Source organism: Triticum urartu, chromosome 1 (assembly GCF_003073215.2).
Source record: "Triticum urartu cultivar G1812 chromosome 1, Tu2.1, whole genome shotgun sequence".
Lineage (NCBI taxonomy): Eukaryota > Viridiplantae > Streptophyta > Magnoliopsida > Poales > Poaceae > Triticum > Triticum urartu.
The window spans coordinates 537,584,324-537,656,412 of NC_053022.1; the positions used below are offsets into that span (position 1 = coordinate 537,584,324).

Below are 72,089 nucleotides of genomic sequence, written 5' to 3' on the forward strand. Positions count from 1 at the left end.
GTAGTATTTGACCCTTACAAGATTTACATACCTAGCAGAACTCACAACAACAGAAGGTTGGTCACCATTTGGAGCCTCACTTGGATCATCATTTGGAGCCTCACTTGGATCACCATGATCACCATTTGGAGCCTCACTTGGATCACCATTTGGAGCCTCACTTGAATCATTATTTGGAGCATATTTTGGATCATCGTCAAAATCATGCGGCTGTTGACCATCATCATTTGGAACCTCGTCAAACTCCTCATCTGATGCAACCGGCTGTTGACCATCATTTTCATCATCTGTTGAGGCAACCGGCTGCTGACCAACATTTTCATCGAAGCCTTCATCGAAACTCTCTCTGAACGCTGGATCTACTGTGTTATCGTAACACCCCGGATGTAATTTACCTTATATGTATCCCAACTATTGCCGTTTCCGGCCTAAGTTATTTTATTTTCCTCGGGTTCAGGTTTTTTTGTCTCCGTCTGTTGTTGCCTTTGTCATGCATCTCATATCATGTCATCATGTGCATTGCATTTGCATACGTGTTCGTCTCATGCATTCGAGCATTTTCCCCGTTGTCCGTTTTGCATTCCGGCGCTCCTATCTCCTCCGGTGCCCCTTTCTACCTCCTTTCGTGTGTGGGGGTTAAACATTTCTGGATTGTACCGAGACTTGCCAAGCGGCCTTGGTTTACTACCGGTAGACCGCCTGTCAAGTTTCGTGCCATTTGGACTTCGTTTGATACTCCAACGGTTAACCGAGGGACCGAGAATGCCTCGTTTGTGTTGCAGCCCAACACCCTTCCAATTTCGCCCAAAACCCACCAAAACCTCTCCCATCGTCTAGAGCGTTCGATCAGGATCGCGTGGCCGAAAACCGCACCTCATTTGGAGTCTCCTAGCTCCTCCTACCTCTATTTATAGCCCCTCCTCCAAAAATTCCGGGTCAAAACACGCCCTAAAACCCTAGATCCGCTCGCGCCGCCGCCGGACGTGTCCGTTTCCAGCCGGACACGTCGCGCCGCCGCCCCGCACCAGTGGCAGGCTGCCACGTGGCGCCACCGGCCGTCCCCGCGCCGAGGCCCGGAGAGCCCACGGCGGGCCCTCCCCGGCCCATCTCCTCCCGCCGCCCGCTCCATCTTCTTCATCGCCCGCGGCGACCCAGTGCCCCGCCGCCTCCTCTCGCCGCCCCGCCGCCTCTGTTACCGACCGCCGCGAGCGACCTCGCCGCAGCGCTCCGGCCGAGCGCCGCCCCTCGCCGTCCGCGCCGGCGTCGCTTCCTCCGCCCCGGCTTCCTCGCAACTCCGGTGAGCTTCGTCCACTCCGGCGAACAGGAACCCCGATGAAGCTTGTAATCCGCGCCGATCCGGATCTGGATCTGGAATTGCACCTAGGTTGACTTTCCCCTGAAACCCTAGTTTTTGCGATTTTCATCATGTTGTATCTCTGCATTCGTAGCTCCGATTTGCGCGTGTAGCATATCAAAATGTTCGTCTCAATGAGTACATCATTTCATCTCATTGCACCATTTTCATTTGAGCTCATCTTGATGCCCGAAATACTGTTAGAAGAGGGCTATGTGATAAAATTGCCAGATCTGTTTCATCAAATAGATATTTGTCATTTTTGCCATGATTAATGTGTGCATGATATGCTCCTGAGCTCTACATGAGTTTTGTTATATGCCATGCCATCTTTACAGAGGTGCTTACCATGTATTTTTGTGATATGTGTGGTGACTAGCACAAACTTGCAAAGTAGCGTACTCGGTAATGCTGATTTCAGGGACTTAGAATTTCACTAAGTCCTTGTCCTGATTTTGTCTTTATGCCATATGTTCATGTTGTTTCCTAGTGATCCGTGCCTCTTTAGAGGATGATCAGTAAGGATGATTTGTTAACATTGTGGTACTCTATCCATCCATGTCTTTGTTTGCATTTATGGAGCACCCTAGCTTGAGTCAGTCGAGCTCTACTTTTGCTATTTCGTGATTCTTGGCAGATTGTTGACTTGTTAGCGATTTTGCCGAGGATGTTGTTTTTGATCCGTGCATGCTATGTTGTTGTTCTTGCCATTTCTAGCTTATATGATATGTATTCTTGATGGGTGTATGCTTAGTTTTTCATGCCACGCTCTGTAGTGAGTGCATCGAGCTCGTGAACATGCCTACTCACTAACTGATTTGCATGCTCCAGTTTTTCACTAAGTCTGTAGTCTGATTATGTTTTTGCATGTTCACATGCTTGCAATTGTATTTTATGATCCCTTTTGGCTCAAGGTCACTAAGGCGCTTTTGTTAAGTGCTTTGAGTAGCTTCATGGCATGGCTTGCTTTGCCATGTTAAGTTCCTGTAGCATGTAGTTTGCATGCTCTAAAGTGTGCTACCTGATGTTAAATTCCAGACTTGTGTTAATTTCACTAAGTCTGAAACCTGTTATCATTTGCACTTTTGCCATGCTTGTTTGAACCTGTTAATGGATGAATTGGCCGTAGCTCAGTGTTCATCTTTTGTCAAGCATCATGAGTGGATCTCTGCCATGTATTTTGTTGTCATGTGTGAGTGTTGTAGCATAATTATCTTGATGCTTTTATATGGCTACTTGCTGATTATCGCAGACCGGTGCCATATTTGTTTTGCTTGCCATTTCCAAACCGTGCATCCGATTCCGGTGATATTTATATCGATTTCAACCGAAATCACCTCACCTTTCCAGTGGCACTCTTGGATTTCCAAGTTGAGGCCAGGTTCAATCATTCCTTGTCAAATCTTGCATATGCATCACATATCGCATCCCGCATAGCATACCATGTTCGCATCATGTTGTTTGAGCACTGCACGTGGTTGATTGTGTTCCTTTTGCTTGTTTGTCTTATTTGGGTAGAGCCGGGAGACGAGTTCGCTAACGAGGATCCCGTTGATTTTGCTTACGAGGATCAAGTCTACTCTGACAACTTTGCAGGCAAGATGATCATACCCTCGAAATCACTTCTATCTTTGCTTGCTAGATGCTCGCTCTTTTTCTATGCCTATGCTACGATGCCTACCACTTTATTATCATGCCTCCCAAATTGCCATGTCAAACCTCTAACCCACCATGTCCTAGCAAACCGTGATTGGTTATGTTACCGCTTTGCTCAGCCCCTCTTATAGCGTTGCTAGTTGCAGGTGAAGATTTGAGATCGTTCCTGGTTGGAACATTGTTTATTGTTGGGATATCACCATATTATCTTGTTATCTTAATGCACCTATATACTTGGTAAAGGGTGGAAGGCTCGGCCTTTTGCCTAGTGTTTTGTTCCGCTCTTGCCGCCCTAGTTTCCGTCATATCGGTATTATGTTCCCGGATTTTGTGTTCCTTACGCGGTTGGGTTATAATGGGAACCCCTTGACAGATCGCCTTGAATAAAACTCCTCCAGCAATGCCCAACCTTGGTTTTACCATTTGCCACCTAGCCTCTTTTTCCCTTGGGTTTTCGGAGCCCAAGGGTCATCTTATTTAAACCCCCCCGGGCCAGTGCTCCTCTGAGTGTTGGTCCAAACAGAGCCACTTGCAGCTCCACCTCGGGAAAACTTGAGGGTTGGTTTTAGTTGTATGTAGTGTTCATCTGAGTGTGCCCTGAGAACGAGATATGTGCAGCTCCTATCGGGATTTGTCGGCACATTCGGGCAGTGTTGCTGGACTTGTTTTACCATTGTCGAGGATGTCTTGTAAAACCGGGATGCCGAGTCTAATCAGAATGTCTCGGGAGAAGGAATATCCTTCGTTGACCGTGAGAGCTTGTGATGGGCTAAGTTGGGACTCCCCTGCAGGGATTTGAACTTTCGAAAGCCGTGCCCGCGGTTATGGGAAGATGGGAATTTGTTAATGTCCGGTTGTAGATAACATGAAACTTAACTTAATTAAAATGAATCAACCGTGTGTGTAACCGTGATGGTCTCTTCTCGGCGGAGTCCGGGAAGTGAACACGGTGTTGGAGTAATGCTTGACGTAGGTTGTTCTAGGATCACTTCTTGATCATAGTTTTTCGTTTGTGCTTTGCCTTCTCTTCTCGCTCTCTTTTGCAAACAGGATAGCCACCATATATGCTAGTCGCTTGCTGCAGCTCCACATATTACCTTGCCTTACCTATAAGCTTAAATAGTCTTGATTGCGAGGGTGCGAGATTGCTGAGTCCCCGTGACTCACAGATTACTTCCAAACCAGATGCAGGGACCGATGATAACATTCTAGATGATGCGCTTGAGCTCAAGTGGGAGTTCGATGAAGACTCCCGTCGTTACTATGTGTCTTTCCCAGATGATCAGTAGTGGTGCCCAGTTGGGGCGATCGGGGACCATGTCGCATTTTGGGGTTGATCTTTTATTTTGGTACCGTAGTCGGACCATGAGTGTATTGGATGATTGTAATGTTATTCATGTATTTGTGTGACGTGGCGAGTGTAAGCCAACTATGTATCCTTTCCCCTTTTATATATTTACATGGGTTGTTGTGAAGATTACGTTACTTGCGACATTGCTTTCAATGCGGTTATGCCTCTAAGTCGTGCTTCGACACGTAGGAGATATAGCTGCATCGAGGGCGTTACAGGTTGGTAATCAGAGCCTTCCCCGACCATAGGAGCCCCCTGCTTGATCGAATCGCTGGCGTTGTTGAGTCTAGAAAAATGTTTTGAGTCATTTAGGATTATATATATCGGAGAGTTTAGGAATTCTTTTTACTCCCCAGTCCCTTGATCGCTCTGGTAAGGCATCCTGACGTAGAGTTTTGACTCTTCTCTTCTCAAATTTCACTAACTTTTTTAGGATCACGCGGGTATCTTGGAATCGTTCAGATCGATTTGTGACGAGAACATTGTTCTTGGTGCCTCCTGTCATTTAGGGGTTGTGGCAGTGTCCCGGGAAGTTGAGCTCCGAGGTGTTGTCGTCACAATTTTATCGTTGAGATTCTGGAATACCTGAGTTTCGCCGACATCGAAAATCTCTTTTATGCAGTTGTTGCTGAGATAACCTCGACGCCACCTAGTACTGGGGCGGGAGTTCGGGAGTATTGCCATAACTTGTATAACAGATGCTTTTCGAAGGCTGAGGTAAATGATTTCCGAAGTTTTTCTCGGTTATGTGTTGAAGGATGGATACAACTGGATGTAGGATTTGCTAGATTTGGGTGAGATATTATGCTTCCCCTGTATCCCCAACACCTAATTGCATAACCGGAAAGGTTGGGAGTTTCATAGGTGGGAATTCTTGTAGCTCTAGTTCATCTTCCACGGATATTTGGTTTGAGATTGGGTGATCCTTACCGAGTATTCGTTCTTGTTCCGTACCTTGTTGTTTTTTTCTTCTACCTCAATTCTAAGTGGCTTCTCAATTTATGGATATGTGACCATTTCTATTGGAATGCATTCGTTCATTTCATTCGGATGTGAAGACTATATGTTGCAATTTCAACCCGTTGGATTCAGCTTCAATATTTGTCTGTCAATGTGCTAATGGATGTCAACCTCTTCAGGATGGCTCCTCCAACGCGCATGACTCTGAATCCTGATCCGCCACCACCACCTCCACCTCCGGAGGCATGGCAAGCTGTGATGGCCGCTACCAATGCAAACACGCAGCTGATCATGCAACTTCTTCAAGAGCGCAATCAAGGGAACCAGGGCCAAGGCAACAATCAGAATCACTTTGCTACACTCAACCAGTTCCTTGCTAACCAGCCAAAGACCTTCAGCAATTGTGTTGAGGCAACTGACGCTGATGATTGGCTCGTGGACATATGCAAGTACTTCGAGTGCAGTAACGTCAGGCCTAAGGACTTTGTCAAGTTCGCTTCCTTCCAACTCAAAGACCAAGTTGCAGAATGGTTTCAGCAGTACAAAGATTCCAGAGGAGGCCGTGTGGTTACCTGGTATGAATTCCGTCAAGACTTCAAAGCTCATCATATTCCTCAGAGCGTGGTTGAAAGCAAGCGTGAGGAATTCCGCAACCTGAAGCAAGGCTCTATGTCTGTTTACGAGTATAACAAGATGTTTCAGAAGCTCGCCTGTTTTGCTAAGTAGGACGTCCCTGACGAAAAGAGCATGATATACCAGTTCAGGGGTGGTCTCAGAGAAGAAATCCAGCTAGCTCTCGTTCTCTTTGAGCCCAAGAAGTACGATGAGTTTTACAACATGGCAATGAAGCAAGAGACTACTCAACTGAAGTGCGATGCTTCCAAGAAGCGAGTCAGAGATGCAACTCCTTCTTCCTCAACTCAAGTGGCTAAGCAGCAGAAGTATTGGCTTCCTCCTCCTCTGTTTCGTCAGCCTTATCAGCAGAAGAGCAAAGGTGGTAGTGGATATTCCCACCCACCCAACACTGGCTTTCAGAACAAGACTTCGTCTCAAGCTCCAAGATCGAGTGCTCCGTATCACCGTCCGCTTTCAGAGGTCATGTGCAACAAGTGCCAACAGAAGCGTCACTATGCCAACAAATGCTTCAATCAGAGGAGTCTCCCTCCTCCTCCTCCTGTGAGATCGGCAAGTACAATTGTGGTCAAGCATAACCCCAAGCACGCCAAGGTCAACTTTTTGAACGCAGCTCAGGCAGAGGACTCGCCAGATGTCATCATGGGTAACCTTCCTGTTAACGATGTTCCTGCAAAAGTTCTTTTTGACACTGGTGCATCGCTTTCTTTTATTTCAAGACCATTTGTTGCCAAGCATGATTTTGTGACCGAAAGGGTTCCTTTCCCATTGAAGATTGTGTCCCCGGGCAAGCAAATGACTTCTAACAATTGCGTCCCGGATGTCTTTATCACGTTGGGCGACTACAAGTTTCTGTCCTCTCCAGTGGTTCTTGGTAACTCAGATATTGATCTTATTCTCGGAATGGATTGGCTTTCTAAGCACAAGGCTCAGCTTGATTGTGCTGCCAGGCAGATTCAATTGACTCATTTGTCTGAGGATGTAATTGTCTTTGCCGCTCGTGATGGTACCATCCGTCTGTTTTCGCTCAACGAGAAGGGTGAACTGGATGCCATCTCTCAAATTCCAGTCGTTTGCAAATATCAAGATGTATTTCCAGAAGAGCTTCCAGGAATGCCTCCACACCGGCCAGTTGAATTCGTCATCGATCTTGAGCCTGGCACGGAACCTATTTGCAAACGTCCTTACAAGCTTGGACCTGAAGAGTTGAAGGAGCTGAAGAAGCAACTCGATATTCAAGAGCGAATGGGTCTCATCCGACCTAGTTCTTCTCCGTGGGGTTGTGGAGTTCTTTTTGTGAAGAAGAAGGATGGAACGGACCGACTTTGTGTTGACTACCGTCCATTGAACAAGAAGACTATAAAGAACAAGTACCCACTTCCCAACATCAATGAGCTGTTCGAACAACTCAAAGGTGCTCAAGTATTCTCCAAGCTTGATCTCCGTATGGGATATCACCAGATTCGAATCCGTGAGCAAGATATTCCCAAGACGGCGTTCAGAACAAGCTATGGTTCATATGAATACACTGTCATGTCTTTTGGTCTCGTCAACGCTCCTCCGACTTTCTCTCGCATGATGAACTTCACCTTCAACGCCTACACAAATGACTTCGTCTTGGTCTACCTTGATGACATTTTGGTCTTTTCGAAGAACAAGGAAGATCATGCCAAGCACTTGCGTTTGGTGCTCGTTAAGCTCAGAGAACATCAGTTCTACGCCAAGTTCTCAAAGTGCGAGTTTTGGCTCGATGAGGTTCTCTATCTTGGGCATATCATCTCTGCCAAGGGCATAGCGGTGAATCATGAGAAGGTGTCTGCAATTGTGAATTGGGAACCACCTCAGAACGTGAAGCAACTCCGCAGCTTCCTTGGGCTCGCAAGCTATTGTCGAAGGTTCGTTGGGAACTTCTCAAAGATCGTGAAGCCTCTTTCAAACCTTCTCCAGAAACATGTCAAGTACGTTTGGTATCCGGAATGTGACATTGCTTTCAACACCCTGAAAGAGAAATTAGTCACTGCTCCAATTCTGACTCCTCCTGATGAATCCAAACCGTTCGAGGTCTTCTGCGATGCCTCTCTTCAAGGTCTTGGTGCAGTGTTGATGCAAGAGAAGAAAGTTGTGGCTTATACCTCTCGCCAGTTGAAGCCCAACGAGAAGAACTACCCCACTCATGACCTCGAGTTGGCGGCAGTTGTGCATGCTCTTTTGACTTGGAGACATCTCTTATTGGGAAGAAAAGTGGACATCTTCACTGACCACAAGAGTCTCAAGTACATCTTCATTCAGCCTAATCTCAACCTCAGGCAGACTCGTTGGGTCGAAATGATTCAAGAGTATAATCCGAGCATCGAATATACTCCAGGTAAGGCCAATGTGATTGCTGACACTTTGAGCAGGAAGGCATACTGCAACAGTCTGATTCTCAAGCCTTACCAACTCGAGCTTTGTGAAGCTTTCCGCAAACTCAATTTGCAAGTTGTTCCTCAAGGTTTCCTCGCCAACCTTCAAGTCTCTCCTACTTTGGAAGATCAGATTCATGAGGCTCAACTTCTTGATGCTATGGTGAAGAAGGTGAAGATTGGGATTGCCAAGAGTCAACCCAAGTACAGGTGATATCGCCTTGATGACAAGGATACTCTCTTCTTCGAGGATCGCATTGTTGTGCCTAAAGGTGACCTTTGTAAAGTCATTATGAATGAGGCTCACAATTCACTCCTCTCCATCCACCTGGGAGTACGAAGATGTACCAGGACCTCAAGCAGGCTTATTGGTGGACTCGGATGAAGCGCGAGATTGCTCAGTTCGTGAATGAATGTGATGTCTGCAGAAGAGTGAAGGCAGAACACCAACGACCAACTGGTCTCCTCCAACCTCTTGCCATTCCAGAATGGAAGTTTGACCACATTGAGATGGACTTCGTGACTGGGTTTCCAAAGTCCAAGCGTGGCAATAACCCTTTAGTTTCCAGATCGTTGAGTTGAAAGACTCTGCTAGATTATTGTGCACATAGTCAACTTTGCTCACTTCACTGAATTGGCTTCTGGCCCATAACTTGGAGTGGTGTGTTTCCAAGTATTATTTCACTTTGGGATTCATGTATAACTGCCTCAAGTGGTAGTTGTGCTTCTTCACACTGCATGTCAAAGATGCTGGCCATAAATTGTCGGTATACACCTTTCCTTTGAATTTCTTCATGAAATTTGCAGCAAGGTGACGCATGCATTCCCTATTATCTACTCCAGGGAACACATTGTCCACGGCCACTTGTAACACCCCGGATGTAACTTTCCCAATTTGTACTCCAACTCTTGCCGTTTCCGGCGTTAAGTTATTTTATTTTCTCGGGTTCGGGTCTTTGTCTCCGTGTGTTGTTATCGTTGTCATGCATTGCATATCATGTCATCATGTGATTTCATTTGCATACATGTTCGTCTCTTGCATTCGAGCATTTTCCCCGTTGTCCGTTTTCCATTTTGGCGCTTCGTTCTCCTTCGGTGGTCATTTCTAGTTTTCTTTCGTGTGTGGGGATTAAACATTTCCGGATTGTACCAAGACTTGCCAAGCGGCCTTGGTTTACTACCGGTAGACCGCCTGTCAAGTTTCGTATCATTTGGACTTCGTTTGATACTTCAACGGTTAACCGAGGGACTGAAAAGGCCTCGTGTGTGTTGCAGCCCAACACCCCTCCATTTTGGCCCAAAACCCACCTAACTCTGCTCCATCACCTAGACCGTTCGATCACGATCGCGTGGCCGAAAACTGCACCTCTTTTGGACTCTCCTAGCTCCCTCTATGCCTATTTAAACACCCCCTCCAAATCCGGATCTTTCTCCCCCCCCGAAACCCTAAAAACCTCGCGCGCCGCCGGACATTGTCCGCCCGTGGCGGACACACCGTGCCGCCGCCACTGCCAAAGCCCGCCGCGGCCCTAGCCAGGCCCCCGCGGCCCAGTCCCTCCCGCCGCCGCCCGGGTCGTCTCCCTCCTCCGCCCGAAGCCCCGCGCCACCTCGCCCGCCGCCTCCTTCGCCGGCCGCCGCCGCCAAGCCGCCGTCGTCGCCCCGCCGCTTACCTCGCCGCCGCCGCCCGCGGGACGCCGCGAGCTCGCCGCCCCGCGTCCCCAGTGGCCGCCGTCGCCGTCCGCCGCCAGATCTGGCCCGGATCCGGCCGGGTCCGGCTCTCCCTCTCCTCCCCGCCGGTTTTGCGACCTCGCCGGAGCAAGTCAACCCTCGCCTGAGTTCTCGGTTCGCGTGCGTGAATAGTAAACCCTAGATCTCGGGGTGATTTTTTTTCGTCTAAGTCCTGAAATTTTCAGCCCAAGTGCTCATGTTCGTAGCTCCGCAACTTTACATCCGTAGCTCCGATTCATGCATATAGCATATCAAAATGTTCATCTCAGAGAGTACATCATTTCATTCCATTGCATTATTTTCATTTGAGCTTATATTGATGCCCGAAATGCTGTTAGAAGAGGGCTACTTGAGTTAATTATCAGATCTGCTACTCCGTTTAGGTTTTTGTCTTTTTTGCCATGATTAATGTGTGCATGATATGCCATGATGCTCTACATGTGTTTTGTTAAGGGTTTTGTCATCTTTCCAGAGGTGCAACCCATGTATTTTTGTGATGTGTGTGGTGACTTGTGCAAGCTTGCAAAGTGGTGCACTTGCTAATTCTGTTTTCAGGGACTTAGCAATTCCACTAAGTCCTGGAGTTGCTTACCTCATGATGCCATGTGTTCAAGTTGTTTCCTAGTGATCCGTGCCTCTTCTGAGGATGATCAGTAAGGATGTTTTGTTAATCTTGTAGTGATCTATCCATCCATGTCTTTGTTTGCAATTATGGAGCACCCTAGCTTGAGTCAATCGAGCTCTACTTTTGCTACTTTGTGAATCTGGGCAGATTGTCAACTTGTTTGCAATTTTGCCGATGATGTTGTAGTTGATCCATGCATGCTATGCTATTGTTCTTGCTATGTCTAGCTTGCATTTTTGTGCCTTCTTGATGGGTGTATGCTTGTCTTGCCATGACTTGCTCTATAGTGAGTGCATCGAGCTCGTAAACATGCCTACTTGAGTTATATTTCAGCATGTGCCAGTTTTCACTAAGTCTGAAAACTGATTATGTTTTTGCTATGTTCACATGCTTGCAATTGTATTTTCTGATACCTTTTGGCTCAAGGTCACTAAGGGACTTTTGTTAAGCTCTTTGAGTAGCTCCATGCCATGCTTTACTTTGCCATGTTCAGGTCCTGTAGCATGTAGTTTTGTGGCTTCGAAGAGGGCTACCTGATCTGAAATTCCAGACAAGTGTTAATTTCACTAAGTCTGAAATCTGTTTGCCATATGCATTTTTGCCATGCTTGTTTGAACCTGTTAATGGATGATTTGGCCGTAGCTCAGTGCTAGACTTTTGTTAAGCATCTTGTATGCATCCCTGCCATGTATTTTGTTGTCATGTTTGGTTGCTGTAGTATGTTCATCTCATTGCACTTAGGTGGCTACTTGCTGTAAATCGCAGACCGGTGTCATTTTTGAATCGCTTGCCATTTCCAAACCGTAACTCCGATTCCGGCGTTCTTTATATCGTTTTCAAGCGATTTCATCTCATATTTCCAGTGGCACACTTGGATTTCCATGTTGAGGCCAGGTTCATGCATTTCCTGTCATATCTTGCATTTTGCATCCCGCATAGCATATCATCATTGCATCATCTTGTTTGCTCCTTGCACGTGGTTGATTGTGTCCTTGTTGCTTGTTTGTCTTGTTTGGGTAGAGCCGGGAGACGAGTTCGCTAACGAGGAGCCCGTTGAGTTTGCTTTCGAGGATCCGGTCAACTCTGACAAGTGTGCAGGCAAGATGATCATACCCTCGAAATCACTACTATCTTTGATATGCTAGTCTACTCGCTCTCTTGCTATACCAATGCTACGATGCCTACCATTTGCTTGCAAGCCTCCCAAATTGCCATGTCAAACCTCTAACCCACCATGTCCTGCAAACCGTTGATTGGCTATGTTACCGCTTTGCTCAGCCCCTCTTATAGCGTTGCTAGTTGCAGGTGAAGATTGGAGGCTGTTCCTTGTTGGAACATTTATTTACTTGTTAGGATATCATTATATTATCTTGTTATCTTAATGCATCTATATACTTGGTAAAGGGTGGAAGGCTCGGCCTCTTGCCTAGTGTTTTGTTCCACTCTTGCCGCCCTAGTTTCCGTCATATCGGTGTTATGTTCCCGGATTTTGCGTTCCTTACGCGGTTGGGTTATAATGGGAACCTCTTAATAGTTCGCCTTGATTAAACCTTTTCCAGCAATGCCCAACCTTGGTTTTACCATTCGCCACCTAGCCTCTTTTCCCTTGGGTTACCGGAGCCCAAGGGTCATCTTATTTTAACCCCCCCGGGCCAGTGCTCCTCCGAGTGTTGGTCCGAACTGAGCTGCCTACGGGGCCACCTCGGGGAAACTTGAGGGTTGGTTTTACTCGTAGCTAGTCTCATCTGAGTGTGCCCTGAGAACGAGATATGTGCAGCTCCTATCGGGATTTGTCGGCACATTCGGGCGGTGTGGCTGGTCTTGTTTTAACCTGTCGAAGTGTCTTGAAGAACCGAGATACCAAGTCTGATCGGAACATCTTGGGAGGAGGTCTATTCCTTCGTTGACCATGAGAGCTTGTCATGGGCTAAGTTGGGACTCCCCTGCAGGGATTTGAACTTTCGAAAGCCGTGCCCGCGGTTATGGGCAGATGGGAATTTGTTAATGTCCGGTTGTAGATAACTTGAACCTTAACTTAATTAAAAGGAATCAACTGAGTGTGTTACCGTGATGGCCTCTTCTCGGCGGAGTCCGGGAAGCAGACACGGTGTTGGAGTAATGTTTGCGTAGGTTGTTCTCTAGTTTCTCGCTCGTGCTTTGCCTCCTCTTCTCGCTCTCTTTTGCGAATAAGTTAGCCACCATACTTGCTAGTCGCTTGCTGCAGCTCCACATATATTTACCTTGCCTTACCTATAAGCTTAAATAGTCTTGATCGCGAGGGTGCGAGATTGCTGAGTCCCTGTGGCTCACAGATTACTATTACAACAGATGCAGGGCCTGATGATTCCGCTCCAGGAGACGCGTATGAGCTCAAGTGGGAGTACGACGAAGACTCTCAACGTTACTATGTTTCCTTTCCCGATGATCAGTAGTGGTGCCCAGTTGGGGGTGAATGGGACCGTTGTCGCATGTTGGGTTCTCTTTTATTTTGGTGCCGTAGTCGGGCCATGAGTGTTTGGATGATGTAATGTTATTTATGTACTTGATTGACGTGGCGAGTGTAAGCCAACTATGTTATCTCCCCTTTTATTATTATATTACATGGGATGTTTGTGAAGATTGCCTAACTTGCGACATATGCCTTCAATGCGATTATGTCTAAGTCGTGCCTCGACACGTGGGAGCTATAGTCGCATCGAGGGTGTTACACCACTTCTAAACCTTTGCAGGCATCTGTGTGAATGACCAACCCATTGGGATGTGCAATAGCCCGGCGGAGATTATGCAAAAACCAAGTCCAGTTCTCCTCAGACTCTGTCTCCAGCACACCAGAGGCAACTGGAAATACAAAACTGTGTGCATCAACTGCACAAAGCTGCTACTAACTGTCCTTTAAACCTCCCTGTGAGAAAAGTGGCATCAATAGCCAAATAAGGCCTGCAGCCTGCCAAAAAAACCCGGCGACAAGCCTCAAAGCAGACAAAAGCCCTCCTAAAGCATTCCTTGGTCTTTGTCACTCCCCTGAATGTGTACTCCACAATGTGGTGATCAATATCTACAATACTACCTGGGCTTGTCCTCTCCACTTCACCTTTGAATGAATACAACAATTGAAAACTTTCCTGCCAGTTACCATAAATAGAATCCATAGCATGTTGTTTACCATTGAACAACCTCATGTATGGTAAATCTATCTTGAACTTATCTTTGATGTTCTTCTGCAAATTCCTTTGGACCCACTTGCTGGTTTTCTTTCACCCACTTCTTTACTTCTTCTGCCATCCATCTTGACTTGGCTCTACTGATTGTATCCTTCCTAAGGGTTGATTCCTGGCATGTGTGCTTAAAAGGGTTCACTTTGACCTGAACATTAGTGCTATTCCGCATTTTAGATGTGAGCAGCCTCCATGGACAATCCTCAGTCGGACATTGCACTTTGTAACGTACTTGATCGCTCTTGTCAACTTTGAAAGTACGTTCTACCTTGATGCAGTATGTCACAAGTGCATTTCTACACTCATTCATGGATGCAAAAACTATACCTTCTTCCATATGAGGGTTCAAAGGGTCCCATTCAACAGTTGCAAGGTCTTCGTCCTCACCCATCGCGTCATCATCCACACGGACTGCATTGTGAGCCTCATCTTGGTTTTCAGTCCGAGGTGCCCGTCGTAAATTCCGAATAACATCAGAATATAGCTTCTCTTCATCAACCCTAGAATTGTAGCCATCAGGCTCCACTTCAAGGGGGACCCTACTGCTGTTGCCCACACTTGTCGAGCCACCACGTCGCTGTGCACCAACTGAACTATTCTGGCTAGAGATGCCATTACGACGACTTGGTTCTCCCCGAGATGTTGCACCCGCCATCCTAGGTCCAAATGCCTGCTCAAGCACATCAACTTGCAGCCTCACATGAAAATTATCTTTCTCTTTATGCCTAACAAACATGGTAGCTAGCTCTTCATCATTACTAACTGTCACCCAATTCTTTTCCCCATCATAGTATTTGTATACCACTTCATCAAGCAAACCCCAAGGATATTGGCTACAAATTACCTCCCCAAATTGTCTGAAACTCCAATTACTAGCCATTGGCAACCGATAATCAAAACCTCCTTGGTATTTCTTCTTATCCTTTGCATCGAACATGTACCGGTCCCTTCTAATGTGCACCATGAAAGCAAACCGCAACTCCATCCTAACCGGTGAAAAACAGAGACGCAATCAGCACACTAATTGGGCAAACCTACTCGAATCGAGTGTTTAGATGCACAACTAAGCTCAATCTAAACAAGAGGCGAGACTTACCCCTCGGGAACCCAGTCGTGGACGCGGCGGATCTCCGGCCCGATGCCTGCCTCGCCAAATACTTCGGGGTCGCCGCTGCTCACCATTTCGCCCTAGGGTTCTTCCTCCTAGTTCAAATAGCTCCAGCAGCCCCCCACCTTTGAGCGCTCCGGTCGGGCGCACGGAAGGAGGCCGCGCCGCGGATCGAGCAGGTGGCGGGCGCCCCACCCGTGGCGTCGCAGGAAGGTGGTGGGCGTCACAGGTAGCCATGGAGCGTAGGCGCAGGGCGGTAGAGGCAGAGCAGGCCGTGTAGCTGGTGGCGGGGCAGGTGCTGGCCGCGGCGCAGGTGGCGGCGGCGGCGACGCAGGACAGCCGGCCGGGCAGATGGGTGTGAGCTAGAATGATTTGGGGATTTAGTTGCACGGGCCTACATGTCAGCTCAGGACCCACGTCCACGCGGTCCCATGTGTAAGCTCTGGACCCACAACCACTAACGCCAGCGGACGGAATGGACTCAAATATGGCCGTTTGGCCTCGTCATAGTTGTTGTGTTCGAACTAGGGGCAAAACTGAGGACAATTCGCATCTGAGGGCAAAACTGAGCACATGGACACCACTGAGGGCAAAAGGATAATTAACCCTAAAAAAAGTTTGTTGGACATAGGCCTAATCTTCTTATTGTGGAACTATATATAGCTTGGACATGGATAAATTTCTTGTTGTGGAGTATATGTCACCGATGAAGGAAATGGTTCAGTTTAACAATACATACTTATATTTTTCTTTTTATTTATTTCTCTTCTTTTATGTTCTTTCGTTCTTCTTTGAGGGGAAGGTAACTTTGTTCTCTTAAGGGGTGTAGAACAGCATAATTATTTGAACGATATAACTCTCGTAATTGCAGACAGGTTCGCCATTCAGTACCGTGGTTCCTGAATATTAGTCTTGGCTATGATGTTCAAGATATTTTATTCCCAAACTCTCACAGAACATATTATAATCTAGAGAATCTTCTTCACACTGATACTGTGTAGTATCCTAAATTTTGCATCGAGAAGAAAATATTGATGGTTAGAAGGATCTGAAGTTCATTCTTTGAATTACAACAAGTTAAGTATCTGGTGTTGAATCTATCTAGAAGAAAAAGGATGCAGCATATGTACTCCAGTTCCCTTCGCCCCTGTGTGGTCCTTTGCTTTTTATGTCGACATTACTTGATAGAGATTAATCGCTAACATAGCGATTTTCATTCTGTGAAGTTATACCCATTTCCCTGACACTATTGTTGTTTGTATCGGAACATGTATGAACTTAGTATGTATGGCTCAGCTCAACAGAGCATTTGGTAATTCCATAAATGTGCAACGGCGGCCTCTCGTCATTTCCAAACCTGTATGTTCGTTTTTTTCTAATTTTGCTGAAGGACATTTTCATTCAATCGACATGTCGAGATAATACAACCACACTAAGCGAATGCCCGGCCTCTGCAACGCACGATGCACACAGCCACCACGCCCAACCCAATCTCGATGCACACACCGTTGATGACTAGTGCGCTAACTATTCAGCTCGGTTCTTACCATAAGTTTCATGTCTGGATAATTACAATGCCACATATCTTAAATGGAATCCTAAACTAGTTTTCTATACAAAGGGCGATATACCCCCAAGCACCTGAAGGCTCCTTCATGTGTCAGAATCAGCAGCGGCTGGAAAAACAGGCCACCAACCAAAAGAATGAAATGATAAATCCAGCAGAGAGCACTTCGCCAAACGGTCCCTCGGTGCAGCTCATGCTTCACACGTTTGATACGCGAGTTGTGCATGCGACGATCATCTCTTCCTCTCGGACCGACAGTGCCACACATTTTTTGCCATCGTCATCTCACGTTGCAGCAATGGGTGCTACTAGATTGTAATTTCCTCCACAGGCAGATCATGTTCTGTGGAGACTGATAGTGCGTGCAGTGAAGTAACCATCGAAGCAACCAGCCTGGTAGAACCTGACATCGTGCTGATACTCTACTGACCTATGAGTGATGTTGAATTTCTCCACCCACATGCCCATGCTGACATCTTCCATCTTAAATAGCTGCACAATAAAGAATTGAATGTTTAGCCATCACCATTTCTGCACGACGTGAGTAAATTCAGTGGGTAGGTGTTGGATAGCGTTAGATGTTTACCCGAAGTGTCTGATCGCCAAATTGAGATACAATGTAGCGTGCAATATCTGATGAGATCACATAGACAGGCCCATTAGCATAACTTGAGTAAGCCTCCCCTGGCCATTCCTGGAAAGAAACAAGAAACTGTATAAGATGCCCTTCTGATATTCAAATCATGGAGATGGAAGGCCAACAAGGACAACACAAAGTTCAAAACATCAGACTTTGTTGTCACAGGATTGTATATCCATGTTTTCCACATAAATCAGTTTGTCGACTGTGCATCATGATTTAATCATTCCAACAACTATCCTCATAATTCACTACAAGATTTGCACTTTTAATGTGCCTGCGAATTCATGCAGCAAGCACATAATGGTTTTCACCAATAGAATACCAGGTGTTAGGTGGTAATTGACGGTTTGCCATGTGGCAGCAAACGGAAAAATGGGTGTACTGCGCTTTTGATGTACCTATGAATTCTCGCAGCAAGCACGAAGAAAGAGAGGTCACTTCTCTCTATATATGTTCATGATGATCTTGTGTAATTAATGGTTTCCATTGTTTGCTTACTAGTTAGCGTCGAGTTCTCTATCTATATATATGTAGCAGCTAGCGTCGACCAAGCATGGAGAAAGAGAGGTCACTTCTCTCTATTAGCTAGCTAACACAATATGAAACCCCTAAACCCTCCAAAACCCCAAAAAAACCCTTTCAAAAAAACAAAAAAACAGCGCCTGAGAGCTGCTGATGTGTGACTGCCTTTTACTCCCGGTTGGTGTTACCAACCAATACTAAAGGTCCTCCTGCATGGGCGTCCCACAGCGGCCACGTAGACCTCCTTTGGTCCCGGTTCGTAAGCAAACCGGGACTAAATGTTTAGGGCATTAGTCCCGTCTGTTTTGTCCCGGTTCCAGAACCGGGACTAAAGGCCCTCTGAAACCGGGACTAGTACCGTGTTTTCTACTAGTGCAACACACAGAAACACCGGTATGCTGCGCTTTTGATGTGCCTACAAATTCACGCAACAAGCGCATGATGGTTTTCGCAAATAGAATACCAGTTACTAGGTGGTAATTGACTGCTTGCCATGTGGCAGCAAACGGAAACACAGGACAGCCATTTTTCATGCTCACATTTCTTAAGCAATATGATATATTCTGGAAACTTCTTACACAATATAGATGATGAATGGTGGTTCTGTAATACAGGACATCAATTTACCTCATAAGTCACAACTCACTTGCCAGATCTCAGTGGTCTATGGTAGTAGTTCATGCCTGGCAGATTGGAGGTTTTCATAACAACGACAAGTTTTGCTATTTTCTACCTAAATCTGGGCAGATTCCCAGCACTTTTATCTAAATCTGGGTGGATTCTCAGGCATGCCTCAGTGCAAGTCTGGGGCGATATATCCTCCACACCGCAAGCACTCGGGACCGGCCTAGCTGGATGCATGCACACAAGCTCATCTTCTTCAAAACTTTTTTTGGCTGTCTTCCTTCAGGCCCTATTTTTTTGTTTTTGTTTTGGAAATGTCTTCTTCAAAGCCTTTTATTAAGGCTGCTTTAACGTCGCGGATTCATATAGCTTGAATTTACAAATAACTGCCTACATTTTTATAAACCATCATCTTTGGTTACTTCTAGTCCATGTGTATTTATGTCAATTTGTCAAACCCCTTATGATTTAAAAAGTTAATGGAAAGGTGCCTAGATTTTTTTCAGAACAATAAAGGTTAATGGCTCTGCATATTTTCAAATCAAGCTGTGTAACAACTGAAATGCACTATAGCAGTACCATCTTTCAGCTTGCTTTTTTCTCCGCCCCTTTTCCTTTTGCTGTTGTTTATAAGCCAGTTCATCTTTCTCTTGCCATTTTATAACACATATAAATAAAAGTTCAAGACCCAACACACAAAATGAGACGATTCATCACCTGCGCAATTGCTAACTCATCAAGCAAATCAAGCATGATCCATTAAATAAATTAAATAAATTCGGCTGTTCATGCATGCACTCCAAATCAAGCATGAAGCTGTGTCGAATTCATTCACAACAAATCCATCACTAGACTGGATAAATCATTCAACATGTTCCACAATTCTTCACCACTATTCTGAGAAGAAGATGCTAATCAAACTAACATCTCTGATTGATGAGTCTAACTGCTTCTTTAGCAACATCTCAGTTGGAGGAAGAAGATGCCTTGCAATGCAACTGTTTCATCATACACACAGTGTTACAGGGTACAAATAGAGCGAGCCCCCAATGTTTCCCGTAAAGCTAGGCACACATGCCTCATATGTGGAGAGGGGGTCGTGATCCTACAATCAAGGGATCGATACGACATATGGTTATAGAACGTTACATGTACACAATATGAACGTTGACAGCCCCCTGCAGTCAGAACTCTCTCAGGGCGGAAGTTCAGGCTGGACCGAAAATCAGCCAAAATCGTAATGGGCCGGCCCTCAGAGAAGACATCAGCGTATTGGGAAGCCGATGGGACGTGGAGGACCCGCACCTCTCCAAGAGCAACACAATCCTTGACGAAGTGTAGATCAATTTCAGCGTGTTTGGTACATTGATGTTATAACCTGGTTTGATGAGAGATACGTCACACTGATGTTGTCGCGGTAAACGATGGTGGCACGAGTAGGAGGATACCGCAACTCCATGAGAAGCTGGTGAAGCCATGTTGTTTCGACAACGCAGTTGGCAATCCCCATGAGGGAGTCTTGGATTAGGGGGTGTTCGGGTAGCCGGACTATACCTTCAGCCGGACTCCTGGACTATGAAGATACAAGATTGAAGACTTCGTCCCGTGTCCGGATGGGACTTTCCTTGGCGTGGAAGGCAAGCTTGGCGATGCGGATATTCAAGATCTCCTACCATTGTAACCGACTCTATGTAACCCTAACCCTATCCGGTGTCTATATAAACTGGAGGGTTGTAGTCCGTAGGCAATCAACTCCATATACAACAATCATACCATAGGCTAGCTTCTAGGGTTTAGCCTCCTTGATCTCGTGGTAGATCTACTCTTGTACTACCTATATCATCAATATTAATCAAGCAGGACGTAGGGTTTTACCTCCATCAAGAGGGCCCGAACCTGGGTAAAACATCGTGTTCCCTGCCTCTTGTTACCATCCGGCCTAGACGCACAGTTCGGGACCCACTACCCGAGATCCGCCGGTTTTGACACCGACATTGGTGCTTTCATTGAGGGTTCCTCTGTGTCGTCGCCTTTACGCCCGATGGCTCCTTTGATCATCAACAACGATGCGGGCCAGGGTGAGACTTTGCTCCCCGGACAGATCTTCGTCTTCGGCGGCTTCGCTCTGCGGCCCAATTCGCTCGGCCACCTGGAGCAGATCGAAAGCTACGCCCCTGGACATCAAGTCAGGTTTGGAAGCTCAAACTACACGGCTGACATCCGCGGAGACTTGATCTTCGACGGGCTCGAGCCACGGCCAAGCGCGCCGCACTATCTCGAGAGGCATGATCTAGCTCTGCCCTCGGACAGTGTCCTGGAGGCCGCACACGCATCGGTTCCAACCCCTAACTCGGAGCCTATTGCGCCAATCGAGGATGAGCGGTTGGACGTCACCTCCGGGGCTGCGATCCCGAAAGTGATTGAGCCGAACGCTAGCCCCGCACTCTGCACGACCCATGACTCCGAGGATCCGGACTCCTCCCCGGACTCCGAACCCCCCGCGCCCCTGCCAATCGAATCCGATTGGGCGCCGATAATGGAGTTCACCACCGCAGACATCTTTCAGCATTCGCCTTTTGGCGACATCCTGAATTCTCTTAAGTCTCTCTCTTTATCAGGAGAGCCCTGGCCGGACTACGGTCAGCGAGGGTGGGATACAGACGATGAGGAAATTCAAAGCCCACCTACCACCCACTTTGTAGCCACTGTCGACGATCTAACCGACATGCTTGACTTCAGCTCCGAAGACATCGACGACATGGACGACGATGTAGGAGACAAACAGGAACCAGCACCTGTAGGGCGCTGGAAGGCCACCTCGTCATATGACATATATATGGTGGATACTCCAAAAGATGGAGATGGCGATGGAACAGTGGGGGATGACGCCCCCAAGAAACAGCCAAAGCGCCGGCGTCAGCGGCGCCGCTCTAAATCCTGCCAAAGCAAAAACGGTGATTCCGGCACGGGAGATAATACTACCTCGGATAGCGCCGAAGAACACCCACCTCAACAAGATTCGGCACAGGAAGATGGAGAAGCCAGCCCTCATGAGAGAGCGGCAGACCGAGAGGTCGAGGATGATAACTATACGCCTCCCTCCAAAGACGAGGCAAGCCTCGATGACGATGAATTCATCATACCATCAGACCCCGCCGAACAAGAGCGTTTTAAACGCATGCTTTTAGCCACGGCAAGCAGCCTCAAGAAAAAGCAGCAACAGCTTAGAGCTGCCCAAGATTTGCTAGCTGACAGATGGACTGAAGTCCTTGCGGCCGAAGAGTATGAACTGGAACGCCCCTCCAAGAATTACCCGAAGCGCAGGCCGCTACCCCGATCAGAGGAGGAAGCACCTACATCACTAGCGCATGACATGGCAGACCGACCACCTCGCAGCCGCGACAGAGAGGCCTCTCGGCCCTCCACCCAAGCCATGCCCCGACGCCGCTCAACTAAGGCACGGAAAAATGCGCCCGACCCGCGAGACATACTGGAGGATAAGGCAAGACAAACAAGATCGATCTACGGATCGCGCAGGCGCCCTACGGCATGTGACAATGATCTTCACGCCGGATACAACAAATCCGGCCGGGCTGAACACAACAGACATAGCTCTTCCAAGCTGCGTCGTGATATAGCCCAGTACAGAGGCGCCGCACACCCGCTATGCTTCACGAATGAAGTAATGGATCATAAAATCCCAGAGGGTTTCAAACCCGTAAACATCGAATCATACGATGGCACAACAGATCTGGCGGTATGGATCGAGGATTATCTCCTTCACATCCACAAGGCATGCGGCGATGATCTACACGCCATCAAATACCTCCCGCTCAAACTTAAAGGACCGGCCCGGCATTGGCTTAACAGCTTGCCAGCAGACTCAATCGGTTCTTGGGAGGACCTGGAAGCCGCATTCCTCGACAACTTCCAGGGCACTTACGTACGACCGCCGGATGCCGACGACTTAAGCCACATAATTCAGCAACCAGAGGAATCGGCCAGACAATTCTGGACACGGTTCCTAACAAAGAAAAACCAGATAGTCGACTGTCCGGACACAAAGGCCCTAGCAGCCTTCAAGCATAACATCCGCGACAAGTGGCTTGCCCGGCACCTAGGACAGGAAAAGCCGAAATCCATGGCAGCCCTCACGACACTCATGACCCTCTTTTGCGCAGGAGAAGACAGCTGGCTAGCTCGCAGTAACAACTTATCAAAGAACCCTGGTAATTCGGATACCAAGGACAAAAGTGGCAGGACACGTCGGAACAAGCAAAAACGCCGCGTTAGCAGCGATAGCAATGAAGACACGGCAGTCAATGCCGGATTTAAAGGCTATAAATCCGGTCAGCGGAAAAAGCCATTCAAAAAGAATACTCAGGGCCCATCCAGTTTGGACCGAATACTCGATCGCTTGTGCCAGATACATGGCACCCCCGAAAGGCCAGCCAATCACACTAACAAGGATTGTTGGGTGTTCAAGCAGGCAGGCAAGTTAAGGGCCAAAAACAGAGACAAGGGGCTGCACAGCGACGACGAGGAGCCCAAGCCGCCGAACAACAATGGACAAAAGGGCTTTCCCCCACAAGTGCGGACGGTGAACATGATATACGCAACCCACATTCCCAAGCGGGAGCGGAAGCGTGCGCTACGGGACGTATACGCGATGGAGCCAGTCGCCCCAAAGTTCAACCCATGGTCCTCCTGCCCGATCACTTTTGATCGAAGGGACCATCCCACTAGCATCCGTCATGGCGGCTTCGCAGCATTGGTTCTCGACCCAATCATCAACGGATTTCATCTCACAAGAGTCCTCATGGACGGTGGCAGTAGCCTGAACCTGCTTTATCAGGATACAGTGCGGAAAATGGGCATAGATCCCTCAAGGATTAAGCCCAGAAGAACGACCTTTAAAGGCGTTATACCAGGTGTAGAAGCCAACTGTACAGGCTCAGTAACACTTGACGTGGTCTTCGGATCCCCGGACAATTTCTGAAGCGAAGAGTTAATCTTCGATATAGTCTCGTTTCGCAGTGGCTATCACGCCCTGCTCGGACGAACCACATTCGCAAAGTTCAATGCGGTGCCGCACTACGCATATCTCAAGCTCAAGATGCTAGGCCCTCGAGGAGTAATTACGGTCAACGGAAACACCGAACGCTCCCTCCGTACGGAGGATCATACGGCGGCTCTCGCAGCGGAGGTACAAAGTAGCCTTCTCAGGCAATTCTCCAGTCCTACCATTAAAAAGCCAGACACTGCCAAGCGCGCCCGGAGTAACCCACAACAGGACCGCCTGGCACACTCTGAGCAAGCGTAGCAATGCGGCCCCAACCCCAGCTTTCACGACATAGCGAAACCAGTACCTCGCGTACATAACTATGCCCTTGAAATACCATGGGCACAGGGGAAGGGGCACAATAACTACGCCGGATTCTTTTTTTAATTTTTTCTTACTTTCATGACTCCATACTTCGGACGACCTGTTCGGCAATTCGACTGCCGCACAAACGATGCAAGATCCAGGGAGGCAGACAAGCCATGCCGCATTATGGAACTCCCAGGTGGTCTCTGTTACGAGCGGTATACCTGTTTTAAATACAATTCCGCGGCCTGCCCCTGGTCAGGACATACTGAATAGTCCAATAGCTTTTGCTTACCGCACTATTTGTATCGTTCGTCTTTGATAAATAGCCTCTCTATAAACAATTCTTAGCTTCTTGTCTATTTTTTGCATTATCTTCTTTTCACATTTATGTTTATTAAATGACATGATTGCACCCGTACACCATCGTACGGCAAACATGCCAGGGGCTTCAGTACCCCTCATAATGGTGTGAGAAGTCCGTACACTTCCACAAGTGCGGCACCCCGAACTTATAGCACTATATGCATCGGCTCCGAATCATGATTTGGGTCAATAGTTGCGTTTGCCCGGCTCCTATGTTTTGGTGCCTTACGTTCTGCTCTATCGGCTAAGGTAGCACTAGGAGAACCACTGCGATTGTGCCCCGGTTCAGCTGGGTTAAGCACCTCAGTGGAGAAAGCTAAAACTGACTGTCATGATGTGGCGAGAGACCGGTCGCTGTTCGAGAGGTTTTTCGAGTCCCTAAAGGCTTATGCCGCTTCGAGCGAGGAGCTGGCTTTGTCCGGCCAAGGCGTGGATAGCGCCCCGAACTCGGTCTTCTGAACTAGGGGCTTCGCCGAAATTTAAAATTATAGAGTTCTATGGCTAAGTGAGAGTGTTCAAGCATTATAGTTCGATTGCCTGGTTCGTTGTGCTGAGCGCCTCCCTCGAAGGACCCAACTATGGGAAAAAGAGCGCTCAGGTTTATCCCGAACACCCCAGCACTAGTGGCACGGGGGCAGAAGCCGACGACTGGCCATCTCTCAATTTTTGATAAACGGCCGCACAGAAAGTAATATTTTAAATTCAATAAGCATTGCTTAGCGCATATGAACAAGTTTTCAGCGCACAGGATAAACACGAGCGATTTCATTCAAATATCACATCCTTGGTACATTCATCCGCCACAAGGCGGGCACCTGCAAGAACATCTTTGTAGTAGTTCTTGGGCTTGTGATGCTCCTTCCCCGGCGGCGGCCCGTCCTTCACAAGCTTCTCATCGTCCAGCTTACCCCAGTGCACCTTTGCACGGGCAAGGGCCCGGCGGGCACCTTCAATGCAGACGGAGCGCTTGATGACCTCAAGCCTCGGACAGGCCTCCACCAGCCGCCGCACCAGCCCGAAATAGCTCCCAGGCAGGGCCTCTCCGAACCACAGCCGAACTATGAAGCCCTTCATGGCCTACTCGGCCGCCTTGTGGAGCTCGACCGGCTGTTTCAGCTGGTCGCTCAAGGGCACAGGGTGTCCGGCCTCAGAATACTGAGACCAGAACACCTTCTCCGTCGAGCTACCCTCTTCAGCTCGGTAGAATGCGGCGGCGGCGGATACGCTGCGGGGAAGATCTGTGAATGCCCCTGGAGAGCTCCGGATTCGGGTAAGTAATAGGTAGTTCACTTTTATATTTCTGCTTTGCATAAAGAATGCCTTACCCGCTGCTATCTTCCTCATCTCCTCCAACTCTTGGAGGGCCTTTTGGGCTTCGGCCTTGGCAGACTTGGCAGCCTCTAGGGCCGTTGCAAGCTCGGATGCTTGCGCCTTCGATTCCAGCTCCAAACTCTCATGTTTTTTCATGAGAGGTTGAAGCTCTTGCTGCACCTCGCCGACCTGAGCCCCAAGTCTGTCTCGCTCGGTGCGCTCCACGGCCGTTTTCTTTTCGGCCTCAGACAGCGCCTGCTTAAGGGTCGCCACCTTAGTCGTGGCCCCTACAATAAGCAGTACAATCATGTTACTCTTTTTTGCAATCAAGCCTTTTTATAGGCACTTTTTCTGTAAGGTATTTCTTACCTTCTTCCTCCTCGAGCCGCCGCTGGGCAAGGCCGAGCTCTTGCTCGGTCCGCTCGAGGTCCTGCTTCAGGACACCCACCTCCGCAGTCAGTGCGGCGGTGGATAGCAGCGAAGCCTGCATAAGCATATTGACTCTTTTTTGTTAGACTCCTGCGATATTTAATAGATCCTCTATTCGGCTTTTCTTTCCGAACGCCAAACGGAGCATCAGGGGCTACTGTCTATGCGGTAATATTTTTACATATTTTTACTTACCTCGAAGCCTGTTAGAAGGCTAGCGCAAGCTTCAGTCAGTCCGCTCTTGGCAGACTGAACCTTCTGGATCACCGTACTCATAATAGTACGGTGCCCCTCGCCGATGGAGGCATCGTCAAGCACCTCCAACAGATTGTCTGGCACCTCCGGTTGGACGGAGGCCGCCGGCTCAGAAGGCTTGCTCCTCTTGGAAGGAGTTCGCCTACCGCGGTCCGGAACTGTGGAAGATTCCGGCGCGGTGTCCGGCACAAAGCCGGACTGAGAGCCCTGGGGAGCCTTATCCCCTTCACCCCTGGAGTCCGGGAGGTTGCCTTGCGGCTCCTCCGGGACCACCTCCTCCTGCCCCAGAGCTTGTCGCGACGCCACTTCGGCATCGTTTGCAGTGCGGGGGGAGACAGCGGGCGGAACTGAGTTCACGTCCGATGAGTCTAGGGAGCCGCCCGACGATTCGTCGAATTCGGCCCGGGGCGTACTGCATAATTACATTCGACATTAGGGAAAGCTGTGCAACAAAGGAACATCATGAGTTATTCTGATATCCAAACTTACGATTTCGCCGGACGCTTGGCCCTGTTTGGCCACTCCTCTTTGCCCTCTTCGGCGTTGGGGGCGTAGTCCGGCGGAGGGGTCTTCCTTTTCTTAGACCCCTCGGCCTCCCCCGTTGGGGCGGCCTTCCTCTTCTCTCCTCCCTCCGCTGGGGGGGAGAGTTTTCTTCTTCCTCCTCCTCGTTTTCGCGGGAGGAGGGCGTCTCGGACTCATCAGATGACGAGTCCGACACCACCACGTTGCGGGCACTCTTTCGAGTCCCCGTGGTCTTCTTCTTCTTAGCCTTCTTCTCCGGCACCACATAAGGCGCCGGAACCAGCAGCTTTGCTAGTAGAGCTGGGGCTGGGTCTTCGGGCAGCGGAGCCGGACAGTTAATCGGTCCAGATATCGCCCGCCAAGCCTGTCAAAGGTAAGGGAGTTTAGATCCCGCATAGAGTCAAACTATGAAAAAAGCTTAACATCCTGTAAAAGGTGTAGATGGCATACCTCGCTAGCGTGACGCTGCGAGCTGTATCCGCGGTCCTCGGAAGCGGATGCGAGAGCCTCGGCGCCCTTGAATAGCATCTTCCAGGCGTCTTCGTACGTCGTGTCAAAGAGCCTGCTGAGGGTTTGATGTGAAGGGGAACGTAGTAATTTCAAAAAATTTGCTACGCACACGCAAGATCATGTGATGCATAGAAACGAGAGGGGGGAGTGTGATCTACATACCTAGTAGATCGACAACGGAAGCGTTTGGTTGATGTAGTCGTACGTCTTCACGATCCGACCGATCAAGCACCGAAACTACGGCACCTCCAAGTTCTAGCACACGTTCCGCTCGATGACAATCCCCGGACTCCGATCCAGCAAAGTGTCGGGGAAGAGTTCCGTCAGCACGACGGCGTGGTGACGATCTTGATGCACTACAGCAGCAGGGCTTCGCCTAAACTCCGCTACAGTATTATCGAGGACTATGGTGGCAAGGGGCGCCGCACACGGCTAAGGAAAAGATCACGTGGATCAACTTGTGTGTCTCTAGGGTGCCTCTGCCTCAGTATATAAAGGACCAAAGGGGGGAGGCTGGCCGGCCACATAAGGCGCGCCAGGAGAGTCCTACTCCCTCTGGGAGTAGGATTCCCCCCCCCCCAATCCTAGTTGGAATAGGACTTGTGGAGGGGGGAAAAGAGAGAGAGGGGCCGGCCCCCTCTCCTTGTCCAATTCGGACCAAGGGAGGGGAGGGGCGCGTGGCCCATGTAGGGCTGCCTCTTCTCTTTTCCACTAAGGCCCATCATGGCCCATTTAGCTCCCGGGGGGTTCCGGTAACCTCCCGGTACTCCGGTAAAATTCCGATTTCACCCGGAACACTTCCGATATCCAAACATAGGCTTCCAATATATCAATCTTTATGTATCGACCATTTCGAGACTCCTCGTCATGTCCGTGATCACATTCGGGACTCCGAACAACCTTCGGTACATCAAAATGCATAAACTCATAATATAACTATCATCGTAACCTTAAGTGTGCGGACCCTACGGGTTCGAGAACAATGTAGACATGACCGAGACATGTCTCCAGTCAATAACCAATAGCGGGACCTGGATGCCCATATTGACTCCTACATATTCTACGAAGATCTTTATCGGTCAGACCGCATAACAACATACGTCGTTCCCTTTGTCATCGGTATGTTACTTGCCCGAGATTCGATCGTCGGTATTCCAATACCTAGTTCAATCTCGTTGCTGGCAAGTCTCTTTACTCGTTCTGTAATACATCATTCCGCAACTAACTCATTTAGTTGCAATGCTTGCAAGGCTTAAGTGATGTGCATTACCGAGAGGGCCCAGAGATACCTCTCCGACAATCGGAGTGACAAAACCTAATCTCGAAATACGCCAACCCAACATGTACCTTTGGAGACACCTGTAGTACTCCTTTATAATCACCCAGTTACGTTGTGACATTTGGTAGTACCCAAAGTGTTCCTCCGGTAAACGGGAGTTGCATAATCTCATAGTTATAGGAACATGTATAAGTCATGAAGAAAGCAATAGCAACATACTAAATGATCGGGTGCTAAGCTAATGGAATGGGTCATGTCAATCAGATCATTCCCTTAATGATGTGATCCCGTTAATCAAATAACAACTCATTATTCATTGTTAGGAAACATAACCATCTTTGATTAACGAGCTAGTCAAGTAGAGGCATACTAGTGACACTTTGTTTGTCTATGTATTCACACATGTATTATGTTTCCGGTTAATACAATTCCAGCATGAATAATAAACATTTATCATGATTATAAGGAAATAAATAATAACTTTATTATTGCCTCTAGGGCATATTTCCTTCAGTCTCCCACTTGCACTAGAGTCAATAATCTAGATTACACAGTTATGATTCTAACACCCACGGAGCCTTGGTGCTGATCATGTTTTGCTCGTGGAAGAGGCTTAGTCAACAGGTCTACAATATTCAGATCCGTATGTATCTTGCAAATCTCTATGTCTCCCACCTGGACTAGATCCCGGATGGAATTGAAGCGTCTCTTGATGTGCTTGGTTCTCTTGTGAAATCTGGATTCCTTTGCCAAGGCAATTGCACCAGTATTGTCACAAAAGATTTTCATTGGACCCGATGCACTAGGTATGACACCTAGATCGGATATGAACTCCTTCATCCAGACTCCTTCATTTGCTGCTTCCGAAGCAGCTATGTACTCCGCTTCACATGTAGATCCCGCTACAACGCTTTGTTTAGAACTGCACCAACTAACAGCTCCACCGTTTAATGTAAACACGTATCCGGTTTGCGATTTAGAATCGTCCGGATTAGTGTCAAAGCTTGCATCAACGTAACCTTTTACGATGAGCTCTTTGTCACCTCCATATACGAGAAGCATATCCTTAGTCCTTTTCAGGTATTTCAGGATGTTCTTGACCGCTGTCCAGTGATCCACTCCTGGATTACTTTGGCACCTCCCTGCTAGACTTATAGCAAGGCACACATCAGGTCTGGTACACAACATTGCATACATGATAGATCCTATGGCTGATGCATAGGGAACATCTTTCATATTCTCTCTATCTTCTGCATTGGTCGGGCATTGAGTCTTACTCCACTTCACACCTTGTAACACAGGCAAGAACCCTTTCTTTGCTTGATCCATTTTGAACTTCTTCAAAACTTTGTCAAGGTATGTGGTTGGTGAAAGTCCAATTAAGCGTCTTGATCTATCTCTATAGATCTTAATGCCTAATATGTAAGCAGCTTCACCGAGGTCTTTCATAGAAAAACTTTTATTCAAGTATCCCTTTATGCTATCCAGAAATTCTACATCATTTCCAATTAGTAATATGTCATCCACATATAATATCAGAAATGCTACAGAGCTCCCACTCACTTTCTTGTAAATACAGGCTTCTCCAAAAGTCTGTATAAAACCAAATGCTTTGATCACACTATCAAAACGTTTATTCCAACTCCGAGAGGCTTGCACCAGTCCATAAATGGATCGCTGGAGCTTGCACACTTTGTTAGCTCCCTTTGGATCGACAAAACCTTCTGGTTGCATCATATACAACTCTTCTTCCAGAAATCCATTCAGGAATGCAGTTTTGACATCCATCTGCCAAATTTCATAATCATAAAATGCGGCAATTGCTAACATGATTCGGACAGACTTAAGGATCGCTACGGGTGAGAAGGTCTCATCGTAGTCAATCCCTTGAACTTGCCGAAAACCTTTTGCGACAAGTCGAGCTTTGTAGACAGTAATATTACCGTCAGCGTCAGTCTTCTTCTTGAAGATCCATTTATTCTCAATTGCTTGCCGATCATCGGGCAAGTTAACCAAAGTCCACACTTTGTTCTCATACATGGATCCCATCTCAGATTTCATGGCTTCAAGCCACTTTGCGGAATCTGGGCTCACCATCGCTTCTTCATAGTTCGTAGGTTCATCATGTTCTAGTAGCATGACTTCCAGAACAGGATTACCGTACCACTCTGGCGCGGATCTTACTCTGGTTGATCTACGAGGTTCAGTAGTATCTTGTTCTGAAGTTTCATGATCATTATCATTAGCTTTCTCACTAACTGGTGTAGGTGTCACAGAAACAGTTTTCTGTGATGCACTACTTTCCAATAAGGGAGCAGGTACAGTTACCTCGTCAAGTTCTACTTTCCTCCCACTCACTTCTTTTGAGAGAAACTCCTTCTCCAGAAAGTTTCCGAATTTAGCAACAAAAGTCTTGCCTTCGGATCTGTGATAGAAGGTGTATCCAATAGTTTCCTTTGGATATCCTATGAAGACACATTTCTCCGATTTGGGTTCGAGCTTATCAGGTTGAAGCTTTTTCACATAAGCATCGCAGCCCCAAACTTTTAGAAACGACAACTTTGGTTTCTTGCCAAACCATAGTTCATAAGGTGTCGTCTCAACGGATTTTGATGGTGCCCTATTTAACGTGAATGCGGCCGTCTCTAGAGCGTACCCCCAAAACGATAGCGGTAAATCAGTAAGAGACATCATAGATCGCACCATATCTAGGAAAGTACGATTACGACGTTCGGACACACCATTACGCTATGGTGTTCCGGGTGGCGTGAGTTGCGAAACTATTCCACAATTTTTCAAATGTACACCAAACTCGTAACTCAAATATTCTCCTCCACGATCAGATCGTAGAAACTTTATTTTCTTGTTACGATGATTTTCAACTTCACTCTGAAATTCTTTGAACTTTTCAAATGTTTCAGACTTATGTTTCATTAAGTAGATATACCCATATCTGCTCAAATCATCTGTGAAGGTGAGAAAATAACGATATCCGCCACGAGCCTCAATATTCATCGGACCACATACATATGTATGTATGATTTCCAACAATCTGTTGCTCTCTCCATAGTACCGGAGAACGGCGTTTTAGTCATCTTGCCCATGAGGCACGGTTCGCAAGTACCAAGTGATTCATAATCAAGTGGTTCCAAAAGTCCATCAGTATGGAGTTTCTTCATGCGCTTTACACCGATATGACCTAAACGGCAGTGCCACAAATAAGTTGCACTATCATTATCAACTCTGCATCTTTTGGCTTCAACATTATGAATATGTGTGTTACTACTATCGAGATTCAATAAGAATAGACCACTCTTCAAGAGTGCATGACCATAAAAGATATTACTCATATAAATAGAACAACCATTATTCTCTGATTTAAATGAATAACCGTCTCGCATCAAACAAGATCCAGATATAATGTTCATGCTTAACGCTGGCACCAAACAACAATTATTTAGGTCTAATATTAATCCCGAAGGTAGATGTAGAGGTAGCGTGCCGACTGCGATCACATCGACTTTGGAACCGTTTCCCACGCGCATCGTCACCTCGTCCTTTGCTAGTGTTCGCTTAATCCGTAGTCCCTGTTTTGAGTCACAAATATTAGCAACAGAACTAGTATGAAATACCCAGGTGCTACTGCGAGCATTAGTAAGGTACACATCAATAACATGTATATCACATATACCTTTGTTCACCTTGCCATCCTTCTTATCCGCCAAATACTTGGGGCAGTTCCGCTTCCAGTGACCAGTCTGCTTGCAATAGAAGCACTCAGTTTCAGGCTTAGGTCCAGGTTTGGGTTTCTTCTCTTGAGTAGCAACTTGCTTGCCGTTCTTTTTGAAGTTCCCCTTCTTCTTTCCTTTGCCCTTTTTCTTGAAACTAGTGGTCTTGTTGACCATCAACACTTGATGCTCCTTCTTGATTTCTACCTCCGCAGCTTTCAGCATCGCGAAGAGCTCGGGAATAGTCTTATTCATCCCTTGCATATTATAGTTCATCACGAAGCTCTTGTAGCTTGGTGGCAGTGATTGGAGAATTCTGTCAATGACGCAATCATTTGGAAGATTATCTCCCAATTGAATCAAGTGATTATTATACCCAGACATTTTGAGTATATGCTCACTAACAGAACTGTTCTCCTCCATCTTGCAGCTATAGAACTTATTGGAGACTTCATATCTCTCAATTCGGGCATTTGCTTGAAATATTAACTTCAACTCCTGGAACATCTCATATGCTCCATGACGTTCAAAACGTCGTTGAAGTCCCGATTCTAAGCCGTAAAGCATGGCACACTGAACTATCGAGTAGTCATCAGCTTTGCTCTGCCAGACGTTCATAACATCTGGCGTTGCTCCTGCAGCAGGCCTGGCACCCAGCGGTGCTTCCAGGACGTAATTCTTCTGTGCAGCAATGAGGACAATTCTCAAGTTACGGACCCAGTCTGTGTAATTGCTACCATCATCTTTCAACTTTGCTTTCTCAAGGAACGCATTAAAATTTAACGGACCAACAGCACGAGCCATCTATCTACAATCAAACATACATAAGCAAGATACTATCAGGTACTAAGTTCATGATAAATTTAAGTTCAATTAATCAAATTACTTAAAGAACTCCCACTTAGATAGACATCCCTGTAATCTTCTAAGTGATCACGTGATCCAAATCAACTAAACCATAACCGATCATCACGTGAGATGGAGTAGTTTTCAATGGTGAACATCGTTATGTTGATCATATCTACTATATGATTCACGCTCGACCTTTCGGTCTCCGTGTTCCGAGGCCATATCTGTATATGCTTGGCTCGTCAAGTATAACCTGAGTATTCCGCGTGTGCAACTGTTTTGCACCCGTTGTATTTGAACGTAGAACCTATCACACCCGATCATCACGTGGTGTCTCAGCACGAAGAACTTTCGCAACGGTGCATACTCAGGGAGAACACTTCTTGATAATTAGTGAGAGATCATATTATAATGCTACTGTCAATCAAAGCAAGATAAGATGCATAAAAGATAAACATCACATGCAATCAATATAAGTGATTTGATATGGCCATCATCATCTTATGCTTGTGATCTCCATCTCCGAAGCACCGTCGTGATCACCATCGTCACCGGCGTGACACCTTGATCTCCATCGTAGCATCGTTATCGTCTCGCCAAGCTTGTGCTTCCACGACTATCGCTACCGTTTAGTGATAAAGTAAAGCATTACATCGCGATTGCATTGCATACAATAAAGCGACAACCATATGGCTCCTGCCGGTTGCCGATAACTCGGTTACAAAACATGATCATCTCATACAATAAAATTCAGCATCATGTCTTGACCATATCACATCACAACATGCCCTGCAAAAACAAGTTAGACGTCCTCTACTTTGTTGTTGCAAGTTTTACGTGGCTGCTACGGGCTTAAGTAAGAACCAATCTCACCTACGCATCAAAACCACAACGATAGTTTGTCAATTTGACTCCGTTTTAACCTTCGCAAGGACCGGGCGTAGCCACACTTGGTTCAACTAAAGTTGAAGAAACTATCACCCACAAGCCACCTCTGTGCAAAGCACGTCGGGAGAACCGGTCTCGCGTAAGCGTACGCGTAATGTCGGTCTGGGCCGCTTCATCTAACAATACCGCCGAACCAAAGTATGACATGCTGGTAGGCAGTATGACTTATATCGCCCACAACTCACTTGTGTTCTACTCGTGCATATAACATCAACATATAAAACCTAGGCTCTGATACCACTGAAGGGGAACATAGTAATTTTAAAAAAATTCCTACGCACACGCAAGATCATGTGATGCATAGCAACGAGAGGGGGGAGTGTGATCTACATACCTAGTAGATCGACAACGGAAGCGTTTGGTTGATGTAGTCGTACGTCTTCACGATCCGACCGATCAAGCACCGAAACTACGGCACCTCCGAGTTCTAGCACACGTTTAGCTCAATGACGATCCCTGGACTCCGATCCAGCAAAGTGTCGGGGAAGAGTTCCGTCAGCACGATGGCGTGGTGACGATCTTGATGCACTACAGCAGCAGGGCTTCGCCTAAACTCCGCTACAGTATTATCGAGGACTATGGTGGCAGGGGGCGCCGCACATGGCTAAGGAAAAGATCACGTGGATCAACTTGTGTGTCTCTAGGGTGCCTCTGCCTCAGTATATAAAGGACCAAAGGGGGAAGGCTGGCCGTCCACATAGGGCGCGCCAGGAGAGTCCTACTCCCTCTGGGAGTAGGATTCCCCCCCCCCACAATCCTAGTTGGAATAGGACTTGTGGAGGGGGGAAAAGAGAGAGAGGGGCCGGCCCCCTCTCCTTGTCCAATTCGGACCAAGGGAGGGGAGGGGCGCGCGGCCCATGTAGGGCTGCCTCTTCTCTTTTCCACTAAGGCCCATCATGGCCCATTTAGCTCCCGGGGGGTTCCGGTAACCTCCCGGTACTCCGGTAAAATCCCGATTTCACCCGGAACTCTTCCAATATCCAAACATAGGCTTCCAATATATCAATCTTTATGTCTCGACCATTTCGAGACTCCTCGTCATGTCCGTGATCACATCCGAGACTCCGAACAACCTTCGGTACATCAAAATGCATAAACTCATAATATAACTGTCATCGTAACCTTAAGCGTGCAGACCCTACGGGTTCGAGAACAATGTAGACATGACCGAGACATGTCTCCAGTCAATAACCAATAGCGGGACCTGGATGCCCATATTGGCTCCTACATATTCTACGAAGATCTTTATCGGTCAGACCGCATAACAACATACGTCGTTCCCTTTGTCATCGGTATGTTACTTGCCCGAGATTCGATCGTCGGTATTCCAATACCTAGTTCAATCTCGTTGCCGGCAAGTCTCTTTACTCGTTCTGTAATACATCATTCCGCAACTAACTCATTTAGTTGCAATGCTTGCAAGGCTTAAGTGATGTGCATTACCGAGAGGGCCCAGAGATACCTCTCCGACAATCGGAGTGACAAAACCTAATCTCGAAATACGCCAACCCAACATGTACCTTTGGAGACACCTGTAGTACTCCTTTATAATCACCCAGTTACGTTGTGACGTTTGGTAGTACCCAAAGTGTTCCTCCGGTAAACGGGAGTTGCATAATCTCATAGTTATAGGAACATGTATAAGTCATGAAGAAAGCAATAGCAACATACTAAACGATCGGGTGCTAAGCTAATGGAATGGGTCATGTCAATCAGATCATTCTCTTAATGATGTGATCCCGTTAATCAAATAACAACTCATTGTTCATGGTTAGGAAACATAACCATCTTTGATTAACGAGCTAGTCAAGTAGAGGCATACTAGTGACACTTTGTTTGTCTATGTATTCACACATGTATTATGTTTCCGGTTAATACAATTCCAGCATGAATAATAAACATTTATCATGATTATAAGGAAATAAATAATAACTTTATTATTGCCTCTAGGGCATATTTCCTTCATGATGCTGCGCCGGGTCGAACTCCCACAGATTAAAATCCCGTTGTTGGCACGGGAGGATCCGGCGGACGAGCATAACCTGGATTACATTAACAAGCCGGACTGGCTTGTTCACCAGGGACTGGATGCATGTTTGCAATCCGGTCACCTCTTTTTCGTCACCCCACGACAGGCCCGTCTCTTTCCAGGACATAAGCCGTGTGGGGGTCCGGATCGGAACTCGGGGGCTGCGGTCCATTTCGGATCACGCGGCTCGGTGATATAAAACCACCCGGATTGCCATCCCTTTAGGGTCTCCATGAAAGAGCCCTCGAACCATAGGACGTTGGCCATCTTGCCCGCCATGGCGCCTCCGCACTCCGCCTGGTTGCCGCGCACCACCTTGGGCTTGACATTGAAGGTCTTGAGCTAGAGGCCGAAATGAGGGCGGACGCGGAGAAAAGCCTCGCACACGACGATAAACGCCGAGATGTTGAGGATGAAGTTCGGAGTCAGATCGTGAAAATCCAGGCCGTAGTAGAACATGAGCCCCCGGACAAATGGGTGGAGTGGAAAACCCAGTCCGCGGAGGAAGTGGGGGAGAAATACTACCCTCTTATGGGGCCTTGGGGTGGGGAGAAGCTGCCCCTCTTCGGGAAGCCGGTGCGCGATGTCCTTGGACAGGTATCCGGCCTTCCTTAGCTTCTTGACTTTACCCTCCGTGACGGAGGAGGCCATCCACTTGCCTCCCGCTCCGGACATTGCTGGAGAAGGTTGAGGTGGGAAGTGCAGGCTTGGGCGCTGGAGCTCGGGTGCGCAGGAGATGGATAGGCAAAGGAGGAAGAGGGCGTAGGTAAAAAGGTGGATCCTTGTCCCCTTATATGGGTGGATGCGGTTGTGCGTCCCCACCTGCCTAGTAAAACTCGCTTGCCTCCCAAGCGCCGTGATAAGTGGCGCGGTTGGGTTACCCACGTCCGTATTGATGAGAATCCCGTAAAAGGGGGTACACGATCTCTGCTTTGACAAGACGTGCCAAGGAAACCGCCTCGCAAAACACACTGAGGTGGAAAAGTGAAAACGATTCGAGTGAAGGACTTGGCTGTAGTGTGATGACGCACGACGGAATACGTCAGCAGATTTGATTTGTGTTAATATTATTCTCTCTATGGCAATATGTGGAAGCTTATTTTGCAGAGCCGGACACTACTCTTGGTGTTTACAATCTTCTATGAAGGACTTGGAGGAGGAACCCGCCTTGCAATGCCGAAGACAACTTGTGCGCCGGACTCGTCGTCATTGAAGCCTGGTTCAGGGGCTACTGAGGGAGTCCTGGATTAGGGGGTGTTCGGGTAGCCGGACTATACCTTCAGCCAGACTCCTGGACTATGAAGATACAAGATTGAAGACTTCGTCCCGTGTCCGGATGGGACTTTCCTTGGCGTGGAAGGCAAGCTTGGCGATGCGGATATTCAAGATCTCCTACCATTGTAACCGACTCTATGTAACCCTAACCCTATCTGGTGTCTATATAAACCGGAGGGTTGTAGTCCGTAGGCAATCAACTTCATATACAACAATCATACCATAGGCTAGCTTCTAGGGTTTAGCCTCCTTGATCTCGTGGTAGATCTACTCTTGTACTACCTATATCATCAATATTAATCAAGCAGGACGTAGGGTTTTACCTCCATCAAGAGGGCCCGAACCTGGGTAAAACATCGTGTTCCCTGCCTCCTGTTACCATCCGGCCTAGACGCATAGTTCGGGACCCACTACCCGAGATCCGCTGGTTTTGACACCGACACCCCATGTATTGAGGTTGGCCGCTCGAGCGAAAGGCTGCGAGCTGCCGTTTGGAAGACCAAGAGATGAGATTTGGGCCCAAGAAGACGCAAAACCTAGAGGTGGATTTGCGTGTATCGGGGTAGCCGGCCCAACCGACGTCGGAATAGGCAGCAAGGTCGCGAGATGACGACATATAGATCTGAAGCCCAAAGTGTGAGGTGCCCTTGAGGACAAAGAATTCTTTTGACAAGTTGAAAGTGCGAGGTGTGTGGGTCATGCTTGAAAAGGCAAGCCTGCTGGATGGCATAGGAAATATCCGGGCATGTTAAAGTGAGGTACTGTAGGGCGCCAGTGAGACTCTGGTAGAGTGTAGGGTTGGGAAGAGGATAACTATCAGTGGCGGATGCTTTGGATTTGGTGTCAGCAAGGGTCGGTATGGGATTGCAGTTCAACGCAAGCTCCAAAATTTCAAGCACGTACTGTGGTTGAGAAACAAACATACCAGAGAGGTTGCGTCTGACGTTAATGTGAAGAAATTGGTGAATATCTCCAAGATTAATCATGGCTAATTTGGTTTTGAGAGAGGTGATGATAGAATTCATGGTGAAGGGCGAGTTGGCAGTGAGAATAATATCATCAACGTAGAGTAAAAGATAGGCAACCGAAGAACCATGATGAAAAATGAAAAGTGAGGTGTCGCATTTGGAAGATACGAACCCCAAGGAGAGAATATATGACTGGAAACGCAAGAACTAGGTGTGTTTGGGGGGGGGGGCTGTTTCAACCCATAAAAAGATTTCTTGAGGAGACATACGTTGTTCAGATTGGAGGAGTCAATGAAGCCAGCGGGTTGAGAGCAATACACGGTTTCACCAAGATCACCGAGTAAGAATGCGTTCTTGACGTCTAGTTGATCAAGGGGCCAAGCCTGAGTTGTAGCAAGACCGAGGATGATCCGAACGGTGGTCGGTGTGACAACCGGACTGAGCATCTCCATGTAGTTGACACCTTCTTGTTGGGTGAAGCCATGTAAGACCCATGGCACCTTGTTCCGAGCCAGCAAGCCATTGGAATTGAATTTGTGGTGGTAGATCCACTTGCCAATGACCATATTTGTACCTGTAGGACGAGGAGCCAAACTCCAAGTGTCGTTCTTAATAAAAGCATTAAATTCATCACACATAGCACCATGCCAATTGGGGATTTTAGGGCTTGTTTATATGAGGAGAGGATGGGTGAGATGGTGGTGGTGGTTGTTAAAGTGAATGAACGACGTGGCTGGGCAAAGCCCCGCTTGGCTCTGGTCAGCATGCGATGTGAATTTAGTGGTGGTGTAACACGCACAACAAGGCGACATGGCATGGTGGGAGTGGATGGCGTGAGCTGCGAGGGAGAGTCGGTGGGTCCTGGGGCAGAGGGTGCAGGGGAGGTAGGCACGACAGACGAAGGGATCTGCGGGCGATCTGAGGGCGATCGGAAGTGGGGGCAGAAGGGAATCTGCATGCAACTGGTGGGAGGTGGACGCATGGGGAGCGGTAGGTGGGGCGCGAGACCCGGTCAACTCAGTGGTGGGTCAAGGGGACGTGTGGGGTGCACGGGGTGGGTCGACGCGAGACGAGGTGGAACTAGCGGGATATCCGACGTCCGAGCTAGGTGGGCTGCTAATCTGGGAGCAAATCACACTGCACATGGGGATAGGGATAGGATCCGGTGCGGCTGGGCCAGTTGGGACCATGTCTGTGGGAGGGGTGTAGGAAAAGGTGGTTTCATCAAAAATAACATGCCTGAAGACAGTGAGACGTCGACTTTGAAGATCAAGACATCGGTAGACCTTCTGCTCAAGGGGGTAACCGAGAAAAACACACCGTGTCGAGCATAGCGCTAATTTATGAGGACTTGTGGTGTAGAAATGGGGAAAACATAAACACCCGAAGGCACGGAGATGACCGTAGTTGGGTTGGACACCGGTGACGAGGAAGTAAGGCGTGTAGGGTTTGGAGGTGGTGTGGAGGAATTCGACCCAAAAAGGTTGGGGGAGGGAGCCATGAAGAAGAAGCATACGGACAACATCATTGGTGGTTCCAATCATGCGTTCAATTTATTTGGTCTTTTTAACAGCCCCGCCGGCCCAACACAGACTAGACATCCAAAAATGACCGACTTGCATGCGTTTGCATGTATTAGGTGTTTTGGAAATAGGGTTTGTGGTTGTAAATGGCAAAATTTGAGGTCCACCCGTTTACTGTCTATGGGTGTGCCCGGACATGTTTGCGGACGTTTGAGGGCCCAAATTCACTCGTTGTAGCAGTAGATGCTCTAACAGGATCCATTGATTCGTTGTGTTCATGTGAGTTTGCCCCGGGGGAGTTGATCGATCCGATTCATCTAAAGGATGGCTTGGAGTGCAAGTGGGGAAAGAAGAAGGCGGCTGACACAGGGGTTGTCCGGCTGTTGCGGCTCTGCGCGCGTGTCCGCTGGTTTTGAAATTGAGCCCGTGTTGTATGTGGAAAACAATGTTGTGACGTGATCAAGGGGCTACACGTCGACGGTAGGAGAGGACTGACTTGCATTGGTGACCAAAACCGGGGCGGCGACCGACAAAACCAACTGCGAAAACGGCAACGTCCTCCTTTTGGAACAGCCCGCCACCTGATGCATCGTCGACGGGACGAGGCGCCCAATCCAACGCTCGCTTCTAAATGGGCCAGCCCATCTGGCTTCTCCGTTCGCAGAAGCATGAACAGTTTTGGGAAGCTTCTAGAAGCAGCACAAATGCTTTTGTGAAGCTTCTAAAGCTTCCGACTTTTTTTTTGGTTTTTGGTTTCTTCGACTGGGTTTTCTTCGGTTTTTATTCTTTCTTTTTTCATTTTCATTTTCTCCTTTTTCTAGTTTTTCGTTTTACTGAACATTTCCTTAATTTCTTGATTTTTTTCAAATTTGTGAACATTTTCAAATTCTTGAACTTTTTTCAAATTCACGAACATTCTTTTCAAATTCCCAGAATTTTATTCAAATTGTGAATTTTTTTCATATTTGTGAACCTTTTTTTAAAATTGTTTCAGACCTTTTTTCAAATACATGATTTTTTAAATTCATGAACATTTTCAAATCCGTGAGATTTTTTCATACTCGTTAACTTTTTCAGTTTCATAAGCTGTTTTCAAATTTACGAACTTTTCTAGATCCATGTTTTTAAAAGAAAATGGTCAAATTGGTCAACACTTGACCAACAACTGTTAACGGAGTGAACATATACCGGTTGTTTGAGCAAGGCGATTGAACAAAACCGGCTGCATGCGCGAGCGAGTGATCCGTGCGCTTGTTGGGCCAGCCCACGGAGGCGGTTGCAAGCGCCAGGTTTCGTACTGGCGCCTAAAGCGTCGATTAGGAATTGTCGGACAAAGCTTACTTGTAAGGGCCGGTGTCGACTGACACCATGCCGAAGGTAAATTTGGTCCAAAATTTCACTCCTAGCCAAAGGTGTTTGTTTGCTAGTTTATGGCCATCATATGTTCAAGTTGATTTCGGTTTTGGAGCAGTGGAGTAATATGGTAATATGAGTAGTGTGGTACATTTTCAGCTCTAGAGGATAGGTTGTGTCCCTTCACAAGTATCTATCTAGGGCAATATCAATAGTTGGTCCATCTGCTCAAAAGGTGCACTATGGAGCCTCATGCTTTGGTGGATCCTCGTTTTAGTAAGTAGTAGAGGCTCTTTGAATTTTGTGGGAATTTTCTAAGTGGAGAAAATATGGGTTGCTTTGTCAAGCCACAATATCAGGGACATTGTTTTCAGAAAAAAAGAAAATTTCTTTGGGAAGAGTGGCTTGGCTATGGTAAGAGGATTACGGTATATCCTTAGAGATATTTTTGGGTTGCTTGATGCACCTTTCTTCTGGCTAGAAACAAAGTGGTCTAGGAAAATTCAAATAAGGGCACAAAAAGCAAACGAGCCCCAAAAAATGAAAATAAAAAAAGAATCAAGGTATTACAACTTGTGACCACACGTTGTGGTTTAGCAACATGAATATCGTGTTTTACATGGTGGGGAACACAACCACCCAAAATTAAGTTATAATAGTTGTGCCGCTAATCAGTGAGGTGTTGTCCATCTTTAGCAACCACAAGCAAGACGGCTGTGTTGCAGTGTTCAAAAGCAACATGATGGTGTCACCCCTTCTGGCGTCTTCCCCTAAACAGGCTAGCACTGCGGTGGAAGGCAACGATGGCGTCAGCCATTGTAGGCACACACTCTCCAGGTGAAACCCCATGATCCAGCCGGATTAGACGGTGTCGACATCTTGTTACCTTGTTAAAGGTGTCGGATCGAAGCCTGTTTTTAGGGTGATAGCCCTTGTTCTAATATCTGGCTGGGCCAGCCAATATTGGTGTTTGGGCTGTTATTCCTTCTTAAAGGTGTTGTTTTAGAGTGACGCACCCTTTATCTATTACTATATAGCTTCTAGGTTTTCGGTAGCATTTGAAGATGTTGCCACGTGGCTTGCCTATGCGGAGGCCTTTTCCCGGCGGTCTGGAGAAAGCAGCAATCAATAGGACTTTCCTAATCCTCCCTTCCTTTCAGGAAGAACGTGAAATTCTTTTTCCTTAAATGGGAGCGCCTCCGTTACCTTTTGGGAGGCCTACGCCCCATAGAAACTGTCTACCTGAGACTGTCCCTTGGCCCGCGGGTCTGACACAAGGTTAGAATCCGAGCTCTTCCAGAGTGGTATCTCACTGATGGCTCGGGCCTACTCGTTATCAGTGGGATCAGGGATACTTTCAGCAAGAAATATATTGAAGAGTTAGCAATGGTTTAGCCGAAAATCTTAGTTTATCAGAAGCTTGGTCTAAAATTCCCGAAAAATTAGCCTTTTATGATTATATTGGTAATAATTCGGCAAAAGGGGGATTATTCAGAGCAGGCTCAATGGCTCAATGGGTACAAAATATCCATGCTACTGCGCCTGGCGTAACAGCTCCTGGTCCAACAACAAGTACTAGCTTAACGTGGGGAGGCGGCGAGTTAGTAGCAGTAGGTGGCAACCTTGGACAGGTGGTGGAAACTACCAAGCTGGAGTACGGTAGGGGCAGAGGGAATTTCCGCCCGTTTTTCCAATTATGAAGCATGGCTAAGTGATCCTACTCACATTGGACCCAGTGCTCCTTTTCCTCGTTCGAGAGTCTCCGCCCTTCTTCCACTCCGTCCCGAAGGCAGAAAGACGTATATTCCTTGCTCATTATCAGACAATCACTTATTCCCAAACCTCGTGTGGGACTAATCGTTTTCATTTACCATCTCATGGAAAACCCTTTTCGTTCCGAAGAAATTATGGGAGTTACGAAAGAAGCTTCGGACTCATATTGTTCATGGGTTGAGAGCGGGAGTTGTTTCTTGGATTATTTACAAGCGGTATTCAAGCTCTTATTTTTGCAACATTAGCCGCAGCCTATATAGGTGAATCCATGGAGGGTCATCATTCCCCATGTCCCCCCTGTGGTGTGGCGGCATGGGGATGTCAAAAGGAAAGGGATGGAGTTTTTCTCGCTTTTGGCGTAGCAGGCCTCCCTTTGGGAGGCCCGCGCGACGGGCTATTAGCTGCAAAGGCAGAAGGGAGCTTGACTGCAAGACTCACCCGTCGAGCAGAGACGAAAGTCGGCCTTAGTGATCCGACGGTGCCGAGTGGAAGGGCCGTCGCTCAACGGATAAACCAGAAACTGGTGGACAAAAAATGGTTGAATACAAGCCTCTAACATGTCTAGACAAATAGAATACTCCTTTTATACAGAATGGAGCGGGTAGCGGGAATCAAACCCGCATCGTTAGCTTGGAAGGCTAGGGGTTATAGTCGACGTTGGTTGATTATTTTTAACGTCTCTAATTCAAAACCGAACATGAAATTTTGATTTCATTCGGCACGAAAGAAGCTTCGGACTCATATTGTTCATGGGTTGAGAGCGGGAGTTGAACTCTAGGAGGTCGATGGCCTCCGACATGTTTCTTTTATTTTCCCCGTGTCGAGTTTATCGGCCTCAATACTTAGCTTTGCTTGACATTGGTTCTATAATTAATAATACATGATTGTCTGCACCATCTAATGCAGAGGCCGAGGGTGTATCCTCATTAAAAAAACATGGATCACTTGAGTAGATTGAACACATTAAGTGTCTGAGAAGTAGTAAATTTACAAATTTTCCCATAAAAATCATCATCAGAAGACTAGCTACTTCCCTTGAAGATAAATAACACAACTTGTAGACGTGGGGTGATGGCAAGTCCTAGTTTCAGCCTTCACTTGGCGCTCACATGCTCCGTCTGAAATGTGGTGTTGATCTGTCTTGCATCGGTGGACATGTTAGTGTCATATCCCGTTGTAGCCGTTCAGGTTTCCAACACTCGCGGTCGTATAAAATCAAGCATTCACGTCGTTGCGCGCGGCCTCAAGCTTAAGGCACTCCTGTAGTTGTAACACCACGTCGGTCATTGTGGGCCGTTGCTCTGGTAGTTGGGCCGTGCATTTGAGCGCAGTCTCTGTGGCTTTCCACACGCTGTTGACATCATGATCGTTGTGCATGCGCACATCTACTACAGTTTCAATGTTGCCATGGGCGAGGCGCTGTCGCACCCACTGGACAATGCTCGTCGGCTCTGGATCGTTCAGGATGTGAGGTTGCCCTGTGATTATCTCGAGAAGCACCACACCGAAGCTAAACACGTCACTCTTGTTGGTTAGTTGAAATGTTGCTAGGTACCTACCAAAATATTAAATCCATTTGAGTGTCAAGTGAAGTATAGCACGTCATTTGTTAATAATAGGCAAGATGTTTTCACACTATAATCAATAGGAACATGCAATGGTGCACTTACTCAGGGGCAAGGTAACCGCGTGTGCCGACCACCCTGGCCGTGGACACATGGGTATCACCGTTGCTGTTGAAAGCCTTGAGCAGGCCAAAATCGGCGATCTTTGCCTCCAGGTTTGCATTCAGCAATATGTTGGACGTCTTCACATCCCTGTGGATGAGGGGCGGGTTGCATCCCTTGTGCAGATACTCTAGTCCTGCATGCATCAACATCACATCATCATGGACGATATCACCATTAATTTGAGCTTCCATGGTTAAGTTTGATGAAGAAAACCCAGATTAAAAAACTCACCTTGCGCGGATTGCAGTGCAATACGAAGAGTCTGTCTCCAGGTTAAACACCTTGCATTGTTCTCTCTCCCTGCAAAAGATCATCAGATAAGTAGCTTGCGCTAAGCTTTTTCATATTTGTCACTTAGAGCCTATATATAAATTATGTTCTGGGTGTTTACAAATTGAGTAATTTTCATACTTCTTAGATGTTCATGCAAGGCTCCTTCAGACATGTACTCGTAGACAAGGGCCATGTACTCCCTGTCCTTGCAGTAGCCAATCAAGGACACAAGATTCTTGTGATGAATCTTTGCCAAGGTCTGAGCCTAAACTAAGCCAAAAAGATCAATGCATAAGCATAGTGAACTCAAAACTAGTGTGCTTAGAGGAATCAATTATAGTTGTCAAGATCTTATTCACACCTCTGCTAGGAATTCTTGTACACCTTGATCTGAAGATTCAGAACGCAATTTGACAGCCACTTGTGTGCCATCCTCCAAAAATCCAGCATATACTTTCCCGAATCCTCCTCGGCCAATCACTCGCTCAAAGCCGTTTGTCACGGCCACCAGTTCATCATACTTGAACCGTCGATTGTCCAAACACAATGAATCGTGCTCGTTGTTGTTTTGGGAGTGCAAGGGCGTGATATTTGCCTCGTCTTGTGACTTGACGTGGTTGCTTGTTGTTCCTTTAGAGTTCAGAGGCCAAATTGTTACTTAATCACCTCACACTTGCACTCGTGTCTTTTCCAAAAAAAAAAACACTTGCACTCGTGTGCCCAGATTTATGTGTTTGAGAAAGCTAGCTCACCTTGCATTCTCCTTCGCATGCAAAGGAACATAATTGACAAAAGCACAATCACGGACACTACAATTATTGGGGTAAGAACATAGACGACAACCTTAGAGCTGCTCTTATTTTTAGGAGGTTGGCAATAATTTCCATTCCCGCAGAGGTTTGGATTGTTACCATATCTAGCAAAATAAAAACATCAAGAAATCCTAGTATTCATTAGTTGAGGTATAAAAAGTTTATGATCATAGGACTATCATTGGAAAATTTTGATGCTAGAGGGTACCAACTTAAGTGTTAGGGAGCCATCTTGAGTTCTTTTTAGAAGTGCTGAAGGTATTGATCCACTGAGCTGATTGGTTGTGAAATCTCTGAAAGAAAATATTATATTTAACTGATTAATTCATGTATGACGGAATGGATCTGAAAGCAACGTTTTCATCGATATGAAAACGACATCATGAATTACTTACAAAAACACGAGCGACGGCAATTGCGAAAGGCTCTCAGGAATTGAGCCCGTCAGATTGTTGTGTGACAAATCCCTGCCAATTAGTAAGGTCCCGGTAAAGAAAACAATAACTGCTTACTTTAAGAAAACAATAACATGTTGGTTGGAATTGTTGGTTTAACTGCTTACAAGTACTGTAAACCTCTAAGACTGGCCAAAGAAGATGACACATTGCCACTGAGACCACTGGAAGATAGATTCCTGCAACAAGTATATGCACAGTTACAACTTAACTTAGTGCTACTTCAACTCTTCAGGTAGTTTTGAAAAATAAGAAATTTGATGAGAAACTTCTGACTCACAAGCCTGTGACAGTTGGTGGGCTAGAAGCAGCATAGCTACAACGCAATCCATTCCACACAAAATTCTTGGGCGCACATGGATCACCCATCCAGTTCTTCTTCACACGGTACTTTTCTCTGATGGCCGAGATGGCAGAAACTGTGGCATTCTCAGCAGCAACACATAAATCTATCAGGTTCATGGCGCTATATACATAAATCGTCTGAAATATGATCACCTCCCAACTAGTCCACATGCATTCTGTGCATAACTGCTTACCTTCTTGAACGGTAGTGGCTATGTTGGTGGTGGGGATGACAGAGTAGATCTCGGCAGCGTTGATGATCGGCGGAAGTGTCGAGTTCACGGTGGCATCCAGTGAGATGTTGTACTGGTTGGAAGCATAGACGGGTTTGGTGCTGTAAAGGGTGGTGGTCGAGAGGTTGTTTGGAGTGCAGCTACCGTTCATTAACCAAGATTTTCCGTTGAGAGAGATGTAGAACTGGCGAACACCGGTGGGCTGCAGCTCTGCGAAGTGCAGCATCCATACATACCTACATATATACAATCAAGACTTCTATTATCTGAGTATCTTAAATTTCAGCCACATTTCTAATCCATATGACCAGTTATCAGTATACTGCCATCTTCATCTTTAAGTCACTCCATATATAACCTCCAAACTGGAATTGCACTAATAAGTTACATACACTCGAAAGGTGTAGTTTTACGCTAGTAGCTAGTGCGCGATTTTTTTTGTGTGTGAGAATGTGCAATTTTAGTTCTGTGTACATTTCACAAAAAAGGGTATAATTATCGTCTTGGGTTATCCAACTATTGCTACCTGTATGTTTTTATCTTCGGAGAAGTTATGCTTTACTCGTCGCTTAACTATAACTTATTTTTGCGGGTGCGCTTTAACGATAGCTATATAGACATGATGTGACAAGTTACCTAAACTATTTTTCATCTACTGCTAAACTTTCTGTGCAGAATCACTTGGTTTTTCCTAGATCATCTTATTCAATTTTGTTATTTGAGAAAAATAGCAGGTGCACGCCTTACCTTTTTTTTTAGACAGAAGACTCAAAGTGAGCCCTGCTAGATTGATAAACCCCTCGACCGGTTAGACACATCGTCATTCGGGTCAATGCGCCATCTAGGGAGTCTCACAACCCACAACGGCGAGCCATGGCGACGGCAAAGTGCCGTGCCGGCACGGCGCTTCCTCGTCAAATCACCTTTACTCATCACCTCTAGCTAACGTGCTACTGGCAGACTGCTCATCATCGTTATACAACAGAAAAAAGAGCTTCCTACTCTAGCTAGCCCATGACACGGGCTAAACCTAGCCCCCGCGTCGCTCCTCCCGCGGGTGACACGGGCGGCGCCGCCACCCCTTGCCGCTAGCCCTCCTCCTCCTTCCCTTCCCTGCCGTCGCCGGCCAGAGCCGCCGGGGCAAACCCCCCCCGCGGTGGCTGGCGGCGGGGGCCTTCTCCCCTCCTCGCGTTCGTGGCCTGCGGGAGCGGCCAGGCTGAGCGGAGGCGCCAGGGTGCGCGGATCCTGGTGGCGCGGCGGCGGCCCCATGGCGCGGCTGCAGATGGGTCGATGCCGAGCTGTGTGGCGGCTGCGTGCAGGTCTCCTCATGGCGGCGGCCTTCACCGGCGGCGGGGCGGCACGTGCGCGGCATCCGGCGAGGGGTGGGGACGCGGCCAAGGTGGCTTCTCGTGCGAGTACGCGGAGAAGAGGCTGCGGCGTGTGTCCTCGGGGAGGATGGCTATCCTTGCCCAGATCCGTCGGCGGCATGGCGGCGGAGGTCGCAGTGGCCGGTCAGCGGTGGCGTAACTTGGCCAGTGGCAGCGGCGAGGTTCCGTCTGGATCCCGGGGCGGCGGCCCTGGAGGGTGGTGGCTGGTGAAGCTAGGGCTTCCCGCGGCAGCATGGCGTGGTGCAGTCTCTGTCCAAGGCGGATCTGTGACGGCGATCTACTTTGGATTGGTTCGGATCAGAGACGGTGATGAGCGCACGGGATCCTTCTCGGCGGCTCTCGGGGCTTGGTGAGGCGGGGTGGGAACCCTCCTCCTAGGCTCCAGTGGTGGCACACTCAGGCAGTGGCCGGTGCGCCAGGGATCCCACAGTGGCACTGTTGCTGCGGTTGGTCGCCGGATCTAGGCGGCTAGATCTGGAGCTTTGAAGGCGGTCGAGACAGTGCACAGGTTGTTGGGTGGATTTCTTGGGACGGATCCAGGTGAAAACTTGATCTTCGGTTGATGACCGGAGCCGATGATGACGATGCCCTTATCATCGTGTCCTTCATGAAGGCATCATCGAGGTGAAGCTCCCAACTCCACTCAATACCTCCGGGGAAAACCCTAAATCAGTTGATCGGATGTTGGTGGCATTCATGTGTCGTAACCCTCTTTGGGGCTGCATTCTTGAAGATGCACTCAGCTTCGTGGGACCAGCGAACGGTTTCTTGTAATAACCGACGGATTAGAAACTAGACGCATTTGTACAATGCAATGCCGATAGTGGATACAAATAGGCGAGAGTTGGCAGTCGACATACAACATGTGACCGACGGTCATAATGCATAATTGGCTGGTTCAGAAAATCTCACGTCTATTTGGTAGTACTAGCAAAAGAGCCCGTACGCTTGTAACGGAAAAAAACACAACACACACTCTTAACCGAACAACCATCACTCAGGATCACAATAGGTCCATCTTCTTTATTTTAGCGACGCATCATATTTGTGTTGACACTTATCCTTTTTCTCACCCTCGCCGGTGATGGCCTTAGTGTTCACACAAATCAAAACGTGTTAGAATGTGGTTAATCCTAAGACGTCTCTCTCTCCCTCTCTTCTCCTCTCCCTCTCTTGCTTTGTCCCACACTCGCGATGAGAAATCTGTTATTTTTCCCTGTGACGTAATCAGAGGTATGCATGTGTAGTTCTCGATGTTTTCTTTTGCCTATATGATTATAGTGCGCGTTTATTTGCAATCCAGATCGCCGCCTGTATGAAAGAAAAATGGATCATGCGCTATAGTTATAAGTTTGCTTCTAAAACAATATTTAAAAAATATTTAACAGGTAAAATTAACATCATATACAGATTTCACACATTTTTCTAATCAAATTTCATATATAACATATTAAAATCGGAGTTACGGTTTAAAAGATATGTATAATTTTAAAAACCATTTGTTTGAATTAAATATTTTCCAAAATAATATTTATAAATACTTAACATGTTAAAATAATCTTATATTCATATTCTACATATTTTTCTAATCAAATTTCATATATAACATGTTTAAATCGAAGTTATGGTTTAAAAGATATAGATAGTTTAGAAAAGCATTTGTTTGACTTAAATAAGATCCGCGGATGGAATACCTAAAAAGTCAGGGGGGTTTTGAAAAACTGTAAAATAACGGTTCAGTGTGACTTAAATCTGAACTGCGGTTTGATTTCATAAAAACGCAGGGGCTTTTTTGCAAATTGACGCGACGGACGGGCAGAAACCCTGCGTGCTTTATTATTAGATAGAGATATAGCATCTGACAATCACAATACATACCGGCGGGTGATGGTTGCATCGAACACTAAATTGTCCGAAGCTATTATCGACAATGAGTTAGTAAATAAAATAATGATCAGTTATTTGAGAGGAAAGCCGGAGGTTTCCTCAAATAGCCGACAGACAGAGGGTGACGCAAGTCCGTGAAACAGATTGATCAAAATCACGTAAACATTTAAGGCCAGTACTATACTGCATACCCGGGCTAAGATGATGGCTTGAGACTACCCTGATATACTACTTTGTAAGGTCTTTATGAATAATTAATAAAATGACTGCATACATCGCGTAGATGCAAAGGCCGGAGTAATCCTTCTTTTTTAAAAAAAGATACTGCATACCCGGGCTTTGGGTTGTTGGTGGTGCTGGCCTGGGCATCCCAGGTGAAGTCGATGGGGCTGGAGGAGTTGATGGGCGTGATGGCAGTCTGCATCACGGGCAACGGCGGCTCGAAAGTGTCGTTGCCGTTGGTGGCGCTGTTCTGCACCTTCTCAGTCGTCGAGATCACCGACCAAATTGTCGAGTTGCTCCATGGGGACCATATACGGTCGAACCGATCTTCTGGGTACCTGATCCATCATCACAATATATAAGCCATTATAAGATCGATGGAAACACACACGTGTGTGTGTGTGTGTTTTCTTCAACGTTCATGATTACCTAACGAATGTGGTATCACTTGCGCCAAAGTTGGTCCTGGACACCAGAACCAGCCCCTGTGACTCGTCGGCGTGAGGATAGAACTTGTTCTCCAGGGGCCTGACGTCCAGGCTAGAGATGAACGGCGTACCGGAGCCGGTGTTCACAAGGCACACCTGCATGGAGTCGCCAGGTACGACGGTGATGATCTCCGCCATCACGCCGGCTACCGAGACGTTGATGGTTTGCCAGTAGTTGACGCCGATGTGGAGGTCGAAGACGGGCAGCCGGTTGAGGCCGTCGTAGTTGCCGTAGATGAATCCCGCCCGGACGAGGTACTTGAGCCCGGACACGAGGGACCGGACCGTGTAGCAGCTACGCGCACCGGCGCTGCCGCCGGCGAAGCTCCGCACCGTGTGCCAGATCCTGCCTATCGATGGCTTGAGGTACTCGGCCGACAAATTGTGGTTGGTGCCCGTGTCGATGAAGCCCATGTCTGAGACGTACCGGAGTTTGGTGTCGTTATCCACGTAGCCGACGACATTTTCCGGCAGGCCGCAGTCGATGCTTACAAAACCTGTATACACGCACATGGGAAATTGGGAATACACGGGATATAGCTCACTTGCAGACATTGATGAGTGGAGTGGCAGATATTGATCGCCGAAATCAAACAAGGTACGATGTGCTCACCTAAGATATCGACCTGGCCATGGGCTCCGCCGCCGGCGAGGCCGACGAAAAGCAACAGCAGCCACCGGCGGGCCGCCATTTCTCTTGCTCGTGGTGTCGGGCCCTCCACTAAGCTAGCTCTAACGTAGATCAAGGAATTTCTAATAAGTTATAGAAGTACTTACCAAGTTTGGGTAGATCACATGGGCCATGGGTTGACTTGCATGCAAGTCAGTCAACCGCCCTGCTGGGCTCGTGGCGTGGATGCCCGGAGATCTCTGACTTTTTCCTGCGCGATTGTCGCGGTGACAGGCGATCCCTAGGGTTCCGCAGATTCTTGTGGACAAGCTAGCTCGAGCCAGTGTGTCCATGCACATTGGCTTCCAGAGCGTGCAGGTTGCATCGATCATGAACCGTAATAAACGTACTAACACGATAATGTGAGTCAAGTACTGCTCCAGACATGCGATGACTTGCGCCGTTTCCTGGTGTACGAGATCGGATAAAATCACATCACGCTAGGTTGAAATGAATGCTAAAGGGTACTAGTCCACATGATATAACATGCATTTGTGTTCACGCGGGTAGAATGTCTCCGATTCCAGCCAATCGCTCTGCCAACGAGCCCACGTTGCTTGGTAGAGATAGTAGTTGCGGAAACTAATTATACAAATCTAAAATTAAATTACAACAACAATAATAATAATTAGAGGAAAGATAACGAAAGCCTCACTCTTCTAGTTCTTATGATGCACCTCGGATCTTCAAGAGTTCTATGTTCTTGGTCATCGTCTGGTGATCATGCATCCTTGTTTTGTGAGAATAAAATTACTCTCTTCGTGCAAAAATATAATAATTTTACTCTCAATCTTTTGGCGGTGTCATGAAGGTACATAGTTTGTTGTCCTCACAGATCCGATTATTCGGATTTGATGAAATTTATTTTAGCGTGTCAACCTTTGTTTTGTTGATTTGACTCTTTGTGCGGGGTGAAATCTTTCTTCAACACCATGTTGAAGATATCATGATTCAACGGCCTGCATTTCTAGATGATCATCTCCTGTCCAAGTACGTTCATCGATCAAGGTTTCCGTATTTTTGGTTGGACGACTCAAGGCGATGTGTTGCAGGGTGGAGACCCTAAGCATAGATCTTTCACGAATTGAAGGGGAATCCACGAAGAACGCGAAGAACCCGAAGAACAAGAGGGGAAATCACAAGAGGAAAACACTCAAGAACAAGTCCAATCACACACCCACTAGACTCACAACCACACAAGATCCACAAAGGCACAATAACAACAAAGGGAAAGATACAAGGTAAAGTTTATCCCAAATCCAAAGTAGATGAGGTCTTGATGATCCTATGATGGGGATCCCTCTCCAAGAGGAGGCCTTGATATCCACAAGAGGGTCTTCTCCAAGAGGAGGGCTTGATTTCCAGGAGGAGCTTCTCCAAGAGGAGGTCTAGATCTCCAAGAGGAGGAAGATGAGCAAAGCTCTCTCTTTATTTATCAAATACTTTGCTAACCCTAAAAACTGAGACGAGCGCGGAATATATAGTCTAGGGGTGAAAGGGTATGGACCTCGGTGGTAAGACGGGCTTTTTAGCCCAATTCGTAGCGAAACTAGGCCTACCGGACAGTCCAGTGCTAAGGATCGGACAGTCCGGTGAGGACAAATGCATTTTCATGCGCCACCGGGCTGTCCGCTGTGGGGACCGGACTGTCTGGTAGTGCAATTTCAGTGTGACCGGACTGTCCGCTATGGGGACCGGACTGTCCGGTAGTGCAATTTCTGCACGCTTCCTTTTCTTCATCTTGACGCTTCCGGTCAGCTCTTGGGTCTTGGGGTCCTACTCCTTGGCCTCCGGGAAGCTTCCTAGCTGCTTGGTGGCGGTTGCCCTCGTACCTAATGATGCACAATGTTCCATGATGATGTACAAACCAAGTCCAATGGATACTCCTCGTGTTCTAGAGTCCCATAGAAAGGAATCTCATGGTCGGTGTCGAGGTTGTAGTACCTCGTGGAAGTCGCGGACTTGAGCTTGGGGAGCTTCTCTTGAGCGTAGTCTTGAGGTGCTTGTTGGCAAAGATGTCGTATATCCGAAGGCGAGATGCCTTGAATTCGCTTGGCGAAGATGCCAAGGGAGATGGTGAAGTCGTTGAGCGGTTGTTGGTGTTGAGCTCTTGACCTTCACGTTCGTGTGGTGATGGTGTCGATGTCGATGTGATCTTGCTGGAGATGGTATCTTGGAAGGATGTGCACGTGAGCGTCTCTGCGAAGATGAGGAAGATCTCTTGTAGGACTTGATGAGGGCCTTGTTCTCTTCCATTCGAGCTTGCATCTTGGCTCGGTGGAGTTTTTCATGGCATCGAATTCGTCGTTGTTGTTGTAGACTCGAGTAGAGGTGATTAGGAAATGAGATAAACAATACCAAGTTACCTTTTTCCCAAAGTTGAGGATGTATCCCGTTTCACTCAATGTGAGATGAAAGAATAGTGGAATTGGTACCGGACTTGTTCACTCACACCTACAAACTAAAGCTTATGGAGTAGCTCGGTGAGGATAGTGACACAAAAATTTAATGCAAAATGTTAGCAAGAGTCAATAATATTGAAAGAGATTCAAAAATTCGCAAGTGAAACAAGTAGACCAATACCAAAGAATGGCACACGGAAACACACACACACGGATAGATAAATGGGGTCGTGCAACCAAGGAATGAGCACAAAATGTGGATCCACGGAAAACGCTCGTGTTGCACAACTCAAGAGAGACGTTAGCACGATCGCTCAATAGGCGGATACGATACTTGTGTACAACCTATAAGATGCAAAATGGATAAACTTTCTATCCCAAGTATGCTATTATGTATGGTTCTCGGTGTTTCGCACACGATGATCCAAGATGGTCAATATGGTAGTATGATATGCAATGTGGCGATGCTATGGCTATTGCTTACAAGCTATTTGTTTTCGGTTTGCTTAAAAGCTTGCATGCCTGCAGGTCGACTCTAGAGGATCCCCGGGTACCGAGCTCGAATTCGCCCTATAGTGAGTCGTATTACAATTCACTGGCCGTCGTTTTACAACGTCGTGACATGATGATACCAAGATGAGGATACCAAGATGATATGGTATGTATGCAATGGAAGGTGCGGATCACTAATGTGCACAAGTAAAGTTACCGGCAATACTCAAATGGCTAGTCTCGATAGGCAAGTGACGCAAAATGGCTAGGGGTTAACAAAGCAATGGCAAGAAAGAATGTATAATGATGGGATACCACGATACCAAGATGATATAGAGGTTGCCGTTCTTGCTTACGGTTAGGGTGTCAAAATGGTGAAGGTGGACGATGTCGAATCCTTGTTGAAGTTGAGCGGCGGTGTTGTCGATGTTGAACCGTTCCTAGTTAGCTGAAACACCCCAGGAAATGGAAAAACTGCAAACTCAAAATCTCCAACGGAAAATGTCAAATGGTGATAGCGGAATGCGATGGTGGTTCCGGAGTTGACAATGCAGAAGTGGTGGTAGTGGTTGATGAAGACGCGGTCGTCCCTAAGTAGCCGAAACACCTTAGGAGACTCAAGTCACCACTCAAGCAACCACAAATGCTATATGGATCAAAATGGGTTAGGCTGAGGAAAGCTATGGTGGTTTTGCGGAAGATATGGTGGAGGGCCTTGGCAAAGATGTCAAAATATCAAAATTTTGGTGGAGTCAATTGATGTTGGAACACATCTAGATGGATAGGGGATGTCAATAGCTACTCAACGAGCTAAAGAACGTCAAAATCGGACTCCGGATGTGGAAGATATGGCCGAAACAAGAAATCAGCCGAAGCAATTTTTGAACTAGCGGACAGTCCGGTCCTGGGTAGCGGACAGTCCGGTCTTCATCCGAAAACCTTCTGATTTGAGCGGACAGTCCGGTATTGGGGAGCGGACAGTCCGGTCTGTGAGTGATTTGCTCTTGATGCAAGCGGACAGTCCGGTCCGTGAGTGATTTGCTCCTGATGCGAGCGGACAGTCCGGTCTGTGAGTGATTTGCTCCTGATGCGAGCGGACAGTCCGGTAAGGGGGTCCGGACAGTCCGGTGCGGGTTAGGAAGACACGAAATTGAATTTTTTTTGGGCGGAAATGGATGATTTTGGGGTCAAAATTGAGGAGATTTCGTGGATGGAAGGTGGGGAAATGATAACCCACAAGTATAGGGGATCGCAACAGTTTTCGAGGGTAGAGTATTTAACCCATATTTATTGATTCGGCACAAGGGGAGCCAAAGAATATTCTCAAGTATTAGCAGCTGAGTTGTCAATTTAACCACACCTGAAAACTTAATATCTGCAGCAAAGTGTTTAGTAGCAAAGTAATATGATAATAGTGGTAACGATAGCAAAAGGTAACAGTAGCAAAAGTAATATTTTTGGGTTTTCTAGTGATTGTAACAGTAGCAGCGGAAAAGTAAATAAGCGAAGAACAATATAGGAAAAGCTCGTAGGCATTGGATGGGTGATGGAGAATTATGCCGGATGCGATCGATCATGTAACAGTCATAACCTAGGGTGACACAGAACTAGCTCCAGTTGATCAATGTAATGTAGGCATGTATTCCGAATATAGTCATACGTGCTTATGGAAAAGAACTTGCATGGCATCTTTTGTCCTACCCTCCCGTGGCAGCGGGGTCCTATTGGAAACTAAGGGATATTAAGGCCTCCTTTTAATAGAGTACCGGACCAAAGCATTAACACATAGTGAATACATGAACTCCTCAAACTACGGTCATCACCGGGAGTGGTTCCGATTATTGTCACTTCGGGGTTGCCGGATCATAACACATAGTAGGTGACTATAGACTTGCAAGATAGGATCAAGAACTCACATATATTCATGAAACATAATAGGTTCAGATCTGAAATCATGGCACTCGGGCCTGATACGTCTCCAACGTATCTATAATTTTGATTGTTCCATGCTATATTATATTCTGTTTTGGACATTATTGGGCTTTATTATACACTTTTATATTATTTTTGGGACTAACCTATTAACCAGAGGCCCAGCCCAGAATTGCTGTTTTTTGCCTATTTCGGAGTTTCGCAGAAAAAGAATATCGAACGGAGTCCAAACGGAATGAAACCTTCGGGAACGTGATTTTTGGAACAAACATGATCCAAAGGACTTGGACCCTACATCAAGACATCAACCAGGAGGCCACGAGGTAGGGGGCGCGCCTACTCCCCTAGGCGCGCCCTCCACCCTCGTGGGGCCCCCTGTTGCTCCACCGACGTACTCCTTCCTCCTATATATACCTACGTACCACCAAACTACCAGATATGGAGCCAAAACCCTAATTCTGCCGCCGTAACTTTCTGTATCCACGAGATCCCATCTTGGGGCCTTTTCCGGAGCTCCGCCGGGGGGGGGGGGCATCAATCACGAAGGGCTTCTACATCAACACCATAGCCCCTCCGATGAAGTGTGAGTAGTTTACCTCAGACCTTTGGGTCCATAGTTATTAGCTAGATGGCTTCTTCTCTCTTTTTGGATCTCAATACAAAGTTCTCCCCCTCTCTTGTGGAGATCTATTCGATGTAATCTTCTTTTGCGGTGTGTTTGTTGAGACCGATGAATTGTGGGTTTATGATCAAGTTTATCTATGAACAATATTTGAATCTTCTCTGAATTCTTTTATGTATGATTGTTTATCTTTGCAAGTCTCTTCGAATTATCAGTTTGGTTTGGCCTACTAGATTGATCTTTCTTGCAATGGGAGAAGTGCTTAGCTTTGGGTTCAATCTTGCGGTGTCCTTTCCCAGTGACAGTAGGGGCAGCAAGGCACGTATTGTATTGTTTCCATTGAGGATAACAAGATGTGGTTTATATCATATTGCATGAGTTTATCCCTCTACATCATGTCATCTTGCTTAAAGCGCTACTCTATTCTTATGAACTTAATACTCTAGATGCATGCTGGATAGCGGTCGATGTGTGGAGTAATAGTAGTAGATGTAGGCAGGAGTCGGTATACTTGTCTCGGACGTGATGCCTATATACATGATCATACCTAGATATTCTCATAACTATGCTCAATTCTGTCAATTGCTCAACAGTAATTTGTTTACCCACCGTGAATACTTATGCTCTTGAGAGAAGCCACTAGTGAAACCTATGGCCCCCGGGTCTATTTTCCATCATATTAATCTTTCAACACTTAGTTATTTTTATTACCTTTTATTTTACTTTGCACATTTATCATAAAAAATACAAAAAATATTATCTTATCATATCTATCAGATCTCACTCTCGTAAGTGACCGTGTAGGGATTGACAACCCCTTATCGCGTTGGTTGCGAGGATTTATTTGTTTGTGTAGGTGCGAGGGACTCGTGCGTGGCCTCCTACTGGATTGATACCTTGGTTCTCAAAAACTGAGGGAAATACTTACGCTACTTTGCTGCATCACCCTTTCCTCTTCAAGGGAAAACCAACACAGTGCTCAAGAGGTAGCAGGAAGGATTTCTGGCGCCGTTGCCAGGGACGTCTACGCAAAAGTCAACACACCAAGTACCCATCACAAACCCTTATCTCCTCCATTACATTATTTGCCATTTTCCTCTCGTTTCCCTCTCCCCCACTTCACCCTTGCCGTTTTATTCGCCCTGTCTTTTCTGTTTTCCTCTTTTTGCCCGTCTCTCGTTTGCTCGTGTGTTGGATTGCTTGCTTGTCACGATGGCTCAAGATAATACTAAATTGTGTGACTTTACCAATACCAACAACAATGATTTCCTTAGCACTCCGATTGCTCCTCTTACCGATACTAAATCTTGTGAAATCAATGCTGCTTTGTTGAATCTTGTGATGAAAGATCAATTCGCCGGCCTTCCTAGTGAAGATGCCGCTACCCATCTAAATAGCTTCATTGATTTGTGTGATATGCAAAAGAAGAAAGATGTGGATAATGACATTGTTAAATTGAAGCTATTTCCTTTTTCGCTTAGAGATCATGCTAAAGCTTGGTTTTCGTCTTTGCCTAAAATTAGTATTGATTCTTGGAATAAGTGCAAAGATGTTTTTGTCTCTATGTATTTTCCTCCCGCTAAGATTATCTCTCTTAGAAACGATATTATGAATTTTAAGCAACTTGATCATGAACATGTTGCACAAGGTTGGGAGAGGATGAAATTAATGATACGTAATTGCCCTACGCATGGTTTGAATTTGTGGATGATTATACAAAAAATTTATGCCGGATTGAATTTTGCTTCTAGAAATCTTTTAGATTCGGCCGCGGGAGGCACTTTTATGGAAATCACTTTAGGACAAGCTACTAAACTCCTAGATAATATTATGGTTAATTATTCTCAATGGCACACTGAAAGATCTACTAATAAAAAAGTGCATGCGATAGAAGAAATTAATGTTTTGAGTGGAAAAATGGATGAACTTATGAAATTATTTGCTAATAAAAGTGTTTCTTCTGATCCTAATGATATGCCTTTGTCTACTTTGATTGAGAATAATAATGAATCTATGGATGTGAATTTTGTTGGTAGGAATAATTTTGGTAACAACGCGTATAGAGGAAACTTTAATCCTAGGTCGTATCCTATTAATTCCTCTAATAATTATGGTAATTCCTACAACAATTCTTATGGAAATTTTAATAAGATGCCCTCTGATTTTGAAACTAATATTAAAGAATTTATTACTTCACAAAAGAATTTCAATGCTTTGATTGAAGAAAAATTGCTTAAGATTGATGAGTTGGTTAGGAACATTGATAGAATTTCTCTTGATGTCGATTCTTTGAAACTTAGATCTATTCCACCTAAGCATGATATCAATGAGTCTTTCAAAGCCATGAGAATTTACATTGATGAGTGCAAAGAAAGAACCGCTAGGATGCGTGCTAAGAAAGATTGCTTTATAAAAGCGTGTTCTTCTAGTTTCCATGATAATAAAGATGAAGATCTAAAAGTTATTGATGTGTCCCCTATTAAATCTTTGTTTTGCAATATGAATCTTGATAACGATGGGACTGATTATGATCCACCTTTACCTAGACGACGTTCCAAAAATTCGGAGTCTTTAGATCTTGATGCTAAAATTGTTAAAAGTGGGATTGAAGAAGTCAAAAATTTAAATATTAATGAACCCACTATTTTGGATTTAAAGGAATTTAATTATGATAATTGCTCTTTGATAGATTGCATTTCCTTGTTGCAATCCGTGCTAAATTCTCCTCATGCTTATAGTCAAAATAAAGCTTTCACTAAACATATCGTTGATGCTTTGATGCAATCTTATGAAGAAAAACTTGAGTTGGAAGTTTCTATCCCTAGAAAACTTTATGATGAGTGGGAACCTACTATTAAAATTAAAATTAAAGATCATGAATGCTATGCTTTGTGTGATTTGGGTGCTAGTGTTTCCATGATTCCAAAGACTTTGTGTGATTTGCTAGGTTTCCGTGATTTTGATGATTGCTCTTTAAACTTGTACCTTGCGGATTCCACTATTAAGAAACCTATGGGAAGAATTGATGATGTTCTTATTGTTGCAAGTAGGAACTATGTGCCCGTAGATTTTATTGTTCTTGACATAGATTGCAATCCTTCATGTCCTATTATTCTTGGTAGACCTTTCCTTAGAACGATTGGTGCAATTATTGATATGAAGGAAGGGAATATTAGATTCCAATTTCCGTTAAGGAAAGGCATGGAACACTTTCCTAGAAAGAAAATCAAATTACCTTATGAATCTATTATGAGAGCCACTTATGGATTGCCTACCAAAGATGGCAATACCTAGATCTATCCTTGCTTTTTATGCCTAGCTAGGGGCGTTAAATGATAGCGCTTGTTGGGAGGCAACACAATTTTATTTTTATTCCTTTTTATTAATAAATAATTTATCTAGCCTCTGTTTTGGTTTTTTTGTTTAATTAGTGTTTGTGCCAAGTAGAACCGTTGGGAAGACTTGGGGAAAGTCTTTTTAATCTTGCTGTAAGAAACAGAAACTTTAGCGCTCACAAGAATTGCTGCCATTTTTATTTGGAAAGTGCTATTTAGTTAATTATTTTTGCAGATGATTAATAGATAAATTCATCACGTCCAGAAATTTATTTTAGAATTTTTGGGGTTCCATATCTTGCGCTAGCTACAGATTACTACAGAATGTTCTGTTTTTGACAGATTCTATTTTTCATGTGTTGTTTGCTTATTTTGATGAATCTATGGCTAGTAAAATAGTTTATAATCAATAGAGAAGTTGGAATACAGTAGGTTTAACACCCATATAAATAAAGAATGAGTTCATTACAGTACATTGAAGTGGTCTTTTGTTTTCTTTCGCTAACGGAGCTCACGAGTTTTCTACTTTAAGTTTTGTGTTGTGAAGTTTTCAAGTTTTGGGTGAATGATTTGATGGATTATGGAAAAAGGAGTGGCAAGAGCCTAATATTGGGGATTCCCATGGCACCCCAAGATAATCTAAGGACACCTAAAAGCCAAAGCTTGGGGATGCCCTGGAAGGCATCCCCTCCTTCGTCTACTTCCATCGGTAACTTTACTTGGAGCTATATTTTTATTCACCACATGATATGTGTTTTGCTTGGAGCGTCTTGTATGATTTGAGTCTTTGGTTGTTAGTTTACCACAATCATCCTGTCTGTACACACCTTTTGAGAGAGACACACATGGTTCAGAAATTATTAGAATACTCTATGTGCTTCACTTATATCTTTTGAGATATATAGTTTTTGCTCTAGTACTTCACTTAGTCTTTTAGAGCACGGTGGTGGTTTTGTTTTATAGAAACTATTATTCTCTCATGCTTCACTTAGATTATTTTGATAGTCTTAAATAGCATGGTAATTTACTTAAATAATCCTAATATGCTAGGTATTTAGGACTAGTAAAAACTTTCTTATGAGTGTGTTGAATACTAAGAGAAGTTTGATGCTTGATGATTGTTTTGAGACATGGAGGTACTGATATCAAAGTTGTGCTAGTTGAGTAGTTGTGAATTTTAAAAATACTTGTGTTGAAGTTTGCAAGTTCCATAGCATGCACGTATGGTAAATGTTATGTAACAAATTTGAAACATGAGGTGTTCTTTGATTGTCCACCTTATGAGTGGCGGTCGGGGACGAGCGATGGTCTTTTCCTACCAATCTATCCCCCTAGGAGCATGCGCGTAGTGCTTGGTTTTTGATGACTTGTAGATTTTTCCAATAAGTATGTGAGTTATTTATGACTAATGTTGAGTCCATGGATTATAGGCACTCTCACCCTTCCATCCTTGCTAGCCTCTTCGGTACCGTGCATTGCCCTTTCTCACATTGAGAGTTGGTGCAAACTTCGCCGGTGCATCCAAACCCCGTGATATGATACAATCTTTCACACATAAACCTCCTTATATCTTCCTCAAAACAGCCACCATACCTACCTATTATGGCATTCCCATAGCCATTCTGAGATATATTGCCATGCAACTTTCCACCATTCCGTTTATCATGACACGTTCAACATTGTCATATTGCTTTGCATGATCATGTAGTTGACATAGTATTTGTGGCAAAGCCACCATTCATAATCCTTTCATACATGTCACTCTTGGTTCATTGCATATCCCGGTACACCGCCGGAGGCATTCATATAGAGTCATACTTTGTTCTAGTATCGAGTTGTAATCATTGAGTTGTAAATAAATAGAAGTGTGATGATCATCATTTTCTAGAGCATTGTCCCAAGTGAGGAAAAAAAAGAGAAGGCCAAAAAAATGAGAGAAAAAGAGAGAAGGGGCAATGTTACTATCCTTTTTACCACACTTGTGCTTCAAAGTAGCACCATAATCTTCATGATAGAGAGTCTTTTGTTTTGTCACTTTCATATACTAGTGGGAACTTTTCATTATAGAACTTGGCTTGTATATTCCAACAATGGGCTTCCTTAAATGCCCTAGGTCTTTGTGAGCAAGCAAGTTGGATGCACACCCACTTAGTTTCTTTTGTTGAGCTTTCATATATTTATAGCTCTAGTGCATCCGTTGCATGGCAATCCCTACTCCTTGCATTAACATCAATTGATGGGCATCTCCATAGCTCATTGATTAGCCTCATTGATGCGAGACTTTCTCCATTTTTGTCTTCTCCACATAACCCCCATCATTATATTGTATTCCACCCATAGTGCTATATCCATGGCTCACGCTCATGTATTGCGTGAAGGTTGAAAAATTTTGAGATTACTAAAGTATGAAACAATTTCTTGGCTTGTCATCGGGGTTGTGCATCATGAGAGCATTCTTGTGTGACGAAAATGGAGCATGACTAAACTATATGATTTTGTAGGGATGAACTTTCTTTGGCCATGTTATTTTGAGAGGACATAATTGCTTAGTTAGTATGCTTGAAGTATTATTATTTTTATGTCAATATTGAACTTTTATCTTGAATCTTTCAGATCTGAATATTCATACCACAATTAAGAAGAATTACATTGAAATTATGCCAAGTAGCATTCCACATCAAAAAATTTGTTTTTATCATTTACCTACTCGAGGACGAGCAGGAATTAAGCTTGGGGATGCTTGATACGTCTCCAACGTATCTATAATTTTTGATTGTTCCATGCTATATTATATTCTGTTTTGGACATTACTGTGCTTTATTATACACTTTTATATTATTTTTGGGACTAACCTATTAACCGGAAGCCCAACCCAGAATTGCTGTTTTTTGCCTATTTCAGAGTTTCGCAAAAAAAGAATATCAAACGGAGTCCAAACGGAATGAAACCTTCGGGAACGTGATTTTCGGAACGAACGTGATCCAGAGGACTTGGACCCTACGTCAAGACATCAACCAGGAGGCCACGAGGTAGGAGGGCGCACCTATCCCCCTTGGGCGCGCCCTCCACCCTTGTGGGCCCCCTGTTGCTCCACCGACGTACTTCTTCCTCCTATATATACCTATGTACCCCCAAACTACCAGATACAGAGCCAAAACCCTAATTCCACCACCGTAACTTTCTGTATCCACGAGATCCCATCTTGGGGCCTTTTTCGGAGCTCTGCCGGAGGGGGCATCGATCACGGAGGGCTTCTACATCAACACCATAGCCCCTCCGATGAAGTGTGAGTAGTTTACCTCAGACCTTCGGGTCCATAGTTATTAGCTAGATGGCTTCTTCTCTCTTTTTGGATCTCAATACAAAGTTCTCCCCCTCTCTTGTGGAGATCTATTCGATGTAATCTTCTTTTGCGGTGTGTTTGTTGAGACCGATGAATTGTGGGTTCATGATCAAGTTTATCTATGAACAATATTTGAATCTTCTCTGAATTATTTTATGTATGATTGGTTATCTTTGCAAGTCTCTTTGAATTATCAGTTTGGTTTGGCCTACTAGATTGATCTTTCTTGCAATGGGAGAAGTGCTTAGCTTTGGGTTCAATCTTGCGGTGTCCTTTCCCAGTGACAGTAGGGGCAGCAAGGCACGTATTGTATTGTTGCCATTGAGGATAACAAGATGGGGTTTATATCATATCGCATGAGTTTATCCCTCTACATCATGTCATCTTGCTTAAAGCGTTACTCTGTTCTTATGAACTTAATACTCTAGATGCATGCTGGATAGCGGTCGATGTGTGGAGTAATAGTAGTAGATGCAGGCAGGAGTCAGTCTAGTTGTCTCGGACGTGATGCCTATATACATGATCATACCTAGATATTCTCATAACTATGCTCAATTCTGTCAATTGCTCAACAGTAATATCTTTACCCACCGTGAATACTTATGCTCTTAAGAGAAGCCACTAGTGAAACCTATGGCCCCCGGGTGCCGGGGTACTGATCCACGGGCACCTATGGGACCGGCGGACCGGGTCCCTTTCGGTTCGGCGGGGGCGGAGATCGTGCAAAGAGCAAATCAAGGCGAAGCACGTGAGCGATTTACCCAGGTTCGGGCCGCACGGATGCGTAAAACCCTACTCCTGCTTTGTGGTTTGTATTGATTTCTTGCTCGGGAGCGCGAAGTGCTACAGTACACTCCAGCAGCTAACGAGACCGAGCGTGAGTGAGTCTGATCTAGCTAACTCCCCCCCACGTTGCACACGGGCCTCCTTTTATATGCTCAAGGGGTCACCGACAGGTGGCAACGGAGGCAAAGGGTAGAAATGGAAAAATGCTGCGGTAGGCACAGCTACCCGCTACAGTGTATCATACCTAACCCTGACGGCAGGAGACAAGAGCCTTAAATGCCCGTCTGTGTCGCCTAAACAGTGCGAAAAGGGACCGCCAGGGACGCCACCGTCCGCCACGATGGCGATCTTGTCAGCGTCGCTTGCCACCGCACGCCCCTAGCTGCACAGCCTTCCGCCACGTACGCCTGGAAGGGCCCCAGAGCGACACATTAGTGGATGTGCTGGAGCGCGGGCACGGAGAGGTGGCCTGCCGCGGCAAGCGCCTTGCCGCGGTCGTTGTCTTGTCGCGTCCGGGAGCTTGTCGCTCACCGGGCCTTGCCGGGACGCGTGGTGCGCCGCGGCAAGTTCCTTGAAATGCCTTGGGTGGCCTTCCCGGCAAGCTCCTCTTGCCGGGGTCTTGGGATGCTTTCGTTAGCTTTCCCGGCAAGCTCCTCTTGCCGGGGTCTTGTCTTCTTGGCTTGGACACTTTGTTCTTGAATGGCTCTAAAGGAACCACGGAGGACCTTGGCGGTCACCCGGCAAGCCTTGCCGCGGGATGCTGCGACTGCCCATGCACAAGTTCGGGATACTAGGGTACCCCTACTCTAGTACACCGACAGGAGCCCCCGGGCCTGGGCCATACACGGTGCCGAGCGCTGTTGGGCCAGGCCCAAAACAAGGCACGGGCACGCGCGGCCTAGGTTACGCCGTATCTCACTCCGTATCCACCGCGCCCTTCCCGAACGGCACGCGTTGAATGCGGCGTCGTGGGAGAGATCGTGGGGGTTTCTTTATTCGGAAATGCGGAACGTCCGCCCCCTCCCCCTTTATAAGCAGGGGGAACAGGGGCAGTTCACACATTCGCCCGTTGCTGTTTCCAATCTCGGAAATCTCCGCCGCTCCCTCACCTCCCCAAAGCAAAGAGAGAGAGAGCAGCGCTCCGCCCCCCATCGTCGCCAGCACCACCAACGCCGTCAACCTACTCCACTGCTTCCGCCATGGCTCCAAAGGCCGACAAGGGGAAGGCCGTGAAGTCGACCGAGGCGCAGCGGCTCGCGGCGCTGCGGAAGGAGCGGTCCGTCTTTCCCCCAAAGCTCGGCGCGAAGGAGCTGAGGGAGAACTATTATCTGTTCTGGTCGGCGGAGACGCGCGCGCATCCGTGCACAAAGGTTCTCCCCACCGCCGCTTGGAAGAAGGCTCCGAATGGGTACCCCTTCTTTGCTCTGTTCTTTTACTGCGGGCTCTGCCCGCCCTTCTCTGATTTCTTCTGCGACATCATGAACACCTATGGATTCCATCTTCTTGACTTCACCCCCAATGCCGTCCTGACAATGGCAATTTTCGCACATCTCTGCGAAAACTTTGTCGGAGTCCTTCCCAACGTAGCCCTCTTCCGCCACTTTTTCATACCCCGAGTAGAGAGAGGAGAGCCTCTATCCGGCGGAATTGCCTGGATCTCAAGGGCCGGCAAGAAAGAGACCTATCTGGAGGGAGAATTCCGCGGCAAGTGGGAGGAGTGGAGAGCTGATTGGTGCTGGATTGACGAGGAGAGCCCGCAGCCATTCACCACCCGGCGCCAGACCCCAGTAGCGCGCGGCAGCGATTGGAGTGACGTGGCCCCGGAGGACGCCAGGCTGAAGATTGCCGTCACCAGGATCCTGTGCCTTAGGCTTGCCGGGCTTACTGTTGGCGCTGTTGGCGCAGACTTCCTTCGCCGCCGCATCGCCCCCCTGCAGGAACGGGGGAGGCCTACTTGGGAGTTTAAGAATGCGGCAGACATCATGAGGCTGCGGGCGGGCCTCAATTTCAAATTCACAGTCTTGGAGCTCAACGCGATGCTGCAAGAGCTGTTCAAATATGACCCCCAATATCCCGAGGTCTTCAGGTTGCCGGGGGGCGTCGTCCCGTTGTGCAACAATTCTACGCTCGACCGCATCCGTGCAATGATGCCGGAGTGCGACTCGCACGGGATTGTGCCAACTTGGCAGGAGCCTTCAGACGAGGTCGTGCAGCAGTTCTTCGACGACTTGGTGGAGGTGCCAATACGCCCCGACGAGAAGGACGGCCTCACCCGCGACACCACCGACGCGGAGATGGCGCTCATCGCCACCAGGCTGGAAGAGGCAGCGGCAGCCGCAGCCGCGGGCGAGTTTGGGTTCACTGTGGAGGAGGCTGATGCAGCAAAAGCGGCAAGCCGTGCTGAGAGAGGGGAGTCTGCCGGCAAGAAGGAGCTTGCCGGGCGTGATGCCGAGCCGAGCGAGCCCGCTAAGGACACAAGCGGCTCGTTGGAAATCAACTCCTCTTCCTCCTCTTCTTCGGGCAGCTCTCCCATAGCCGAGCCTCCATCCCCACCAAGAAGGTGCCTCCGCAAGGCGGGTGACGTGACGGAGCGGCAAGCGGGTCAACAGTCGCCGCGCCGCGTGACACGCTCCACCGCGGCAAACACCGTTGCCGCGGGAGCGCCTCATGTTGCGACGGCAACTGGAGCGGAGTCTAGCCGGAGCACCGCTTCAGTTCCTGCCGCTGCTCACGCGGCGCCGACAGCTGGAGCGGGGTCGTCTCAGACCACCGCCGCTGCTCCCGCCAAGCGGCCAAGGGAAGACACTCCTCCGCCTCCTCGCGCTGGACGTGGGCCAGACTTCGACTTCTCCGCGTTTAGCTCCGATGAAGAAGAAGAAGAAGAAGAGTAAGCTTCTCTTGCTGCTTTTGCATTTCTTCAATTCTTGCTGTTGGTCTTGTTTCTCACTTGCTTTTCCCTGAACCTGTTCTTCTCTAGGACTCTGGCCCAGAGAGCGGCAAAGAGAGCTAAGGTCCCGGTGATCGTCATCGAGGACGAGCCCACTGCGACAGCAGGTGGCGCGCCCGAGACAACCTTGCCGGACCCGGCGACTTTCCTCCAGGGCAGCCCCCAGTGTAAGTGTATGGTTTACTTTCTGCTGCGAGGCGCGCTTGGGTACTTGTCTTTACTGATATTTGCTTGTTGACTTGTATAGGAGCCGAGCAGCCCCACCAGGAGCCAAGGGAGGATCCCCCGACAAGGAAGAATTCTCCGGCAAGGGAAGGCTTCCCGGTGAGGGAGAAGTCTCCGGCAAGGGAGGGTTCTCCGGTGAGGGACAGCGCCAGCGGCCCCCCGACGACGGAGACCACGACCGCAGAGCCTGGTAGAGGTACTCCCCTTGCTTCAAAACTTCTCTTGGATCCTTCTTTTCTTGATCTTCTTTTTGTTGGATTTTGTTTGACTCTTCCCCCTTTTCCGGCCGTCAGATCCATCCGCTGAGAAGCAGATGGAAACTGAGGTCGCCGACGAGGCAACTGGCGCTGGAGATGCCGCCGGCGCAGAGGCCGCCAAGACTGACGCCGCGGCAACTGGCGAGGGGTCCGGCAACCGCACTGACGGCCCTGAGGCCGCAGGAGTGCCAGGCGCTACACCGACCGCCGACCCGTCCGCCGCTGTCACAGCGCCAGGCTTCGGAGAGCCCCAGCCAGGCGTCTACCTGAAGGCCGGCGACGACGTCTTCATCAATCTTCCCTGGGCATCAAGTTCCAGAGCGCCGGTCGAGGGGGAGGTCTTCGACGGAGAAGTGCTCGCCTCCGCGGGGTTGAAGCTGGTCGATGCGCCAAGCAGCAGCAACGAGCCTGAGGAGGAGCGGCTGCTGCGGAGACTAATGTCGCTCTACCGCGCGCGGCAAGCCAAGCTGGAGTCCCGCGAGGCACTTGTCGCGAAGGCGGGAGCTGATATCGAGAAGCGCGCGGAGGAGCTCGGGGGTTTCCACCGGGAAGCCCTCCGATCCCTGGCGGAGGAGCGGGAGCAGCTCGCTGAAGCGCAGAAGACCTTCCTCCTCGAGAAGGCCGAAGCCGAAGAGCGGCAGCGGCTTGCCGCTGTGAAGCTAGCCGCGGAGGAGGGCGAGCTGGCGCAGCGGAAGGTCAACCTCGACGCTCACGAGGAGGAGCTTGCCGCCCGCGAGGAAAAACTTGGCGGAGCCCTCAAAAAAGCAGAAGACGCCGCCGCCGCCGCCGAAGCCGCCAAGGAGGAATTGAAGACGAAGGTGGCACAGCTAGAAGCCGATCTTGCCGAGAAGGGCAGAGAGCTCAGCGCCGCCAAAGTCTCCAATGTGGATCTTGAGTTGAAGCTAACCACTTCGACCAAGACTCTGGACAGTGCCAAGAAGCGGGAGGCGGCCTTGAAGGAGGAAATCAAGGCCGACAAGGCGCTGCTGGAGAGTGCTGCCGCCGCCCAGAACGCCTTCAGAGAGACTGTGACACACTGGACGGAGAGTCTGGTGAACGCCGCCACAGATATTGACAAGGAGCTGGTGCAGCTGGGGATGGAAGATCTAGGGTATCCCTCCGACGACAACCTCCAGCCCAGCGCCAAGCTCGTCCTGTTCTTCAAGGGCGTGGCGGCAGCCCTCCAGCGACTCCGGGAGAGGATCCCCAAGCAGCTGGCCGATGAATCGCGCAAGATCTGCGCAGGGGCCCTCCAGAAAGTGTTGATGAAGGTGGCCTTCCGCAATCCTGGCCTCCGCCTCACCAACATCCTCAGGACCTTGCCGCCGGAGGCTGATCTGGAGGAGCTCAAGGCCCTTGTCGCACCCATTGTGGACAAGGTGAGCGGGATCAAGAGGGTCGAAGGCGATCGCGTAGATTAGGCCGCCCATTTCTCCTTTCCTTGTCGCTGTCGATCAAGTTATGAAAACGATCTGTTAGAACTACGACAGGCTATCTTTGTAATATAACTTTATCCTAGGTAGCCATTGCAATGTTATTCCCTTTACTCGACTCTTTACTTTGTATGCTTTTACCCTACGCTTTTAGGGAACTTGCCGGTGTAGGCACTTTGGCCGCGAGCGCTGAGTGCGGAACGTCAGCAGCCTGCTGGCGGTGCCGCTACCGGCAAGAAACCTTGTCGCAACTAGTTGCAGCTCACTTAAGTTGTCGAGCGGACTCGAAACAAAGTAAGGGCGCTAGCATCTCACTTAATCTGTTGAGCGGACTCAAAACAAAGTAAGGGCGCTAGCAGCTCACTTAATTTGTTGAGCGGACTCAAAACAAAGTAAGGGCGCAACTAGCTACGAGTTGGTTTCTCCGCGCACAGGTTTTCCATACAAAGTGCGGTCGTTCAAGGGAAATAACTTAAAATTTAAAAATTTGATTGCTCAAACTTTGGCGACTTAGCTTTTCTGTTGTTTGCTCCCTGGCAAGGCGAAACTCTCTTGAACGATGCCCGGTCCATACCATCATCTTCTCCTCTCCCCCCGGCAAACTTGTGGGCGAGGGGAACCTTTCTTTCAAAAGAAAGAAGAGACAATACAGATATGGAGCTTTACGGCTCGTTAGTGCTTACCATGGAGTAGGTGCTGCACAAAGTGTCAGATCATATATGCCAAAAAATAGAAAGCATAAAATCGACAAAATGCGCAGGGCACATGAGCTTTATTTGTGCACAGGTTCTGCGCCCGGCTTTGTACAAAGGATTACATGCAACAGCGGCAAGACTTGTACAAAAGGTGGTTGCCGGAACAGGTTCCGGCAACCGCGCCTTACGGGTAAAACTTACGAAGATGCTCAATGTTCCAGGAGTTGCTCACCGGAATTCCATCTTCGGTCTCAAGGCGGACAGCGCCAGGCCTAGTGACTCGTTTCACCCGGTAAGGGCCTTCCCACTTCGGCGTCAACTTGTTGGAATTCTTGGCGGACTGAACGCGCCGAAGAACAAGGTCGCCTTCCTCGAGACTTCTGGCATTAACTTTGCGGCTATGGTAGCGGCGCAAAGCTTGCTGGTAGCGAGCAGCTCGCACAGCGGCCTGAAGACGGTCTTCCTCAAGGAGCAGCGTGTCATCTTGTCGCAGCTGCTCTTGCTCAAGCTCATCATAAGCGAGCACTCGAGGTGACCCGTATACGAGTTCCGTGGGGATAACTGCCTCTGCTCCATAGACTAGAGCGAAAGGTGTCTGTCCAGTGGCTCGATTTGGCGTCGTCCTGATCGACCAAAGAACCACCGGCAGCTCCTCGATCCAGTTTCTTCCGCACTTGTGCAGCCTGTCGAAAGTTCTGGTCTTGAGCCCGCGCAGCACTTCAGCATTTGCCCTCTCCGCTTGACCGTTGCTTCTCGGGTGAGCAACAGAAGCAAAGCAGACCATGGCGCCAAGATCTTAGACGTACTGCATGAAGGTGCGGCTCGTGAATTGTGTACCGTTGTCGGTGATTATCCTGTTAGGGATCCCGAAGCGGCAAACAATCGACCTGAAGAACTTGACGGCTGATTGTGCGGTCACCTTCCTCACTGGTTCCACTTCCGGCCACTTTGTGAACTTGTTGATTGCAACGTACAAGTACTCAAAGCCCCCGACAGCTCGGGGAAAGGGGCCGAGGATGTCGAGCCCCCAGACCGAAAATGGCCAGGATAAAGGGATCGTCTGGAGAGCTTGAGCTGGTTGGTGTATCTGCTTGGAATGGAACTGGCATGCTTCACACTTGGTTACTTGTGCAGTTGCATCCTGGAGGGCTGTTGGCCAGAAGAAACCTTGCCGGAACGCTTTGCCGACAAGTGCTCTTGCGCCAATGTGGTGACCACATATGCCTCCATATATCTCTGCCAACAGCTTTTGTCCATCTTCCCGGTGAATACACTTCAATTTCACACCGTTGAGTCTTCTTCTGTACAGTGTCTTGTCGACAAACTGGTACATACTTGACTGCCGGGCTACTCTTTCTGCTTCTTCTTGTTCTTCGGGAAGTTCTCTTGCCTGAAGGAAACGGACAATCTGTTGCGCCCATGTTGGAGCTTGTGGCTCGACAACAAGGACAAAAGGCAAATCTGCTGCTGCGGGAACATCCGCTTCTACGGCAAGAACCTGCGGCTCTGCCGGAGCTTGACGTTCCCCGACAAGCTTGCCGGAGCAAAACTTGTCGGGAGCTTCTGCTTCAACGGAACAAACCCTAGGGTTTGCCGGAGCATCTTGCTCCTCAGCGCTCTTGGTGTTGGTCTCAGCTGCTGCGGGAACATCCGCTTCTACGGCAAGAAGCTGCGTCTCTGCCGGAGCTTGACGTTCCCCGGCAAGCTTGTCGGAGCAAAACTTGTCGGGAGCTCCTGCTTCAACGGAACAAACCCTAGGGCTTGCCGGAGCAGACTGCTCCTCAGCGCTCCTGGCGTTGATCTTGGGGACCTTCTTGGCGGCGACTTGGGGAAGCTCTGCCGGCAAATAGTCACCAGAAACCAACTTCCTCTTCTTGCTCTGTCCAGTTGATGGCGTTACGGACGGTTGAGTCAGCTTGAGCACAAAGATCCCTGGTTCCACAGGTAACTTAAGTGCAGCGCATTTTGACAGGCCATCGACAATGGCGTTCTAAGCTCTTGGAACATGCTCCATTTGTAAGCCGTCAAAGCGCTCTTCTAGCTTTCTCACTTCGTCGACGTAAGCTTCCATCAACGGACTTTGATAACTCTTGTTTACTTGGTGGACGACAAGCTGTGAGTCACCCCTGACAATGAGCTTCTTGATCCCAAGGTCTGCCGCGATCCTGAGACCGGCAAGCAATCCCTCATACTCTGCAGTATTGTTTGTTGCCTGCTCCTTGGGAAAGTGCATCTGGACTACG

At 47.4% G+C, this 72,089-nt stretch overlaps 1 protein-coding gene and 1 pseudogene across 1 annotated transcript; both read right to left on the reverse strand.

Moving 5' to 3' along the window:
* Positions 1-16,879: 16,879 nt before the first annotated feature.
* LOC125538046 lies at positions 16,880-18,445 on the reverse strand (annotated as a pseudogene).
* A 25,355-nt stretch (positions 18,446-43,800) lies between these two features.
* LOC125527419 (probable LRR receptor-like serine/threonine-protein kinase At1g51860) lies at positions 43,801-51,473 on the reverse strand. Its single transcript, XM_048691929.1, has 14 exons — positions 51,321-51,473; positions 50,649-51,204; positions 50,330-50,557; positions 46,684-46,958; positions 46,425-46,563; positions 46,252-46,323; positions 46,085-46,156; positions 45,902-45,982; positions 45,630-45,793; positions 45,239-45,507; positions 45,016-45,142; positions 44,836-44,904; positions 44,545-44,737; positions 43,801-44,429 (listed from the first exon to the last, which is right to left on the reverse strand). The coding sequence occupies exons 1-14, from the start codon at positions 51,397-51,399 to the stop codon at positions 44,090-44,092; spliced, it is 2,664 nt and encodes an 887-aa protein (XP_048547886.1). The 5' UTR covers positions 51,400-51,473; the 3' UTR covers positions 43,801-44,089.
* Between the last annotated feature and the right edge of the window lie 20,616 nt (positions 51,474-72,089).

Coding starts and splice junctions, on each gene's coding strand:
- LOC125527419 (XM_048691929.1), bottom strand. CDS start 51,399: ATGGCGGCCCGCCGGTGGCTGCTGTTGCTTTTCGTCGGCCTCGCCGGC. Junction 45,143..45,238: donor TACAAGAATTCCTAGCAGAG/GTGTGAATAAGA, acceptor GGCTTAGTTTAG/GCTCAGACCTTGGCAAAGAT. Junction 44,738..44,835: donor TGCACTGCAATCCGCGCAAG/GTGAGTTTTTTA, acceptor TGATGCATGCAG/GACTAGAGTATCTGCACAAG.